At 49.0% G+C, this 69,698-nt stretch overlaps 3 protein-coding genes across 4 annotated transcripts; 2 read left to right on the forward strand and 1 right to left on the reverse strand.

Annotated features, from left to right (window-relative positions):
- Window positions 1–709: 709 nt before the first annotated feature.
- BNIP2 (BCL2 interacting protein 2) lies at window positions 710–25,583 on the forward strand. Of its 2 annotated transcripts, XM_060259896.1 has the most exons (11): window positions 710–861; window positions 6,484–6,611; window positions 6,820–6,884; window positions 8,210–8,377; window positions 14,814–14,990; window positions 15,090–15,192; window positions 16,739–16,870; window positions 17,675–17,761; window positions 17,853–17,951; window positions 20,182–20,217; window positions 24,027–25,583. In XM_060259896.1, the coding sequence occupies exons 2-11, from the start codon at window positions 6,529–6,531 to the stop codon at window positions 24,073–24,075; spliced, it is 999 nt and encodes a 332-aa protein (XP_060115879.1). In that variant the 5' UTR covers window positions 710–861; window positions 6,484–6,528; the 3' UTR covers window positions 24,076–25,583. The 2 variants fall into 2 exon arrangements, with proteins under 2 accessions (XP_060115879.1, XP_060115880.1); XM_060259897.1 differs by lacking the exon at window positions 20,182–20,217.
- Window positions 25,584–26,999: 1,416 nt separating this feature from the next.
- On the forward strand, window positions 27,000–36,841 carry GTF2A2 (general transcription factor IIA subunit 2). Its single transcript, XM_060260334.1, has 5 exons — window positions 27,000–27,327; window positions 29,116–29,259; window positions 30,822–30,926; window positions 32,112–32,238; window positions 36,522–36,841. Exons 2-5 carry the CDS (start codon window positions 29,188–29,190, stop codon window positions 36,545–36,547), a joined length of 330 nt encoding a protein of 109 aa, XP_060116317.1. The 5' UTR covers window positions 27,000–27,327; window positions 29,116–29,187; the 3' UTR covers window positions 36,548–36,841.
- A 15,330-nt stretch (window positions 36,842–52,171) lies between these two features.
- GCNT3 (glucosaminyl (N-acetyl) transferase 3, mucin type) lies at window positions 52,172–53,594 on the reverse strand. The gene has a single exon (XM_060260144.1). The coding sequence runs from the start codon at window positions 53,592–53,594 to the stop codon at window positions 52,278–52,280; it is 1,317 nt and encodes a 438-aa protein (XP_060116127.1). The 3' UTR covers window positions 52,172–52,277.
- Window positions 53,595–69,698: the final 16,104 nt, after the last annotated feature.

Raw genomic sequence — 69,698 nt, forward strand, 5'->3', positions numbered from 1 at the left:
AAGATATAACAAACCTTCTAATAATTTTCCCCATTAAAAAAACCAAAACCCAAACCATCTAAAGCAGACAGATGGAAATCTTCCTCATGCCACTGTGGCCACATAGGGAAAAAATAATTTAAAAAGTATGATGGGAGCCAGGTTTTATTATGACCAATTCTAAATCAAGAAACGTTTTAAGGTAACTGCTGAGCTGATGTAATTCAGTCCACCTTCCGTTGATATCAGGGGTGTGTGGCAAATGCAAATGAGTAGCGCAAACGAGTTGTGCTAATGAGCTCCGGCACCTCTTTTTCTACCAAATGACCCCCACTCACCGGGGCCATTGCACGCAACGGGAAACGCTGCGACAATGGGAGCAATAAAGGCAGTTCAATGGGACTCCTTCACAAGTAAACCACGCTCAGGATTTTATAAACGTTCTTGCGATCCAAGAGCAGCAGCAGCAGCAGCAACGACGACGACGACAATCCCAACGGCACCAAATAAGCGCCAACACTAAACCCCAACCGCGCACCGCGTGCAAAGCGCACTACAAACCCGTCGCTTCCCCACTGCCCATTGCGGCGCTGAGCCCCAGCCGCGCCCGCGCATGCGCTTCGACGTCTCAGAGGCCCAGCCTCGCACGCGCTCCACCGCGCACGCGCGACTAGCGGGTTTCCTCGCTCGCCTCCCGCCCTTCCTTCATAAGGGGGGAAAGGAGGCAAGCGGGGGGTCGCAGTAGGACGCCGTAATTTCCGGCTGGGTGACGTTCACTTCCGGGGCATTGCCAGGCGGGGGTCGTTGAGGCCGGCTGAGAGGCAGGGTGGGGAGAAGGGGGGCAGCTGAAAGCCCCCTTGGCCCCCAACCCCCCTGAGAGAGGTGGGTATTATGGGATGGGGCCTTCAGGGTATTATGGGATGGGAGTGGGGGGCGGTCTTGTCCATTCTCAGGTCCCTCTCCCAGGGGTGGTTGGTGTTGCGAATGTTGCTTTAGTGAGATGTCTCTTTATTGCATTTTATTATCTTTATTGTGCTTTGTTATCTCTGGTGGATTGCATTTTTTTTAAAGCTTTACTGCAGTGGTTTGTTTGTTTTTATCGTTGCTCTATTGACTTGCTTTTTTATTTTGCTTTTTGCAGCAGCAATAAAGAGGGGAGGGGGTCTCCAAAGGCCACTCTGCAAAAAAAAGTGGGGGTGGGAACTGTTTTTCAAGCAATTGCAAGTAATAAGCTGTGGAGTTTTGTGAGCAAAAATTCTGCTTTGTGAGCTACTGGCATTAAAGTTGTGAGCTGCTGTATAAATTAGTTTGCTCTGGACCATTTTTCCTGAGCTAAGACAAAAATGTGTGAGCCGGAGGCTAAAAACTGTGAGCTGGCTTACACTAATTCAGCTTAGAGGGAACACTGGTTGCAAGACCCCTTGTAAGAATTTTGTTTTGAAACAGCCGTTTTGATTTTAAAGAAATTTGTATGTTTTATTTTGCTGGTCTGTGAGTGTAATAAATGGTTGGCGGGGGGGGGGGTTAATCAAGGGAGCTTTGATTCTTTTCTTTTTTTTAAGTCAACTGAAATTGAGAAATGTAAATATATTGACTTGCTTTTTTCTTTTCCCCTTTGCAGCAGCAATAAAGAGAGGGAGGAGTTCTGAGCTGTAAAGCCCCCCTCTCTTTATTGCTGCTGCAAAAGGCTACTCTGCAAAAAAAAAAAATGTTTTTGAAGCATTTGCAAGACCCCCTATCTAAAATTTTGTTTTGAAGCTTTCTTTTTATTTTTAATTGTATGTTTTATTCTTTTTGTACATGAGTGTGATAAATGGTTGGGCGTTTTTTTTTAAATCAAGGGAGCTTTGATTTTTAAAAAATCAATTGAAATTGAGAAATGTAAACATAGTTGTGGGGTTTTTTTGCTTTGGTAATATCCCATTGTTCTGCCCAGTGTTCTCCCAAAAAGAACTTTGACTCTTGAAAGTGCATATCCTGAAAGCCTTGTTGGGCTCTAGGGTGCTAACTGGACTCAAATCTTAGCTCTTCTGTTGCAGACCAACACACCTGCCCTCTAAAAATAGGAATGGAATCAGAAGAGTTGGAAGGGACCTCCAGTGTCATCTAGTCCAACCTCTTGCACAATGCAGGAAACTCACAAATATCTGCCCACTGAAGTGGAGGGGGCTCGCTTACTCTGGCACCAGAGCAGCTAAAGGGGAAACTTCTGAGAGTAGCCATGTTGCTGTTCACTAGAACAGACAGATTCCAGTTCAGTAGCCCCTTAGAGATCAATGAGGTTTTCTAGGGAATGAGCCAAAATTTCCTTCATCAGATACAAGTTGGAAACTTCTATCTAATAAAGGAAGCTTTTGACTTTTAAAAGCACATACGCTGGAAAATGTTTTGCCTCTACCACTTGCAGGGTGCTGAAAGAGGATGGTTTGAAAAGATAAGAACATAAGAGAAGCCATGTTGGATCAGGCCAGTGGCCCATCCAGTCCAACACTTTGTGTCACACAGTGGCCAAAAAAGCGCCATCAGGAGGTCCACCAGTGGGGCCAGGACAATAGAAGCCATCCCACTGTGCCCCCCCCCAGCGCCAAGAATACAGAGCATCACTGCCCCAGACAGAGAGTTCCAATGATGCTGTGGCTAATAGCCACTGATGGACCTCTGCTCCAATCCTCTCTTGAAGCTGGCTATGCTTATAGCTGCCGCCATCTCCTGTGACAGTGAATTTCACGTGTTAATCTCCCTTTGGGTGAAGAAGAACTTCCTTTTATCTGTTCTAATCCGACTGCTCAGCAATTTCATTGAGTGTCCACGAGTTCTCATATTGTGAAAAAGGGAGAAAAGTCCTTTCTCTACCTTCTCTATCCCATGCATAATCTTGTAAACCTCTATCATGTTACCCCTCAGTTCACTGGGATTTAGCTAGATCACAGTATCGAAACACAGGAAGCTTTAGGGACTTGATCTGTTTGCAGAGTTCAGTATCTTCGAGCTGGGCACTTCTGAGACCAAGAAAGGATTGCTGGTGGGTGTTTTGCAACAGCAGATGTGATGTTTAGAAGATGATGCATGGCTTGCGAAAACGTGGCCGCTTCTGCTTTTGACCCGAAAGGGAAGTTTGTCTTTTAAGTTGGAAGAGCTAGATATATTCTCTTTTGTCCCGTGCCTGCGTGGATCTTCCTTCCGTAGTTGAATTCTCACAACAACTCATGAGTTAAGCTGTGCTAAGAACGAATGAGTAGCCTAAAGTCATCCAGGGAGTTCCATGGCAAGCTGGGATTCGAACCTGGATCCCTCAGTTGTAATCATACTGCTTCTTGTTATCCATTGCAGGGGGAGATCTGTTATGAGAGATATGCCGCTTCATCTATAGGAAATACCTGTGTTTCTAAAAAGTTGAGATAACTGGTCTGCTTACTTGCTATCCTTATGTGCAACCTGAAACTTCTGAGTTAGCATACATTGCCTCCTGTAGCACTCTCAAGGAAGTGGGCACAGGGTCGTAAGTTTAGAAGCACCCTATTAAAGTCAGGGGGACTTGATTCAGAATAAACAAGGAGAAGAACTGCATGCAGCTTCTGTTAGAAGAAACTCAGGAACAGGCTTCCATTTGAGGAAGGAAGATGCTAATAAAAGCTTGACTATACTAGGAGTTAAACAAACACAGAAGAGTTTGTTCTTCATTTGGTAGTGGTGGGGGACAGCGATGTGCTTTTTTTTTTTTTGCAGCTGAATTAATTGCTTGTCGAACTTGCTCAGAGTTACAAGATAGGGTGCTGACGAAACGCGTGTGAAGGACTTCTGAAATCCAGCAATGGCAGAAATGTCCTTCTGAATCTTTCCAGGTGATTCTAGGCATCTGGTCAGTTTCTTGGTGGTAAATAGCCTTGCTTGTACATGATAAGAACATAAGAAAAGCGCTGCTGGATCAGACAAGTAGTCCGTCTAGTCCAGCCTCCTGTCTCACAAAGTAGCCAGCCTGGAGGGCCAACAACAGGACACAGAGGCTGAGACCTTCCGCTGATGTTGCCTTCTGGTGCTGGGATTCAGAGGCCAACTGCCTCTGACTGTGGAAGTTAAGAACATCAGTAAAGCCCTGCTGGATCAGACCAGTGAGGGTCCATCTGGTCCAGCCTCCTGCCTCACAGTGGCCAACCAGTTCCTCTGGAGGGCCAATAACAGGGCAGAGAGGCCGAGGCCTTCCCCTGAGAAGAACGTCAGAAGAGCCCTGCTAGGTCAGACCAGAGAGGGTCCATCTAGTCCAGCCTCCTGTCTCACACAGAGGCCAACCAGTTCCTCTGGAGGGCCAACAACAGGGCAGAGAGGCTGAGGCCTTCCCCTGAGAAGAACGTCAGAAGAGCCCTGCTAGGTCAGACCAGAGAGGGTCCATCTAGTCCAGCCTCCTGTCTCACACAGAGGCCAACCAGTTCCTCTGGAGGGCCAACAACAGGGCAGAGAGGCTGAGGCCTTCCCCTGAGAAGAACGTCAGAAGAGCCCTGCTAGGTCAGACCAGTGAGGGCCCATCTAGTCCAGCCTCCTGTCTCACACAGAGGCCAACCAGTTCCTCCGGAGGGCCAACAACAGGGCAGAGAGGCTGAGGCCTTCCCCTGAGAAGAACGTCAGAAGAGCCCTGCTAGGTCAGACCAGAGAGGGTCCATCTAGTCCAGCCTCCTGTCTCACACAGTGGGCAACCAGTTCCTCCGGAGGGCCAATAACAGGGCAGAGAGGCCGAGGCCTTCCCCTGAGAAGAACATCAGAAGAGCCCTGCTGGATCAGACCAGTGAGGGTCCATCTAGTGCAGCCTCCTGCCTCACCCAGTGGCCAGCCAGTTCCTCTGGAGGGCCAACAACAGGGTATAGAGGCCAAGGCCTTCCCTGATGTTGCCTTCTGACACTGAAAGCTGACTGCCTTTGAATGTGGAGGTTCTTTTTGTCGTCAGCTGATGGAACGTATTGTCTGCCTGCCTGTTTTCACTGAGTTTTAATGCCGATTACTTAATGTGAGCCAATACAATCAATAGGATAAAAAGACATTGAGTGAACACAATAATAGGAAGAAGGCTGCAGAAATCTGAGAGAAGGCGTAACTATTAAATATGACATGTTAAACCAGGAGTGTCAAACTCATTGGTTATGACTTAAATGTGACCTTGTTGGGGTGGGCCATGTCAGATTAGGTAGCAAAGATATAAACTTTATAAAAGACACAAACACAATTAAAGATTTTTTTAAAAACACTTAAAACATTAGCACTCATTGGTCTTAAAGGGGCTACATTTGCATTTAATAATAATAATAAATTTATTTTTATATCCCGCCCTCCCCCGCCAAAGGCAGGCTCATTTCTCCCCTGGAATCCAGGGAACTGGGCAAAGGAAACTCTGGCTCTTTCCTTCCTTCCCCAGGGGACTGTGGGGAGCAGCCTTTTCCAATAGAAGGAAGAGAGACTTGGGTCAGTAGCTCTGCTGTGCGATTGAGAGAGCCTGGAGATAGGGAGAAGGAAGCAGATGACAGCCAGTTGCTCGAGGGCCTGATAGGAGCCCTCCAGGGGCCTGATTCAGCCCCCGGGCTGCATGTTTGACACTCCTGTGTTAAACAGTGCAAGGAATAGGATTACCATCCTAGTGAGTCAGGTAGGAGTCTGTGTTGGGAAGAAGTATCATGCCTATTGTGATCTGAGTGTCTTGTGTTCTGTGTGTGGAACTGTGTCATTTAACAGAAGCAGTTCAGATTGAAGCAGCCGGTCTTCCTGTGACTTGAGAAATGGCAGTTCTGTGTGTTTACGTCCCTGGAGGCTATTGAATTGCTGCCTCATCAGGCAATAAGATGTGCTGTGTGGAACGTGTAGAGATAATAACCTCTCTGGTTACGTGTTGAGGCAGCAAACCAAGACCGTGTCAATCAATGACAAGCGCTTGCTGGGCGGAGTGTATTTCAATGAAATTGTTGCTGCAATTTCCTGTTCCTAGAATGTCAGAAGTTCTCTTGGGGGATCTTTTCCTTTAGTTTCCTGTAAGGCAGTTTCTAACAAGAAGTGTGTGCGTGTGTATCCTAACTCAGTCTCACATTATATATGCACCTCCCCCCACCACGACTACTTTTGACTTTTAGCAGACAGTTGGAAACAGTTTTTTTTTTTTTCCAGATTTGGTTAAGTTCACTAGCAGACCTGAATTGTGGTTTTAAATTTTGCTTTTATGGCTTTTTTGTGTGCATGGTTTTTTTGTGTGTGTGACCTATGTTGTAAGCTGCCTTGCACACTGTAAGAAAGAAAGGCAGCTAATAATTTTATCAATAAACGGAGGCACCTTGCGAACAATATGTGTGAAAGAGTCACGCATGGCTCCCAAGGCACACTTTTCCACCCCTGCTATAGACCGAGCGATGCCAATTCATTGTATCCTTTAATTATCAAGGCTGTTGCTGTTTCTCATCCAGTCTGAGTTCTGCTTTCTTTGGAGGGTGTCTTGATTCCTGGGCAACGAGGACCAATGTCAATATTTTGCAGTTCCTGGTTGACATCTTGATAAGGAAAGGAGGCGTTCTGGAGCCCATGGAGTCTTCATCCATCGAGGCGAAGCTGAGGATGGAGGGTGTGGAGCTGAAAGAGGAGTGGCAAGACGAAGACTTCCCACGGTAAGGGGGCACTGGGGCAAAGCTGAATCTGCGAGCAGATCGGCTCTTTCTCAAAGGATATCCGATTTCAGCCTGGCCGTGAATAAACCCTTGGCTTGTTTTTGTCAAAGGCGATACTGTGTGTCCCGTCCGTGTGCATTAGGGTGTTCAGAATGCTGAAACGATGAATTGAATAAACGTGTTCTGAAGCCTCTGCCTTCTCCTCTAGACCTCTTCCAGAAGACGACCACGATGAGGATCTACCGGATGGAACGAGAAGAGGGAATCGTTCTGGCAAGTGCATGCAGTCTAAAACTGTTTTAGCAACAGCAAGACAAGGGTGTTAGGATTCTTCCAAGTCACAGCTTAGGGTTTTCAAGGCAAGAGATGACCAGTGATAGCAGTCCTGGAATTCCTTGGTGGTCTCCCATCCAAATGTTCACGCTTAGCTTCTGAGATCTGATGGGTTCTGGTTGTCCAGGGCCTACTGTCCTTAAATATCGAGTAGCTCATCTTAAGGGTGGTGATGGTGAAAGATCTGAATGATCTCAGTGTTCTGCCCAGTGCCTTTTCACTTGTTCCACACACTTTCCAGCCCCCCTGGTGGGTGGCTATATCCAGTTCTGGAAGAGTAATTTCCGACAGAATGGGAAAGCAGGGTTTAGCTCATCTTCTAGGCAAATCACTGTTACTACCAATGCCTGGCTATAAAGAAATCCCTGCCAGATCAGGGATTTCTTTATAAGTGGTCCATCCAGTCCGGCATCCCATCTCTCACAGTGGCCAACTGGTTCCTCTAGACGTCCCACAGCAAGGCTTAGAGGCTGGCCGTTCATAAAAACTGTCCAGCTGGATCAGACCAGTGGGAGTCCATCTAGTCCAGCATTCCGTCTCACACAGCGGCCAACCAAGTCCTCTGAAGGTCCAGTAATAGGGTACAGAGCTTGAGGCCTTTCCCTTGTAAGAATGTAAGAACAGCCCTGCTGGATCTGACCAGTGAGGGTCCGTCTAGTCCAACCTCCTGTTTCACACAGAGGTCAACCGGTTTCTCTGGAAGGCCAAGAACAGAACAGAGAGCACGAGGCCTTCATAAGAACATCAGAAGAGCCCTGCTGGGTCAGACCAGGGAGGGTCCATCTAGTCCAGCCTCCTGTCTCACACAGGGGCCAACCAGTTCCTCTAGAAGTCCAACAGCAGGGCACAAAGTTTGGTGTAGTGGTGAAGTGCGCGGACTCTTATCTGGGAGAACCGGGTTTGATTCCCCACTCCTCTACTTGCACCTGCTGAGATGGCCTTGGGTCAGCCATAGCTCTGGCAGAGGTTGTCCTTGAAAGGGCAGCTGCTGTGAGAGCCCTCTCCAGCCCCACCCACCTCATAGGGTGTCTGTTGTGGGGGAGGAAGGTAAAGGAGATTGTGAGCCGCTCTGAGACTCTTCAGAGTGGAGGGTGGGATAGAAATCCAATATCATCTTCTATCTTCTTCAAAGAACATCAGAAGAGCCCTGCTGGATCAGACCATTTTGCCCACCACCCCATCTCACATCCCAGCCAGTTCCTCTGCTCATCTCAGGACTTGAACATCAATCCTCCTTCTCTCTCCCTCCCTCCCGAACCTCTTAGAAGCCGGGGACAGCAAAGCAAAGAAGAAGCTGCAGGCCCCGAACATCAGCCTGACTCTGGATCAGAGCGAGGAATCCGTCTTGTCAGACGAGCTGGACGAGAGCGGGGAGGTTGACCTGGATGACCTGGACACGCCCTCTGAAAACAGTAACGAGTATGAATGGGAAGGTGAGACTCCTGCGTCTCTTGGCTGAGCGCTGCCTCCATGTTTCGGGCATGGGGCGGTGGGGTGGACAGCCCGGTCGGTGCTCTCTGTTGCCCTTTTTGCGAGGCTGACAAACTGGCCACAAAAGTTGGAGACTCACCTGCCCCATTCTCACAGGGCCCTGGACCGTTTCTGATCCGTGCAGCTGTTCCCTTGCTCAGAAAGGGCACTTTGTAGAAGGAAACCCAAGGGCTGGGTTTTTTGGCTTGCTCAGTGGCCGTGGGCACATGCTAGAACCCCTGCACGGCTTTCTGCTTCGTTCTTCCTAAGAACATAAGAGAAGCCATGTTGGATCAGACCAATGGCCCATCCAGTCCAACACTTTGTGTCACACAATGGCCAAACACTCTGTGTCACACACTGGCACGGTTTCCTCTTTGAGAAAGACTGCCGACAAGACCCTAGATGTGGGGGGGAGGGAGGTGGGGGTTACTGCTTTACATTTTGGCAACACCTGCAGATCCCTAGTCCACTAGAGAGACCCCCCCATCCCATTGTGGATAAGCATATGGAGCAGAGGTCCATTGGTGGCTATTAGCCACAGCATTTCGTTGGAACTCTCTGTCTGGGGCAGTGATGTTCTGTATTCTGGGTGCTTGGGGGCGGCACAGTGGGAGGGCTTCTGAGGTCTGGCTCCACTGGTGGACCTTCTGATGGCACCTGGGTTTTTTGGCCACTGTGTGACACAGTGTTGGGCTGGATGGGCTACTGGCCTGATCCAACATGGCTATTGTGTTCTTATTGTGGGCATGTTGGGGTTAAAATAGGGCTGTCTGTGCACAGGGAGGGCCTTTGCATGCAGAAGGTCCCAAGTGTGATCCCCAGCATCTCCAGTTAGAAAGGACCAGGCAGTAGGTGATGTGAAAAGACCTCAGCCTGGGACCCTGGAGAGCGGCTGTCAGTCTGAGTAGACGGTATTGATCCCCACAGACAGTAGAGCCTGATTCAGTATAAGGCAGCTTCCTGTGTTCGTGTATTACAGTGGAGGGGCCATGGCTCAGTGGCAGAGCCTCTGCTTGGCATGCAGAAGTCCCAGGTTCAACTCCTGGCCAGTGTTCCTCCTTAGCTGAGTTAGCGTGAGCTAGCACACCAGATTTTTAGCCTCCGGCTCACACATTTCTGTCTTTGCTCAGGGAGGATGGCCCCAGAGCAAAACCATTTATGCAGGAGCTCACAACTTTAATGGCAGGAGCTGATTAATTTTTGCTCACGGGACTCCACAGCTTAGAGGACGCATTGCCCCCAGGCCTCTCCAGTTGAAAGGACCAGGCAGGAGGTGAAGGGAAAGAAAGACCTGCCCGAGACCCTGGAGAGAGAGCAGCTGCCAGTCTGAGTAGGCAATGCTGACCTTGATAGACCCAGAATCTGATTCAGTTGAAGGCAGCTTCATATGTGATGCTCTGCATTCCTTTCCAATTAACATTTTTATTGAACTTTCTTTAACCATGATACAACAGTCCTTTAAACCTTGAAAGTTACAGAACAGAGGATTTAGTATAGTAACAGGTATACATGTCTAATGTATAGAATTTAACCATTAACATTTGCGGTATTTTGTGTAAACAGGGTGAAAATAATTTTGAATTGCTTAACTTACTTTACTATTTTCTAGGTAGATTTTAAGCTAACTAAAAAGATACATATTTCCTAAAAGAATATTAATGATTGGTACATAAGATTACTTGGTATAATCTCCTGTTGAGTTAAAAAGGTAACTAGTGGGAACCAAAGGATTACAATCTTTTTCTCATAAGATGACAAAGAAGAGGTGTTATAACAACCAAAGGCAATTTTACTATAAATAAAATGTTCCCAAATTTTGTCATACCAATTGGCCGCAATTAATGGTGGAAGTGTGAACGGCGTTCTCCTCCCGACCCGGACCTCTCCTGGCCTACCCGCACCGCAAACACGCTTGAAACGCGATAAAAACATAAAATGCTCTGCATTCCTGGAAACAAATACAGTTGGATAAAACTGCCAGAGTCTAGGGCAAGGGTGGCCAAACATGCTTAATGTAAGAGTCACATAGAATAAGCGTCAAATGTTTGAGAGCCCCAATACAGGAAAACAGATGTTTGAGATCTACAAGACAGGAAGGAATGGAGGAAAGTATGTAGGTGGAAAGAAAGCAAATAGATTGTTGAGAAGGGGGAGGTGGAAAGAGAGCAACTTTTAACTTGAAATCCATTTTCCAAGACTCTGGCTGGCTTGGCTTGGAGAAGTGATGTAAAGGGACAAATGCCTTCTCCAAGTGATCCCGTGGAGTGGTGGAGGCTTTGAGAGCCGCACAATATGTGTGAAAAAGCCACAGTTTGGCCACCCCTGGTCTAGGGTAGGCATTCCCCAACGCTTCTCTGGTATGAGCCTTCGTCTGCCCCCCCATCTAGTCCCCCTCACTAAGATCAGTGGAGGAGGTCTTGTTCCGGACACCCTCTTTGCCAGATGGGAGAAGTCTTGTCACCAACACTTGGTTTAGGGAGTGGGTCAAACATTTCTTCCGTGATGCAAACGTTACCGATCCCTGGTATGTCTGCGGAGAAGTGGCACGAGTAATACTTGTACCTCTCTGGGTTGCCCAGTGGGGGCAGAGCTAGCATCAATGTGGCATTGGTGCCCAGGTAAAATGCCCAGGACTGGAGAGCCAGAGGGGTAGGTGTACAGTTGTTCACTGTACAGTTGCTGAGTTGTGACTAATGCTCGTGCAGCAATCTCGTCTCTGTGACTTGCCAGATCGATAAATAAGCTACGCCCAGGGCTTTTTTTGGTAGCAAGAACTCCTTTGCATAATAGGCCACACACCCCTGCTGTAGCCAGTCCTCCTGGAGGTTACAGAAGGCCCTGCACTAAGAGCCCTGTAAGCTCTTGGAGGATTGGCTACATCAGGGGGGTGTGGCCTAATATGCAAAGGAGGTCCTGGTAGAATTCCACCCCTGTAGCCAATCCTCTTGGAGCTTACAGAAGGCCCTGCACTAACAGCCCCTGTAAGCTCTTGGAGGATTGGCTACATCAGGGGTGTGTGGCCTAATATGCAAAGGAGTTCCTGCTACAAAAAAAACCCTGGTTAAGCCAATGTTGTTCTTGAAAGGCATTCAGTGTTACTTGGCCCAGGACAGATCTTCTAGAGCAGGGGTCCCCAACCCCTGGTCCGTGGACCAGTACCAATCCGTGGCCTGTTAGCAACCGGGCCGTGAGTTGTATAATTATTTCATTATATATTACAATGTAGTAATAATAATAATACGACATTGGATTTATATCCTGCCCTCCACTCTGAATTTCAGAGTCTGAGTGGCTCACAATCTCCTTTACCTTCCTCCCACACAACAGGACACCCTGTGAGGTGGGTGAGGCTGAGAGAGCTCTTACAGAAGCTGCCCTTTCACAGGCAACTCCTGTAAAAGCTATGACTGACCCAAGACCATCCCAGCAGCTGCAAGTGGAGAGGAGCGGGGAATCAAACCTGGTTCTCCCAGACAAGAGTCTGCACACTTAACCACCACACCAAACTAATAGAAATAAAGTGCACAATTGTATCCTCCTGAAACCATCGTCCCCTCCCTGGTCCGTGGAAAAGTTGTCTTCTACAAAACTGGTCCCTGGTGCCAAAAAGGTTGGGGACCACAGTTCTAGAAGGTGTGACGTTTTTTTCCCCTCCCAAGACCAATTTCAGGGTGTATCTTTGCCCTCTGGACATCCCGTTCCACAGAGCGAGGACAAGGTAGCCATTTCAGAGGGGAACCTTGCTGCTCTGCGGTAGAAGAGCCAGATTCAAACCCAGGACCTTCAAGACCAGCAAGATTGGAGTTGGGGGGGTGGTATGAGCTTTCAAGGGTCTAAGCTCTCTTCGTCGATACCTGCCAGAGTGTTACTGGACTTGAATCTAAAGAGCAGTTCTTTGAAATTAGCGACTGACAGTTTGGGGCAGGCAGCTAACATGTCTTTTGTGTATTCGGTGGTGCTCTGCGGTGGTGTGTTGTTCGGCTGTGCTTCCGATGTGTCAAGAGAAATGGAGCAAGATCAATAGTTTCACGGGATGGATCCCATGGAAATTCTTTTCCTGATGCTAGGCCATGTTAGGCTATGTTAACTTGCTTAACATAAGAACCACATTAGAATAAACATCAGATGTTTGAGAGCCGGAAGACATGAGTGTCAGATGTTGGAGAGCAGGAAGGAAGGAAAGTAAATAGATGGGAGAGAGGGGGAAGGGAGAGATGAAAAGAAAGCAACTTCAAATTCACTCCAAGCTGCTGGCTTGGCAAAGCGATTTAAAGAGTCAAATGCCTTCTCCAAGCCAGCTGATGCGGAGGTGGGGGCTTCGAGAGCCACACAATATGTGTAAAAGAGCCACAGTTTGGCTCTAGAGCACGGGTGTTTAATTCATTTGCTATGAGTGCTAGATCTTGACCTTGTTGGGCCGGATCATATGTGTCATAAAATGTAATGCCTGGTCAGGGAGATACAAACTTTATAAAGGACACAAACAAACACTCAGCCTAATCCACCTCCCTGGCTTGTTGAGCCTCAGGCAACAGAAGGAAGAGAGGCTCGGCTCAGTAGCTCTGCTGTTCTATTGAGAGAGTCTGGCAAAGCTAGCTCTCCTTCCCCCACTTCCTCCCCAAGGGAGGGGTTTTGCTCTGTTGCTCCTGGGCGATTGAGCAAGCCTGGCAAAGCAAGTTGTGATGCAGAAGGGAGCAAGAGAGGGAGAAGGAAGCAGACAACAGCCAGTTGCTTGTGAAACTGATAGGAGCTCTCTGGGGGCCTGAGTCGGCCCCCGGGGCTGTATATTTGACACCCCTGAACTAGAGGCTGTTTTGATCCTCTTCTCTCAAAGGAAGGCACTTCCATTGCATGTCCTGTGGATTCAAGCCCCACGTGTGTTATTTTTTCGATGCTGTGAGCGAGAGAGGGTGGGGAGTGGTGTGTCACTGGAATAAGGTTTCTGTCTCTTCTCTTCTCTTTAATGCGGCGGTCAGCGTTTCCCCGGAGGGATAGTTTCCATTAACAGCTCTGACTTGGAAACCAGCTACTAACACGCGGTAGTTTTTCTCACACCTAGTGGGTAAGGCTTGTGCTTCTGACATTTCTTTAACCAAGTCCTGATGATGATTTTTTTTTTCAAGAGTGCCTCTCCTAAATACCGGAGATCTCGCTGGGTTATGATTGAAACCTCTATTTGCATGTCTGCCGCAAATTGGTGGGTAGAAACGGCTTGCTGCTAAATCAGTAATGAATGGGGCAAATGTTATTCGGAGGTTTCATTATGCAGAGCGGTCCACAAGGGTTTTCAGTGCTAATCCTGGATTCAGGTGGGTAGCCGTCTTGGTCTGAAGCAGCAGAACCAAGTTTGAGTCCAGGGACATCAAGAATCACAAAACTGAGAAACTGTAGGAAAATACTTCAAGCTCCCAGAGCACTCAGTGGGGACCTCAAGGTATCTGTTTTATCGCAAAAGAATGTCAGAAAGAGTCTAGAACTGGAGATTGCTGAGTTACAAGTTATTCCAGCACTCAGGACAATGGAACCTCCAGGGCTTAACAGAGATACCAGGTTCTTATCTCATTACGCATGCTAATGTCGTTCAGTTCTCAGATCTGTTGGTAAATTTTTATTATGCTATGTGCTAATCTGCTGCTATTCACAGGTTTTTACCAGTTGCCTTCATCCAATTTTAGCCCAAATTGGCCCTTCCTGGAAACATCCTCCTCACCCTCTACCTAGGGCTTTTTTTGTAGCAGGAACTCCTTTGCCTATTAGGCCACACCCCCTGATGTAGCCATTCCTCCTGGAGCTTACAGTAGGCCCTGCACTAAGAGCCCTGTAAGCTCCTGGAGGATTGACTACATCAAGGGGTGTGGCCTAATAGGCAAAGGAGTTCCCGCTACAAAAAAAAGCCCTGCCTCTACCTATAGGGAATAGTTGGTGACTCTGCTCCAATGTATCTGAAGAAGTGTTCATGCACACGAAAGCTTACACCCAGAATAAAACAGTGTTAATCCTGATTCGTTTTAGGTCTCTCCGCAAAGTTTGCGCTGTGAAGTGTGAATACCTGTGTTTCAGATTGAGAAAAACACATTGCCTGAATCGAGGGGCACTTAGATCAACACTGAAAACACCTTTATGGCGGGGCTGCACATGATAAACGTTGATTTTTCGGCTAATCAAAGGGCCAGTTCATATTAATGTCTGATATATTCAGGGGTTTTGGAAAGAAATCAAAACTTGCGCACATCCGTGTATCGAGCTGTCCTGTTTGGCCAGTCTCTCGAGCAAAAAGTTTCCAGATGGGAACTCGTGGCAGTGGTCTTGAAAGCGTTTTGAGTCCCTGTTTGATCTCCCCTGCGGTTTGCAGCGCCACGGCGTATTAAACTTCTTTCCCCCCCCCCCCTCGGACAGACGATCTTCCGAAACCCAAATCGACCGAAGTCATCAGGGAAGGAGAACTTCCGGAATACTCGGCCTCCGAGGAGAAAGAGGAGGAGCGGCGCTGGCGCATGTTCCGGATCGGAGAGCAGTCCCACCGAGTGGACATGAAGGCCATCGAGCCTTACAAGAAAGTGATCCGGCACGGAGGTCAGGAGGGGGGTTAGGAAGGCGGTCTGCGATCGCTCCTGGGGAGAGCAGGAAGAAGCGCTCGGGTGACCTCCGGTTTATTTTCCCCCTCCTTTCTAGGATATTACGGCGATGGATTAAATGCGATTGTTGTGTTCGCCGTTTGTTTTATGCCGGAAAGCAGTCAGCCAAACTACAAATACTTAATGGATAACCTATTTAAGTAAGTTGCACTCGGCGAACCTGCCTTTTGTGGTGTTGAAATTGGCTCCTGCGAAACCTGGATGGCCACAGCCATGCCTGATTTATCAGACCTCAGAAGCTCAGCAGAGTCAGCCCTGGTTAGTACTTCGACGGGAGACCACCAGGGAAGTCCTGGGTTGCTACGCAGAGGCAGGCAAGGGCAAACTACCTCTCTTCATCTGTCCTGAATGGGATAGTCCAGGCTAGTCTGATCTCAGCAGATCTCAGAAGCTAAGAAGGTTAGTCCTTGGATGGAAGGCCACCAAGGAAGTCCAGGGTTGCTACGCAGAGGCAGGCAAGGGCAAACTACCTCTGTTCATCTAGCCAGAATGGGATAGCCCAGGCTAGTCTGATCTCATCAGATCTCAGAAGCTAAGAAGGTTAGTCCTTGGATGGAAGGCCACCAAGGAAGTCCAGGGTTGCTACGCAGAGGCAGGCAATGGCAAACTACCTCTCTTCATCTGTCCTGAATGGGATAGTCCAAGCTAGTCTAATCTCATCAGATCTCAGAAGCTAAGAAGGTTAGTCCTTGGATGGGGGGCCACCAAGGAAGTCCAGGGTTGCTTCGCTGAGGCAGGCAATGGCAAACCACCTCTCTTCATCTGTCCTGAATGGGATAGTCCAGGCTAGTCTGATCTCATCAGATCTCAGAAGCTAAGAAGGTTAGTCCTTGGATGGAAGGCCACCAAGGAAGTCCAGGGTTGCTATGCAGAGGCAGGCAATGGCAAACTACCTCTCTTCATCTGTCCTGAATGGGATAGTCCAGGCTAGTCTGATCTCATCAGATCTCAGAAGCTAAGAAGGTTAGTCCTTGGATGGAAGGCCACCAAGGAAGTCCAGGGTTGCTACGCAGAGGCAGGCAAGGGCAAACTACCTCTCTTCATCTGTCCTGAATGGGATAGTCCAGGCTAGTCTGATCTCATCAGATCTCAGAAGCTAAGAAGGTTAGTCCTTGGATGGAAGGCCACCAAGGAAGTCCAGGGTTGCTATGCAGAGGCAGGCAATGGCAAACCACCTCTCTTCATCTGTCCTGAATGGGATAGTCCAGGCTAGTCTGATCTTGTCAGATCTCAGAAGCTCAGCAGAGTCAGCCCTGGTTAGTACTTTGACGGGAGACCACCAGGGAAGCCGAGGGTTGCTACGCAGAGGCAGGCAACGGCCGACCACCTCTGTTCATCCCTTGCCCTCACCTGGATGGCCCAGGCTAGCCCAGTCTCATCACATCTCATAAGCTAAGCAGGGTCAGCCCTGCTTAATACTTGGATGGGAGACCTCCAAGGAAGCCCCGGGGTTGCTATGCAGAAGCAGGCGGTAGCAAACCACCTCTGCTTGTCTGCACTGAACTGGATGGCCTAGGCTAGCCTGATCTCATCAGACATCGGAAGCGAAGCAGGGTCAACTCTGGTTAACACTTGGGTGGGAGACCGCAAGGAAGTTCAGGGTCGCTACGCAGAGGTAGGCAGTGGCAAGCCGCCTCTGTTTGTGGCCCTTCGGAGGTGACCTGGGCCCTGCTGCTCTCCTCGTAGGTTTGTGATCGGAACGCTGGAGTTGCTGGTGGCCGAGAACTACATGATCGTTTACCTCAACGGCGCCACGACGCGGAGGAGGATGCCCAGCCTGGGTTGGCTCAGGAAGTGCTACCAGCAGATCGACAGGAGGTAAGAAGGGAGGGGGAGGCCCTCGTAGACGTCTGGCAGCAAGAAAGCACCGCGACGGATGGGAAGCAAGCTTAAACTGTGCCAGTTCCCTAGTCGCCCTGGCTGCGTCACTGGGGTTCTGAAGGTTCCGGGGGGAGAGATGGTGCCTAGAAGGAACGGGCAGGAATGCTGAAGGACGCTGAAGGAGAAACAAATTAGGCAGCTGGTGTACAGTCCCTTGACAGTGAGGCAGAATTCCTTTGCGTAAAGCAGACTCCCTTAAAAGACACCCTTCCAAAAAGGTGTCATTGTCCAGCAAGAAAAGGCCACCTATTTAACACTGCAATGTCAACATCCCACCATATCCCCATCTGTGAATACCACCCAGCCTCCGTTTCCGGTTTTGCCAACTTTCGTCTCTGTGAGCCGCTGAGCAGGGATCGTCTGCTTTGTCCCGGCAACTAGGTGGAGGACGCAGACACACAGCCCCATCTCTGCCCTTCTCCCTGACTGGTTTGCCCTTCTGGTTCTGCTTCCCGCCCAGGAAACCTGGCCAGAGCCTGACCCTCCGCAGGTAGGGGGATGCGCCTCCCCTTTGTTCTCTCTTCCAATCACCTCGGTATGACGATGATGTGATCTCGCTGCTGTTCGTCCAGCTCTAGTGAGAGTTGCTGATCTGAAGCTTGTAGCTCCTTAGGAGTTCCTTCTAGCAACATGTAGAGCGGTAGCCAGCACCTGTGAGGCTCTTAACATCTGCCGTGCCAAAGCTTAGCGTTTTGTGCTTGCGTCGTTCCCGCAGCTGACTCTCTTCCTGTTCAACTTTAGGCTGAAGAAAAATCTGAAATCCTTAATCATAGTTCATCCCTCCTGGTTTATTAGGACGCTGCTGGCAATCACGAAGCCTTTTATTAGGTAAAGCTTAAAAATATGTGTTTATCTGTTAAAAAATACGCAGGTATGTTTGCTTTTAGTAGTAACCGCATTTTCTAATCTTTCTTTTTAGCTCAAAATTTAGCCAGAAAATCCGCTACGTCTTCACTCTGGCTGAGCTAGCGGAGCTGGTCCCCATAGAATCCGTGGGCATACCGGACTGCGTAAAACAGTAGGTTTTGAGTATTGTTTTTTGCGTCTATATCTTAGCTGCATGGCTGCTTTGGTGGGGAAGTTTAGCTTCTGGAAACGACGCCTTGTTTTCGCACTTGCAAAGTCGTGGCCTCTCTTGGAAAGAGAGTCTCTCAGCTTACCAATAAAATGAATTGCGGTGAAGATAGCGGACCAGATCCTGCTGTCCTCTGCCACTTTCCTCCAGTGCAGAAGGGGGGGGGGCTTCTGCTGACATGATGGTTGCCAGTCTTCCAGGTGGTGGCTGGAGATTTCCCAGAGTTCCAGCTGATCGCTAGGAAACTGTGATTGGTTCCCCTGAAGGAAATGGCAGGGCTTTTTTTGAGCAAGAACGCACAGGAACGCAGTTCCGGCTGGCTTGGTGTCAGGAGGTGTGGCCGAATATGTAAATGAATTCCTGCTGGGCTTTTTCTACAAAAAGCCCTATGTGAAACGATGGTGACTTCAGGGGTGTGGCCTAATATGCAAATGAGTTCCTGCTGGGCTTTTTCTACCAAAAAAGCCCTGGGAAACGGCATCTGTGGAGGCTGGATTCCATGGAATCATATCCTCGCTCAGCTCCGTTCCCCTCCCCAAAACTCTGCCTTCCTCGGGCTGTACCCCCAAATCTCCAGGAACTCCCTAAATTAGTGTTGGCAACCACACCTTGTGGGAGGGCTCTGGCTCAGCAGGGAGCTGTGAGCACCAGAGGAGAGCAGCAGCAGCTAGCGAGAGGCAGCCAGCCCAGTGGAAACAGGTTGCACATATGAACGAGGTTGCAAATCTGTGTTCTTCTAGGATTAGGAGTGAGAGATGGGAATGACCACAATGGGAAATGCCGGATTAAATAGCGGAAGGAAGCAAAGCACCCTTAGATCTGAGAGCTGTGGCTGAAAGGGTTAGTGTGGCTGATTACAAGTGGTTTAAAGCCTGACTGTGCCAATTCCCTAGTCACAAAAAATCCTGTGGATCTCTCCCACAGAATCCAGCATTTCCCACTGGCTTGAGGAGAAGAAGAGGAAGATGATGTTGGATTTATATCCCGCCCTACACTCTGAATCTCAGAGCAGTCACAATCTCCTTTACCTTCACCCTTCACAACAGACACCGTGTGAGGTGGGTGGGACTGAGAGAGTTCTGGCAGAAGCTGCCCTTTTAAGGACAACTCCTACGAGAGCCGTGACTGACCTAAGGCCGTTGCAGCCGCTGCAAGTGGAGGAGTGGGGAATCCCAGAGAAGAGTCCGCGCACTTCACCACGACACCAAACTGGCTCTCTGCACTTGCAGGAAAAGCCCTGGGGGAGAACAGGGGTCCCCTCAGCTGCCACAGCTCCCCCGACTGCTTTTAGAAAGTGGGCGGGGCCAGGTGAGGCTTTTGCCCTGGGGGGTTTCCGATTGGCTGTGCAGATTAAGAGGCATTTTTTCCAGCCAAGAGCCAGTTTGGTGTAGAAGAGCAGCGGACTCTTAATTTGAAAAGCCAGACTCAATTCTTCATTCCTCCTCCGCTTGAAGCCGGCTGGGTGACCTTGGGTCAGTCCCTGTTCTCTCAAGAGCAGTTCTCAGGAGAGCTTTCTCAGCCCCACCGACCTCACAGGCTTCAGTTGTGGGGGGAGGAAGGGAAGGAGATTGTAAACTGCTCCAAGACTCCTTCAGGTAGTGAAGACTAGGGTATAAAGCCAACTCTTCTTCCTAAAGCGTTGAAGAATGTCTATTAGTTATATACAGCCTTGCGCCTTGATGTTTTGTGGTTGGCTCCGCCTCCAACGGCAGCCATTTTGTGGTCACGCCCGCCGCACTGTGACAGTTCCAAAGCTGCTCATGTGCTCAAAAAGATTGGGGACTCCGTGGGCCAGGGGAAAAGCTCCTTAGCGGAAAGGGTTCATGGGATGCAGTGCCCCACGTCTGACCACTTCTGCCGAGTTGCACTCTTGCCAGAGTTCTGAGTTCCAGTCTAGACTCTGGAAAAACACTCCTAGGGTGATGCAGACCGGTTGATATTCTGATCTACTTTTCAGAGGGATTGTGAAGCTTGGCGGGGGTGGGGAGGACAAAATATGCTGGAAAATTGGGTGTGATTTTTGCAACAAGAATCCTGTTTGCATCAGCGCTTAAAAGCAGGCGAAGGAAAAGGGTCTCCGCTGAATTGCCGTTGCCTTCAAAACTGCCTGGGGGTTGGCTGGTGTACAGTATTGCGCTTTCAAAAACTAAAAATCCCATTTCCCCCCACCAAGGTACGACGAAGAAAAACTTAAAAAGAAAGCCAAAAGGTACACGCACTTCTTGATCAGGGCTTTGTCTAATCTTAGCCAGTTTTGCACGGGGCTGAGGCTGACTTCAGCGGGCTGGGATGCATTCCGCATGTGTGAATGAACACACACCTGCCGGCAGGGCTCGGCCCGTACTCTGGCTTCTGCGCTCATGCAGTTGTTGCACGTTCCTTGCGTTGAGTAAAAAACCTGCTTGCCGCTTCAGAAGTCAGTCGCTTCGTCCCAAAAGCTCACACCTTTTGTCCGCTCGTAGCGCTAAACTTTGGGCTCGCCGAACTGCAGATACTTCCCCCTCGAAGTATTAGCAGCAGTTTCCGCAAAATGTTTCCCGAACGCTACATTTCTAGCTGTCGCTGAAGTTTAAGAATTGCCTGACTCCCGCCCCAGTTGGCTTTCTAGCTTCCGGTGGTCTCTGCATGCGGAGTGCTTCCTCTCTCTCTCTCTCTCTCTTTCACCAGTTGCATGCTTGGGTTCTTTTCCGGTGCTTGGACGCTCACGCTGTGCTCACGTGCTTGTTGCAGCTTCTTGAGTTCATGGAATGCTGTTCAGTCAGCTGCTCAACCATCGCTATTGCTACTAACTGCTCACTTGATCTAGAGTGCGCCCTGGGGGGGCAGGAATGCTTCCCAAGATGCCTTATGCTAAAATTCCTCAGTTTAGGTAAGGGGGCAGGCTGCTTAGTTATGCAGCCAGACGAAAGCAGTCTCTTTATAAGACAAGGGAACTTAGGACCCTCGGGGAAACACAACCGAGGCGTTTATTAGGCAGCTTTTTCACCGAAAGGGGCATCTCTGCCATGTTTAACACCCTCCCTCCAACTTGACTGTTGTCAAAAGAAGCGGAGGGATAATCTCTGGAATGTTTTTCAAGGCTGGCTGGCACCTGACAGAGGAGAATGCGAGTTTTCGGTTTTTCTTCAGGGAGCGGCTGCAGCTTGGTTACAGCATCTGCTTGGCAAACAAAAGGGCCCTGGTTCAATCCCCAGCATCTCCAGTTAAAAGGATCACAGGTAGCAGATGACGTGAAAGCCCTCCGCCTAAAACCCTGGAGAGCCGCTGCCAGTCTGAGTAGGCAATACTGACTTTGATGGACCCAGTGGGGGGTCTGATTCGGTATAAGGCAGCTTTGTGTGTTCGTGCGTTACAGGGGAGGGGCCGTGGCTCAGAGGAAGAGCCTCTGCTTGCCATGCAAATCTCGAAAGCTAAGCGGGGGTCGTCTCTGGCAAGTCCTTGGAGGGGAGACCTCCTGGGAATACCAGCAGTCAGGAAGGCAAGGGCAGGCTTTATTCAGCCCACCTCTCTGAATATCCTCCAGGCTTCTAGCAGGGGTCGGGCAGCAGAGGTCGCCATGACTTCCAGGTGCAGACTCGCACAAACGCACACACACTGTGTGAAAAGGGGCTGAATTCAAAAACTGGGCCCAAGGCATTGCTCATCAGCCGTGTCGGTCTCTGTCTCCATGGGGGGGGGGTCCACCTTTCGCCCACACAGCTGGCGGAGGGAAGGGTTACCGGTATAAGCAGTAGCCGGAAAACCAGCCAACTCAGAGGCAGGGCTCCGTTCGCTTTTGGAGCGCTCGAGAGTATGAGACAGAGACACTTAGGAAGCCTTGTTTATCTGGCTCGATTCCGAATGTTTGACACGGCCGGACAAGCGAGGAACCCTGCTTAACCCGGGCTTCCTGTTAGCCGGAAAAGTTCAGCTCCGTTGCAGGTCGGTCATCAGCTTTCAAAAGGCAGGTTCCCGGAGGATGTTGCAATGGCCACAGGAATAAACAGCTTTAAAGGGGGTTAGATTCATGGAGGAGAGGTCTGTCAGCAGCTGCTGGCCAGGGTGACTGAGGGGAACTTACACATTCAGAGGCACTGAGCCTCTGAATCCCAGAACCAGGAGGCAACACCAGGGGAAGGCCTCAGCCTCCGTGCCCTGTTGTTGGTCCTCCAGAGGAACTGGTTGGCCACTCTGTGAGACAGGAAGTTGGACTAGATGGACCCTCACTGGTCTGCTTCGGCAGGGCTCTCTTTATGTTCTTCTCAGGAGAAGGCCTTTGCCTCTGTGCCCTGTTGTTGGCCCTCCAGAGAAACTGATTGGCCAGTGTGTGAGACAGAAGGCTGGACTAGGTGAACTACTGGTCTGATCTAGCAGGGCTGTTATGTGCTAATCGTAATGGTCTCATTCTTTTTGCCATGTTGTTGGCCCTCCAGAGGAACTGGTTGGCCACAGTGTGAAACAGAAGGCTGGACTGGATGGACCCTCACTGGTCTAACCCAGCAGGGCTCTTCTGATGTTCTTCTCAGGGGAAGGGCTCAGTCTCTCTGCCCTGTTGTTGGCCCTCCAGAGGAACTGGTTGGCTCCTGTGTGAGACTGGAGGTTGGACTAGATGGACCCTCACTGGTCTGATGCAGCAGGGCTCTTCTGAGGTTCTTCTCAGGGGAAGGCCTCGGCCTCTCTGCCCTGTTGTTGGCCCTCTAGAGGAACTGGTTGGCCACTGTGTAAGGCAGGAGGCTGGACTGGATGGACCACCAGTCTGACCCAGCAGGGCTCTTCTGATGTTCTTATGAAGGCCTTGGCCTCTGCCCTGTTGTTGGCCCTCTAGAGGAACTGGTTGGCCACTGTGTGAGGCAGGAGGCTGGACTGGATGGACCACCAGTCTGACCCAGCAGGGCTCTTCTGATGTTCTTATGAAGGCCTTGGCCTCTCTGCCCTGCTGTTGGCCCTCCAGAGGAACTGGTTGGCCCCTGTGTGAGACAGGAGGCTGGACTAGATGGACCCTCACTGACCTGATCCAGCAGGGCTCTTCTGATGTTTTTATGAAGGCCTTGGCCTCTCTGCCCTGTTGTTGACCCTCCAGAGGAACTGGTTGGCTCCTGTGTGCGACAGGAAGCTGGACTGCATGGACCCTCCTGGTATGATCCAGCAAGGGCACTTCATAAGTCCTTAAGGCTGACATGTTTCAAAATATTTGCATCCACCGTTTCAGTCTCTCGGGCAAACATAATTTTAAAAAGGCGTAAGCCACCATCAGTAGTGGATCTTCAACCACATCTCAACTCCCTAGCTAAGTGTCTTAGATATATATTGGAGACAAAATCAAAAATTGGGTGTGGGAGGGGGAGAGAGGCAGTGTAAGACCTGAAGGTGCCACATCCCACCAAGGGCTAGCGGATTCAGTGATGTCCTTCAGTCCTGCTAATCAGCCATGCTGGGGTCAGGCTCACTTTGAGTTACTTGCTCTTAAAATTGGGGAGGGGGATGGCTGGGGCTGTACCATGTAGTGCCAATGAGGTCTTTATTCAGGAGTGGCCAAACCGTAGCTCAGGAGCCACATGTGGCTCTCTCACACATATTATATGGCTCTTGAGACCCATTAGCCAGTTGAAGGCATTTAAATCACTTCTTCAAGCCAGTTGGAGAAGGCATTTAAATCACTTCTCCAAGCCAAGCCAGCCAGCAGCCTGGAGAATGCAGATAATGGTTTCTCCCACCTCTTCCTCCCTTCTGACTCTCAAACATCTGATATTCATGCCTTGTAGCTCTCAGACATCTGACATTTATTCTATGTGGCTTTTGCATTGAGCAAGTTTGGCCACCCCCGTCTTTCGTAACTCTGAAAAGGTCGCCTCGCTAACTTCACCAATTCTCGTTCATGATTCACCAGGGAAATCCGGCTGCTGCTCTTGTGCGTGTGCTGTTTCATTGAACTCCCGAGTGGACTTTCTTACGCCTCTAAAGGACACCGCTTGTTGTTGTTTTTTAGTTGAATGAAGTGAAGTTGAGCTTCAGTTTTTCTTTTCTCCGTTTCACAAGCAGAATCGACCAAGAGCTTAACGGAAAACAGGAACCGAAGACAGAGCAGTGAAGGTTTCCACCACCGCCTCTGGTTGGAGTCGAACCAAGACCGAGAAACGTGCCAATGGAATGACGTCTTGCCTTGAAGAAACGCGTCGAGGCGGGAAGTTCGCCTCCGGACTCCCGCCCATCGGTTGTTGTGTCTCAGCACTGGCTCGCCCCATCCAGACATATAGCTGCCTTCCTTGTAACTGCCTTATACTGCAAGCGTCGTGGAGCACCATAGGGGGGCGCCTACGGTTTATCTAAAAGGATGCTTATTCAGTAAATATTTATAATGCATAAATGTTAAAGGGAAGGAAAAGAGAATAATATATATATATATATTTTTACAACTTCTTAAAAACAATATATAACGTCTGCTTGCAGGGGATTTTTGCGAGGAGACAAAAGCCCAGCAGCTCCAGTTTAAAAGGATCTCTTTGGTAATAAAAGCGCATGGCAATGTCTTGGAAATGGTGGCCCCCTTTCGGTAGACGGGGAACCCCACCCGCACCCTCTGCTAGTTGGGGATAATCGGCTGGGCCTCCTGTGTTGGAGGTAAACCCCAAGCCATCAGCCTAAGTCTGTTGTCTAAGGGGCTTTTTAGTTTTGGCTCTGAATTAGGCACGTTTGCAAACAGATTCAAAGGAGGCCAGCTTGGGTTGTTTTTTTACTCGTTTGAACCGTGAACGGCTGATGCGCAAGCCAGCCTTCATCATCCAAAGGTCCGTATCGGCACCTCACAGAGACACATTCTGCACAGAAGTTGCCAGCCTGAAGGGCAGAACTGCGCATTAATCCAACCTGGGGCTGCTGCCCAAACCGGCATCCCCGTGTTGGGAGTTTCCTCTCTCCGTAACACTTAGCACCCCTCCCTCCACGTTCTGCCGCCATGTGTTTTCCTTGTCCTCCAGTGACCCGGGATAGAGAAACACACCCTTTTGGAGACACAGGGCTGGCTGAGTATGCCAAAACAGTAGGGGCAGAATTGGACGCAGGGATGCCATTTTCCAGCAGCAGCTCTGTTTCTCTCCCCTTCTGTGCCCAGATGCACTGCTTTTCCCCCCCTGCCGTTTTGTAGAGAGTTTGTGCCTTGTGCTTTTTTTGATCAGCACCTTCCACCAGCACTAAATTCACTTTATAAGTTTTTAAAGGAGTCTTTTTATAAAAAAAACTGCACATCCACAAGCTTTTCACGTGTGCGGGAATTTACTTGGTCCTAGCGTGGCTTGAATCCTTTGGTCTTGGGTGAATGTTAGGTCACATGTTTGTCCCACGCATTAATCCCAACACCATCAGGGCTCTGAAGTGGATGATTTGGGTAGTCATCGACTGAGAAATACGTTGACTTTCTGGCAAGAGGAAAAAGCCTTCAAAGAAATATTTCGTTTGCATTTTAAAAAGAAAACGCGTCTCGTCACTCATGAGCTACTTGTCGACACGTTGCCCATCTCCCAAACAGTGTTTACGTGGGAAATGCTTAGCTGTGTTGGTTTATAAGCGTAGTCAATAAACAGTGTTTTTACAGAAATAAAATGACTTTCATTGGGTGTCTCGTTAAGATTGCACCAAAACCACTTCGAGAGGATTGTGGCCAGAAGGCCCTTCTTTCTTCCTGGATGTTGCTGCTGGTTGTCTTAGCTGGAACTGTTTGTTTCCTCCTTCTATTTTGGGAATGCTGGCTGCATTAGCTAGATCAGGCCCCTGGAGAGCTCCTATCAGGCCCATGAACAACTCACTGTCATCTGCTTCCTTCTCCCTCTCTTGCTTCCTTCTGCATCACAGCTTGCTTTGCCAGGGTTTCTCAATCGCACAGGAGCTACAGAACAAACCTATTTTCTCCATTGGCTGACCAGCACATGAAGCGACTTATGTACAAAAGCTCGCAATGCCCAGCCATTTCATGTTTTCCCCTGGGTCTTAGGCTGTAATAAATGTCTGTAATGAATGTCAATAAATCAAAAGTAGGTTTGCAACTTACAGATGCACACCTGAACAGCATATTCAAGACTGCTACAGCACAGACATTGTCTCCAGATTTTGGTGCAATAACTCAGAGCAAGAGGTGCCTTTTATCAGAAACTGTTAAACAAGATACTGCAAGACTGCTAACCTTTTTTTTTAAATCTTAATTGTGTTTGTCTGTGTCCGTTATAAAGCTTATATCTCTGCTACCTGGCATTGCATTTTATGACACTCATGGCCTGGCCCAACAAGTCTCATTTATGTCAGATCCGGCCCTCATAAATGAGTTTGACACCTCTGAGCTAGATGGAGCACACACACCTCTTTGATGTCTCCATCTGCTTCCTACCAGTTTGCTTTCAATTTAAAAACAGAGAGGTGCTGGGGATCTTGTAGAATAGTTCACCAGGGGCGAAGGCCATGAGTCTCCAGCAATTGGGTGCTAGCCTTTTTCTTTAAAAAGGGCACCTGAGTATGCAGGCTTTGCACACTGTAGATCTTCGGGTCTTGGTCTAAAGCAACCAACAAAATTTGTGTCTAGGGACACCTCGAAGACCAACAAAGTTTAATTCGGGGTATAAACTTTCGTATGCATGCGGGGCCACAAGTTACGGCGCAGCATAGGACAGTTTCTGCCCATGTGCAGAGAGCAAATTTCAACACTGCCTGTCTCCAGGGCATGGATATCAGACAGCCGGTCCTGTTACGGCGTTGCTCGGTGGTGCGCAAGAGCCTTAGTTGCAAGAACCCCCCCGTGCTCTAAAAGGGCTCTACTCTAGAGCAAGTGCACAAAGTTAAAGAGCCGCTTTAGTCCCTCCCCGCCTGACTCTTCTTGCAGGCTAGCCCCGCCCACTAAGCGTTAGTTTTGCAAGTGAGGATGCCCCTGTCAATCCAGAGAGTAACCAATCACCGCAGGGAAGAGGAAGGGCGCGCTTACCCAGGGACCGCCCCCTTCCTTTTAAGGCGTCCCTCGAGCGCGCGTGCGCCGAGCAGCCCGTCGACGGTATTTTATTTTAAAAAGGTTTTTTAAAAAAATAAAATCCCATTCGTTTAAATTATATGTCCACACGTGGAATGCTCAAAAAAAAAGGGAACGGGAAATATTTTTAATTAAACGTACTTGGCGTCCCCCTTCCGAAATCTCGCGCGCTCTCGGGAGGCGCATGCGCACCGTGGTGCTGCCGCGCGGGGTGATTTTCTTCGGCGTCTCTATGGCCCTCCTGAAGCCCTTTCCGCTTCCTGTCCCGCCTATGAGGGGGTTTTCCGCTTCCGGGTTGAGTCGCTGGCTGAGGAGAGGCCGAAGAAGGAGTGTCTGGTGGATTGTTGTTCTTCCCTTTTCCGGGGGCTGAGGGGGCCGGGAAAGCCGGAGGGGAGAGGCCTCGCCGTCCTTTCCCTCAGGAGCAGCTTTCCTCGGGGAGGGGGCGTGGCTTGGACAAGGGGGGGCCTTGAAACAGGCAACGCTTACAGCGCACGGGGGGGGGGCTTGAAACAGATAACGGGGCTGCAGCCTCTTGGTCAGCATCTGTTCTGCGCAGGGTATTTTGCGGCCTTGCCAACAGCCCTGTAGGGTAGGCTGGTGTCGTTTTGCAGAATAGGGTGGTGATAGGGTTGCCAATCCCCAGGTGGGGCCAGGGGATCCCCCGGTTTGGAGGCCATCCCCCCGCTTCAAGGTCATCAGAAAGCGGGTGGGGGAGGGAAATATCTGCAGGGAACTCCATTAGTCCCTATGGAGACCGGTTCCCATAGGGTATAATGAAGAATTGAGGCTCCGGGGGGGGGGGCTGTTTTTTTAGGTAGAGGCACTCCATTTTCAGCATAGCATTCCATGTTTCAAAGAGAGTGGACCAGGGATCCAGTTCAATGAGCCCCAAAAGAAGGTGCCCTGTCCTTCATTATTTCCAATGGAGGGAAGGCATTTAAAAAGGTGTGCGGTCCCTTTAAATGCGATGGCCAGAACTCCTTTTGGAGTTCAGTGATGCTTGCCACACCCTTGCCCCTGGCTCCACCCCCAAAGTCTCCTGGTTCCACTGCAGATATTTCTTGAATTGGACCTTGCAACCCTAGGTGATGAGCAGGGGTCGCTGAAGGCCACCAGCCGTGCAAGGCTGCTATATCACAACAAAACTAAAGCCTGGTGGTGCCTTAAACGCAGAGCAGCTTTTAGACCCGTGTGAGCTGTTGTAGGTTGTAGGCCGTTTCTTCAAATAGGTACAAAAAGGCAAAATTGTTCTGGGAGATTCAACCCCCCTCCCCCTCCATTTTTCACATTAAGATTCCCGAGTATGATTTTCCTTTATATAAAATTATTGCTGGATCATAGCAATGGCCAGTCTCTACAGATCAGGGGTGGCCAAACCTGCTCAATGTAAGAGCCACATAGAATAAACAGAGGTTTGAGGGCCACAAGACATGAGCGTCAGATGTTTGAGGGCTGAAGGGAAGGAAGGAAAATAGATGGGAGGGAGAGGTAGAAAGAAAGCAACTTTAAATGCCTGATCTTTATCTGCTGGCTGACTTGGCTTGTAGAAGTGATTTAAAGAGAGACATGCCTTCTCCAGACTGGCTGATGGGGTAGTGGGAGCTTCGAGAGCCACACAGTGTAGCTCCCAAGCTACAGTTTGGCCATCCTGGTATAGGTGGTATTGATCATGAGGGACCAATGAACATGCGAAGCTGCCTTATACCAAATCACTATTATCTACTCAGACTGGCTCTCCAGTGTCTCAGTCTGATGTCTTTCCCGTCACCTAGTACTAGATCCATTTTCAACTGGGGATGGTGGGGATTGAACCTGCGACCTTCTGCATGCTGAGCAGGGGCTCTTCTACTGAGCCACAACCCCTCCCCCAAAAGACTCACAGAGGTAGTTTTGCTGTAGCCTGCCACTGTCTGGACTTCCTTGGCAATCTCCCAACCAGTGCCAACTCTCCTTAGCTTCTGAGATCTGGTGAGACTGGGCTAGCATCAGCTACCCAGGTTAGGGCAAGTAGTCTGATTTCAGTTAATGGTGGCTTTGTGATTATGTGTGTGTGATTGCAACTTATAACTATTCTTAACCAAAAACACATCAGTGTACAAACTGCGAAAACTGTTCGGTTTTCAGACTTTCGGTGGAAGTGGGACCAGAGCTCCTTCGTGGATGAACAGTAACCGCCCTGTTTCGTTCTCCTAAGCCATGGCCTACCAGCTGTATAGAAACACCACGCTGGGGAACAGTCTTCAAGAGAGCCTGGATGAGCTCATACAGGTAGGGGGTTGTTTGGTGCAGGAAGTCTGGATGGTGGTCAAGTAACAGTGACGTTATTTGGGTGCAAACCTGACACAGGTATTTACAGTGGCACACCCAGAACAAAACTTCGTGGGTCTTAAAGGTGCCCTGAACTCAAACGTTTGTCCACTTTGGTTTGGTGTAGTGGTTAAGTGTGTGGTCTCTTATCTGGGAGAATTGGGTTTGATTCCCCACTCCTTCACTTGCACCTGCTGGAATGGCCTTGGGTCAGCCATAGCTCTGGCAGAGGTTGTCCTTGAAAGGGCAGCTGCTGTGAGAGCCCTCTCAGGCCAACCCACCTCACAGGGTGTCTGTTGTGGGGGAGGAAGGGAAAGGAGATTGTAGGCCGCTCTGAGACTCTGTCCTTGAAAGGGCAGCTGCTGTGAGAGCCCTCTCAGGCCCACCCACCTCACAGGGTGTCTGTTGTGGGGGAGGAAGGGAAAGGAGATTGTGAGCCGCTCTGAGACTCTTTGGAGTGGAGGGCGGGATATAAATCCAATATCTTCATCTACCTCACAGGGTGTCTGTTGTGGGGGAGGAAGAGAAAGGAGATTGTGAGCCGCTCTGAGACTCTTCGGAGTGGAGGGCGGGATATAAATCCAATATCTTCTTCTACCTCACAGGGTGTCTCTTGTGGGGGAGGAAGGGAAAGGAGATTGTAGGCCGCTCTGAGACTCTGTCCTTGGAAGGGCAGCTGCTGGGAGAGCGCTCTCAGCCCCACCCACCTCACAGGGTGTCTGTTGTGGGGGAGGAAGGGAAAGGAGATTGTGAGCCGCTCTGAGACTCTTCAGAGTGGAGGGCGGGATATAAATCCAATATCTTCATCTACCTCACAGGGTGTCTGTTGTGGGGGGGGGGAGGAAGGGAAAGGAGATTGTTAGCCACTCTGAGACTCTTCGGAGTGGAGGGCGGGATATAAATCCAATATCTTCTTCTACCTCACAGGGTGTCTGTTGTGGGGGAGGAAGGGAAAGGAGATTGTAAGCCGCTCTGAGACTCTGTCCTTGGAAGGGCAGCTGCTGGGAGAGCGCTCTCAGCCCCACCCACCTCACAGGGTGTCTGTTGTGTGGGGAGAAGATGTAGGAGATTGTGAGCCATTCTGAGACTGAGATTCGGAGTGGAGGGGGGAATATAAATCCAATATCATCATCATCATCCTGCTTCAGACCAACATGGCTGCCCACCTGGAGGTCATTAATTCGTAGTGTTTGTTGCCATCAGTTGGAAGCAACTTGAGGGCATGTACGATGCCTGCCCTGCTGCTCTGTTCAACTAACAGGTTGTCTTTCTCTGGCACAAGGAGCCTTTTTTCAGTGCAAGAGGCTCCTTTGCTTGCTTTAGAGGGAGCGATGCACCTCATCATCTGGGAGGAATAGGACGATGTATCTCCGGGAGTTGCGGAAGCATTGGCGTTTCCAGCGCTGCTGTAGCTGCAGTTAGCAGCCCTTAACAGCAGTTGTTACGTCTTTAGAGAAAAGAGTGTGTATGTTTTAACACTTTGTTCGTCCTCGAGGCTAAAACTTTCTCTCTTCCCTTTTCAGTCTCAGCAAATCACCCCTCAGCTTGCCTTGCAAGTGCTGCTTCAGTTTGACAAAGCTATCAACTCCGCCTTGGCACAGCGGGTCAGGAACAGAGTCAATTTCAGGGTAAGACGGCCGGGGGCATCTTAGGGCTGCAAATGGCTTCTTGTTGTGGAAGAGACGTCAGCAGGAGAAGCATGCCCTGATCTGCATGGCCCAGGCTGGCCACACCTTGTCCCATCTCAGAAACAAAGTAGGTTCCGCCCTGATTAACACTAGGATGGGAGACCATCCAGGTAGCCTAGGGCTGCTGTGCAGAAGCAGGCAATGGGAAACCACCTCTGTTCCTCTCTTCCCTCGGAAACCCTACAGCAGGGGTGGCCAGACTGGTTCGGGAGCCGTATGTGGTTCTTTCGCACTTATTGTGTGGCTCTTGAAGAAAAAGAAGACTGCAGATTTATACCCCTTCTCTCTGAATCAGAGACTCGAGAGTGGTTTACAATCTCCTCCCCCCACAACAGACACCCTGTGAGGTGAGTGGGGCTGAGAGAGCTCTCACAGAAGCTGCCCTTTCAAGGACAACTCCTGCAATAGCTATGGCTAACTCAAGGGCATTCCAGCAGGTGCAAGCAGAGGAGTGGGAAATCAAACCCAGTTCTCCCAGATAAGAGTCCACACACTTAGCCACTACACCAAACTGGCTCTCCCACCAGCCCATCAGCGAACTTGGAAAAGGCATTTGTCTCTTTAAATCACATTGCCGAGCCAACTGACAGCTTTGAGAATGTATTTGAAGTTAAACTTGCTTTCTTTCCACCTCTCCTTCCCCATCTATTTTTCTTCCTGCCTTCCCTCCCTTCCTCAAACATCTGATGTTCATATCTTGCGACTCTCAAACATCTGATTTGTATTCTATGTGGCTGTTACATTAAGCAAGTTTGGCCACTCCAGATCTAGCTGCACTGGAACAGAAATGAGGGGCTGGAGTGAAATGCGTCCTATCTGCTGGTGCAGCCTCATTTCCTCTGTTCTGTTTTTCCAGTTTACTGTGTGATTCCTTGAACCACCACAGGAGGTTACTATAACACATCCTCGTCAGAATGTCCAGTTACTATTATGGGAGCCCTAAAGTATAAAAATCTATCAAGACCGTATGAGAGAGAAGTTTCTGTTAAGCTTGGCTGTGTTGCGTGTATACTTCTACTTGAGTCTCAGTGAGAAAAGTGGACCGTAAAAAATGCAAACAAATAAAAATAGTAAATATTTGATCATATATTTTTCTTGTTCTTCCTCCTCTGCAAATAAAAAAAGGGCTCACTGAACACGTACAGATTTTGTGACAATGTCTGGACGTTTGTACTGAATGATGTCGAATTCAGAGAAGTCACAGAGCTGGTGAAAGTGGATAAAGTGAAGATCGTAGCCTGCGATGGAAAAAGTAAGTCCCAAGAATACGGGTTTTGTAGCACCTTAAAAAGATGCTCAAGTTTTATTGTGGCGTAGGCTGTCAAAGACTAGATCCTGCTAATCAAACAAGAGCATAAGACAACCACATAGGATTAGGCCACTGGCCTATCCAGCCCATATCTGGGGCAGTCATGCTCTGTCTTCTTGGTGGGGCAACAATGGAAGTGCTTCTGAAGTTCTGGCCCCGATGGTGATGGTATCTGGGGGTTTTTTTGCCACTGTGTGACACAGATGGTTGGACTGGATGGGCCACTGGCCTGATCCAACATGGCTTCTTTTACATTCTTATGTCTGGGGCAGTGATGCTTTGTCTTCTTGGTGCTGGGGGTGGGGGGGTGGGCAACAGTGGGAGGGCATCTGGAGTTCTGGCCCCACTGGTGGAGCTCCTGGTGACATTTGGGTTTGCCACCTGATGGCACTTGTGTGGACTGGCTGGACCATTGACCTGATCCAACATGGCTTCTCTTATGTTCATATATGTTGGGTGTGGAAAATTCTGCTTGGATTAAAAGACTGAATGGAAAGGAATGAAAGGTCCCCTGTACAAGCACCGGTCGTTTCCAACTCTGGGGTGACATTGCTCTCACAACGTTTTCACAGCAGATTTTTTTACGGGGTGGTTTGCCATTGCCTTCCCCAGTCATCTACACTTTCCCCCCAGCAAGCTGGGGACTCATTTTATCGACTTCGGAAGGATGGAAGGCTGAGGCAACCTGGAGCCAGCTACCTGAACCAGCTTCCGCTGGGATCGAACTCAGGTCATGAGCAGAGGGCTCCGACTGCAGTACTGCAGCTTTACCACTCTGCACCACGGGGCTCTTAGTTCCCTGTGTTGGTTTTGGTAATTCCTTCAAAACAAACTGCAGCCACACATTTACCCTGGAAAATAGGAAGAGAAATGGTTGCTAGTATTTCATCCTTCCTCCTGACAGGTTAGGACTGCATGCATGATGCTCTCTGCACACACCTCACCACCTTCGTATCTTGACAATAACCCTGAAAAGGTGGTTAGGCCAAGAGAGAGCATAGGGGCTTTCACACATTCTGAATAATGCACTTTTGACCCGTTTTCAATGCACTTTGCTGCTGGATATTACTGCGTGAAATGGGAAAATCCACTTGCAAATGATAGCTAAAGTGTATTCTTCAGCATGTGGGAAATAGAGTTGCCAGGTCTGTGATGGAAAATACCTGGAGATTTGGGGGGTGGATCCAGAAGAGGGCGGGGTTTGGGGAGGGGCCTCAGCATGCCATAGAGGCCACTCTTGAAAACGGCCATTTTCTCCAGAGGAACCAAACTCTGCCAGCTGGAGATCAGTTGTTGAAGCAGTAGATCTCCAGGCCCCACCTGGGGGCTGGCAACCCTAGAAAGTGCACTGGGACTTGCCCACAGTGACCCAGCAAGTTCCTGGTTCTGGTTTGACACTTGGCAACACACTTCCACCACCACCACCACCCGCCCCCATAAGTACATGGGTAGTTATAGTTTGAATTTCTCAACAAGACTTCAGGCAGGCTGTAGAATTAGAAAGCAAAGCAGTGCTGGACTGCATCATACAAAGAGTGCAACAAATCTGGGATTAGAGGACAGGGAAATAAAAGTCAGCAGAATGCATCCAAGAAAAATAAATTCTTTTTGTTGTACGTTTTGATTTGTTCCTACCACCTGGTTGCTTTTTAAAGAAAAATGCTGTCGGAACAACACCATCCATTTTACTTATTGGGGGGGGGGGGGTGTGTGATGAAAACAATGGAGCCTTCCAAAAACTGCAGTTCTGTTCTTTTAATACAAAGTGTCTTCTTTGACAATACCAAACCTTTCTGTTTTGCTAAGATCCGGTTCACTGTATTCAAAATGATTGGGGCGGGGAGGGGGAGGCTTATTGTATCCTTAGTGCCCACAGCTCCTTGAACAGAGCTGCTCTCCCCACCCCCACCCACCCCCCAAGTCTTCTCAGTTATTTACTTTGTTACGTTTGAATTGTCTTGCTGTCACTAATCTTTGCAGAGGCTTTGTGCCTCTTTGGTTTTTAGATTTATTTTTAGGCTTGCGATTGTTTTAATTTGCTTCCTGCAGATCCGTCTTTGGCGCCGATACAGCTGACAGACAGTCTGCAAATATACAGTAAATTATATCTGTTTCCGTCCCTTAATCCAAGACGCTCACAAGGATACTTTGCCCTGATCCAGCAGCCTCGGGTGTCTGGCAGTTCCCCTTGGGGGGAAAAGTCAGTGTGGACCCTGTAATTCAAGAAACGTGCCCTACCTTTCAAAAAGAAAAAACCCCAAAATGTCCACATGTACTATTTTTAAAAAATTATTAATTACAACTTTTCTATCCCACCATTTTTTGTGGTTCAGGGTGGCTTACAGCAATAGTTAAAAACGTTTTCGGTTAAAAGCAGAAATAAGTAAGATAGCAAATTCCCAAGCTTCTCCCTCTCTGCCATTCACAAGTCCTGGCGAACAGGCAGGCTCCAAGATCTCCAAGGAGGCTCTTCAGATGTTCTTCTCAGGGGAAGGTCTCAGCCTCTCTGCCCTGTTGTTGTCCCTTCAGAGGAACTGGTTGGCCTCTATGTAAGACAAGATGCTGAACTGGATGGACCCTCCCTGGTCTGACCCAGCAGGGCTCTTCTGATGTTGTTCTCAGGGGAAGGCCTCAGCCTCTCTGCCCTGTTGTTGGCCCTCCAGAGGAACTGGCTGGCCACTGTGTGAGACAGGAGGCTGGACTAGATGGACCCTCCCTGGTCTGACCCAGCAGGGCTCTTCAGATGTTCTTCTCAGGGGGAGGCCTCAGCCTCTCTGCCCTGTTGTTGGCCCTCCAGAGGAACTGGCTGGCCACTGTGTGAGACAGGCGGCTGGACTAGATGGACCCTCCCTGGTCTGACCCAGCAGGGCTCTTCAGATGTTCTTCTCAGGGGGAGGCCTCAGCCTCTCTGCCCTGTTGTTGGCCCTTCAGAGGAACTGGTTGGCCACTGTGTGAGACAGGAGGCTGGACTGGTCTGATCCAGCAGGGCTCTTCTGATGTTCTTCTCAGGGGAAGGCCTTGGCCTCTCTGCCCTGTTGTTGGCCCTTCAGAGGAACTGGTTGGCCACTGTGTGAGACAGGAGGCTGGACTGGTCTGATCCAGCAGGGCTCTTTTGATATTCTTACGGAGGCCTTGGCCTCTATGTCCTGCTGTTGTCCCTTCAGAGGAACTGGCTGGCCACTGTGTGAGACTAGATGCTGGACTGGATGGACCCTCACTGGTCTGACCCAGCAGGGCTCTTCTGATGTTCTTCTCAGGGGAAGGCCTTGGCCTCTCTGCCCTGTTGTTGGCCCTTCAGAGGAACTGGTTGGCTGCTGTGTGGGACAGGAGGCTGGACTAGATGGTCTGATCCAGCAGGACTCTTCTGAAGTACCCCTCTCATTTTTTTCCGAGAGCCCCTTCTACAGAGCTGAAGCCATGATGGAAAAGGCCCGGGGGCTCTGGTTGATGCCAGACAGGCCACGCTAAGGGGTGGGGTAGCCAACAGACAGCTGCTTGATGACCTCAGTTGGCACACACGGTCACATGGTACATAAAATCAACTTGTAAAAACATGAGAAAAACCATAAAATGACTTTTAAAGCATATGGGTCTTAACACATAGCACCTGCAAAATGTTGGGACAGTGATAAGAACATGTGATAAGAGCCATAAAACTTTTTAGAGAATACCATCAGCGTATTTGCAAGCAGCCTTGAACGTCTTTTCACAAACAACAGGACGAGAGGGACAGTAAAACGCAACAAGCCAAAGCCAAGCAGAACAAAAGCATCTTTGCTTGGCAACAGGATGACAAGGGAGGCCATTCCAGGCCTGTACCGTAGTTATCTGCAGGATAACTGTACCGTAATGGTGGTGCAACCACGGAGGAGGCCCTGCCTGTCCAAAATCACTGTCTGCCTCTCATCATTTAATGAAAGTAGAGCAAGTCCTCCTGACAGTGCAAGCTGGACTCTAGCTAGGTTTGCCAACATCCAGGTTGGAGGCCTGGAGATCTACTAGAGGTCAGTTCCCCTGGAGAAAATGGCTGCTTTGGAGGGCAGACTCTCTGGCCTTGTTTCCTGCAGAAGTCCCCCTCTACCCCCGAACCTCCAGGTATTTTCCCACCCAGACCTAGCAACCCTAACTTGTAGTGCCACATTTTAAACGGTGGGTCTCCCCCCCCCCCCCCCGCACCTCTCCTTTTTTGCCTCCCTGTTCTAAAATTCTGCTCTGTTCCCTTTCAGATACCGGTTCCAACGCAGCCGAGTGAAGAGGAAAGCAGGCATCCATGGCAGCGTTGTCTTGTTGGGCCGCGCTTCCTGGAAAAGCGCGCGGCCGGGGGACTGTGTCAGTGACACTTTTAATGACGGCAGACATGAGTGATCCACGCGGGAGTGCCTGGCGGAACTGTGCAGCAAGATCTCCGTAGAGCATCTTCTCTGAGTTCACCTCCCAGGGGGCACAAAGACAACAAATCTTTGCTTTTTTTTAAAACAATAAGGATGAAACTCGGTTTCTGGTTCATCAAGGTAACTTCTCCAATAAACCTTTTATTTAAAAGCGAGGTGAGAGTGGTCATTAGGCCTGGATTGTAAGCGGAAGGTCTGCTTCGGGGGCTGAGGAATCTACGTGCAGCTCTCTGTGTGCGATTGGGAGGGCACCTTAGAGCAGGGGTGTCAAACCCAGATCTGACATATGAGGGCTGGATCTGACAAATGAGACCTCGTCAGGCCGGGCCATGTGTGTCATAAAAGGTAAATGCCAGGTAGCAGAGCTTAAATCACATAAACACAATTAAAGATTTTAAAAAACGTAAAACATGCTTAAAACATTAGCACTCGTTGGTCTTAAAGGTGCCCTTTGCCCAGGGAACTGGGCAAAGGAAGCTCTGGCTCTTTCCTTCTTTCCCCAGGGGATCAGGAGGGGGAGGAGCCTCAGCCAACAGGAGGAAGAAAAGCTTGGCACAGTCGCTCTGCTATGTCGTTGAGAGAGTCTGGCAAAGCAAGCTCTCCCTCTCCAAGGAAGGAGCCTCAGCCAATGGAGAAAATAGAGGCTTTGCTCTGTAGCTCCTGTGCAGTTGAGCAAGCCTGGCAAAGCAAGCTGTGATGCAGAAGGAAGCAAGAGAGAGGGAGGAGGAAGCAGATGACAGCCAGTTGCTCGGGGTCTGATTTGGCCCCTGTGTTGCATGTTTGACACCCCTGCCTTAGAGACTGTCTAGCCCAGCCCTCTGCTGAATGCGGGAATTCCAAAACCAGAGCATCCCCCACAAATGGCCCCTCAGCCTCTGTTTGCAGACTTTGAGTGAGGGAGAGCTCAGGGTAACTGATTCAAGCACTCGACTGCTCTCACCAATAGGAAGTTTCTCTACCCGCCATCTGTCCAGGTGCTCCAACTCTTGAAATTCAAATTTCAGGGAAAGTTTGCCTTGGCTGCAGCATTCTCCTTACCCAATCTCCGTCTTTTACCAAGAATGTTTTGTTCCAAAAACAAATCGGGATGAAAAGGCCAGCCCTAATGCCAGAAAAATACCTTACCTGAGGATGGTGAAGGTGGGCTCATTAGAAGCTTCTCACGCATTCCTCAGGGAGAAGATATAATGGGAGATATGCCAGCAAAAGGCTGTGGCTCAGTGGTAGAGCCTCTGCTTGGCATGCAGAAGGTCCCGGGTTCAATCCCCAGCATCTCCAGTTGAAAGGACCAGGAGATATGAAAGACCTCTCTCTGCCTGAGACCCTGGAGAGCGGCTGCCAGTCTGAGTAGACAATCCTGACCGTGATGGACCAGTAATTTGATTTAGTGCAAGTCAGCTTCATCCACTTGGCATGCAGAAGGTCCCAGGTTCCGTCCTCAGCATCTCCAGTTGAAAAGGACCAGGCAGGAGGGGATGGGAAAGACCTCTCTCTGCCTAAGACCCTGGAGAGCCGCTGCCAGTCTGAGTAGACAAGACTGACTTTGAGGATTAGAAAGGTCTGATTCAGTATAAGGCAGATTCGTATGTGTTCCCTGAAAGGGAGCTTAAACGTTGTTGCCTTCTTTCTCTGCCACACAGAGTTGCTTTGGAATATTTGAATTTGCGGGCAAGGTGAGGGATTCCAATGAATTTCGATGGGGGAACTGTCCACCAGTTTGTGTTTTGGGGGTTTTGAGCACCATGGTAAAGGTAATAGCACCAGTCGTTTCCGATGCAGACCCCCATATCTCAGAGCAGGGGTGGCCAAACTTGCTTAATGGAAGAGCCACGTAGAATAAATGTCAGATGTCTGAGAGCCACAAGACAGGAATGTCAGATGTTTGAGTGCCACAAGGAAGGAAGGCAAATAGATGGGAGGGGGAGAGGAGGAAAGAAAGCAACTTTAAATGCATTCTTCAAGCCGCTGGCTTGGCTTGGAGAGGTGATTTAAAGAAGCAAATGTCTTCTCCAAGTTGGCCAACAGGGCCACAAGAGCCACATGATATGTGTGAAAGAGCCACATGTGGCTCTTGAGCCGGAGTTGGGCCACCCCTGTCCCAGAGGTGTCTGCCCTTCTCAAATAAATGGTGTGTTCTCTCAGAACACATGCGAGGACACTTGCATATTCCAGATTTTCTGCAGTGTGCTAGAGTTCTGCGGAAGGGGTAATTCTTATCGGTTGTTAGCTTGAATAGAACCTTCGTATACAGGAGAAGTGTATCTCTGAATGGCAGGTTCTGGAGATCCACACAGGTCAGGGTTATTGCTTCTCCCCGTCCCCAGATTTCTGTTTCCCAGAGATGCCTACCTAACTGCAGCTGCTGGGACTGAGATGTTAGGCTAGAGGAGTTTTGGTTTAATCCAGCAGGGGTGCCGTTCGGGAAGGGTTTTTGAAGCTAAGGAAGCTTATTTTTAAAATACACTATGTATATTACATTATACATAGAAGGCTCCAGAAATGTGTGGATTAAATCTCAGTGCTTTGTTTAAAATTGTACTCTGCAGTAAAATGGGAGCTTCTGTCTCACAAACTAAGTAATAAACTCCCTTTGAGAGGGGACGTCTCTCTTTTGAATGCTCGTGTGAACGCAGTGATAAAGGGACTCATCTGTGCCCAGGGATCATAGAATCATAGAGTTGGAAGGGACCTCCAGGGTCATCTAGTCCAACCCCCAAGGATGTCCTTGGTTCAGATCTCGCCTCTGCCTTGAGCTCACTCGGCGGCCATAGGCAAGTCACTCCACCACATGCGGCCACCTGGATGACCTTGGGCCAGTCACAGTTCTCTCAGAGCTGTTCACTCAGAGCTCTCTCAGCCCCACCTACCTCACAGAGTATGTTGTGGGGAAGGGAAGGGGCAGCGATCATAAGCCGCTCTGGAACTCCCAAGTGAAGGGTATAAATCCAGCTCTTCTTCATGCATTGCAAAGAGAAGGACCCAACTTCAGTCTTTCATGGTATCGCCAGGAGAGCCAGTTTGGTGTAGTGGTTACGTGGGTGGACTCTTATCTGGAAGAATCGGGTTTGATTCCCCACTTCTCCACATGAACCTACTGATGTGACCTTGGGTCAGTCACAGGAGAAGGGAAAGGAGATTGTTAGCCATTCTGAGACTCCTTTCCCTAGGGTGGGGTATAAATCCAATCTCTTCTTCTCTACGAGCTCAGGTTGAGGGGCTTAGTAAAGGTCTCTCTCTGGCTGTCATCCTGAGGTGTCACCGCCAGTCAGAGGAGGCGACGTCAAGCAATGGAGATGAGGGTGGGATGAGGGACTGGCTCTGTGGAAAGGAGGCTGCTTCGCAGTGCTTTCTTTGCTCGACCAGCCCACCAGCTCTCTGGAGAGGTGAGAATTTGTACCGAAGCAAAATGGAGCCTTGGTGCCCAGGCTATAGAACACTTTCAGAGGGTAGCCATGTTGGTTGCAGTAGAAGAGTCAGATTCAAGCCCTGGGCACCTTAGAGATAACAAAGCTTCTGGGGTGTAAGCTTTCTAGTCCACTTCCTGGCACAGATAGCTTTCTGGTCCTCACACCAGCGCGTCTTCAAGCCCGGTGGCTGACAAATTGGATTGACTCTCGAAAGCTCAGGCCCTGAAAATCTGGTTGCTCACTAAGGCACGCCTGGATTTGAGTCAGGCTATAGAACTACTCCGCAGTACAATGGGAGATCTTCCTACAGGTAGAAGGGCCATCCTTTTCCTTGGCAGTGGATATAATGCCCTGAAACTACCTGACAGTCTAAATTCTGATTTGTTGTTTTTAAAACTGTCTCCTCCGAATAGACAGAATTGTTCTGGAGGAATATGAGAGGATCCTTGAAGATCACGAGTGTTGTGGTGCACCCTGAAAAATTACATTTTTTCAGCCGTTTGACAAGTCCTTGGCTTGTTTATTTTTCCATTCTTTTCTTGTCTTGATACGTTCTTGGCGGGGCTTTTGTTGTTTCTTCTCCTTGGTGCTTTCTGACCCTCACGTGCTTCGAGCAGGCAGTCAGGTAGGCAGAGAGGCCTTGTGAAGCTGATGAGGGTACTTCCAGGGCAAGGCTTCACCCACCTCCCAAGGGAACATTGCAGTGGCATTTTAAGATGCAACTAGTACTTCTGTGTACCTTTTCAACCTGATGCCTCTGGGGCTGTTATATGAGGCGGGATGGGGGTACTCTTCCAAGCCAGCTGAACCAGCTGAATTCCTGGGGCCTTTATTTATAATCAGATTGCAGGGAAAGCCGTTTTACTGCCGTTCGTTGCTTTCAAAGGACACACTTGTGGCTTCACTGACCTGCACTTTCTTATCCTTTGCCTACCCTCTAGAACCCATACCCTGAGAGCTCTACTGACAGTTTAGGGTTGTGAGCCAGTTTGGCATCGTGATTAAGAGTGGCAGGCTCTAATATAAAGAACTGAGTTTGATTCCCCACTCCTTCTCCACAGGAAGCCAGCTGGGTGACCTTGGATCAATCCCAGTTCCTGCAGAGCTGTTCTCTCAAGAGCAATTCTCTCAGAGCTCTCTCAGCCCCACCAGCCTCACAGAGGCCGTTTTCGCACTCACGTTTTACTGGCGCCACGACCCTCCTCACGCCGGCAAATCTGCATGGATTTCGCACCAGAAGCGCCGGCTACTTCCGTCGCTAAGCCAGCGCAAACGGAAATCACAAAGATGCAGGAAAACGTTTGCGCTGGCTTAGCGACGGAAGTAGCCGGCGCTTCTGGGTGCGCCGGCGCTTCTGGTGCGAAATCCATGCAGATTCGCCGGCGTGAGGAGGGTCGTGGCGCCAGTAAAACGTGAGTGCGAAAACACCCAGAGTGTCTGTTGTGGGGAGAGGAAAGGAATGAGATTGTAAGCCCCTCTGAGACTCCAAGTAAACGCAGTCTCCTCTTCTTCCACAAAAGGCTTGTTACTTTTTGGCAACAGCCCAAGCCCAGTGTCAAGCAGACGGATTCAATGACAAGTCAGAGTTGCTACAAAGACTACGTTTATTGATAGACCGTTACTTTGGCTCAAGCCCTTAGCTTGAGAAGAATGAAACCAATACATTGATACAGGAGTTTTAAGATTCACTTCAAAAGGATTCCTATGGGGAGGGGAAGCAGGGAAGCATTCACACATAACTACAAAGGTACATTCCCAGGGTGTTTATCAAGCCTTTTGGCCTCTTCCTCATAAGGCTCTCTGGGAAGGTGCTGATTACATTGTTCTCAACAGTTACCAGTCATAAAGGAGAAAGGGACCAATAAAGGGTAATAAACTAGCAGCATTTGGTTCATCATGATTTTACCCAGGCCTGCTTGTGACAGGCCAAGAACCCATCTTTGGTCAAAATCAGTTGAGCTTGACACCCAGAATTGGGCTTCATTGTAACCCTCCCATTTATTTGGTGTCAGAACTGATAATTTGAGGTGAGAAGCCATGTTGAGTCTGCAGTCAAAGACACAGATAACAAGTCCAGCAAGCCCCTTAGAGACCAACAAGATTTTTTGGGGGGTAGAAGTTTCCCAGAGTCAAAGCTCCCTTTCCCAGATACTGTCCCAAAGACAAATAAGTAGGTTATAGTCGTAGATCAAACCAAGCCTAAGCTCCCTAGAAGCTAAAAGGACCAAACTGGAGCTGTTGAACTTTGGTCCCATTACAAAAAGACAAGAGTCTCTGGGAAAAAACAATACTGCTCAGAAAAGTGGAAGGCGGCAAGAAAAGAAGACAACCCAGCAGGAGACAGATTGACTTGACCAAGGAAGTCACAAAGGGCCTCTGTTTGCAAGTCTTGGCAAGGACATTTTGGAGGTCATGCATTCACAAGGTCTCCATCAGTGTCCCCCCCTGAGCTGAGTTAGCGTGAGCTAGCCCAAAGATTTTTAGCCTCCAGCTCACACATTTTTGTCTCAGCTCAGGAAAAATGGCCCCAGACCACACTAATCTATGCAGCCGCTCCCAACTTGAATGCCAGTAGCTCACCAAGTAAAATTTTTGCTCACAAGACTCTGCAGCTTAGAGGGAACATTGGTCTCCATAACTTGGAAGTGACTTAGACGGTGCATCACACACTTTTTATAAGCATGGGAAAGTTTCAGCAAACCTGTCTACTTGATGGATTAAAGTATTAGTCTGTGGAGGCTGAAGCATTACTTCCTCAATCCTAGCCTGGTTTTGAGTGAGTTTGTCCTTCGACGAGCTATGTGGCAATATCACGCTAAATGTTACTTCCCCCGGAAACCAACCCGGGAATTCCCATTCAGGTTGTGGCGTGGTGTTCCTGTGCTTTTTTTACGTCATGACTTTAACTCGTAAAATAAACATTGACTTTGCAATTGATGATTGATAACGTGAGCGTCTTGTTTACTGAGGTATTATTTCTTCCTGGTTGACTTAAGCGCCTGTATCTTAATGTGGCCGTTGAATCAGTGAATTGGAGGTGTTTTTGAGGAGGGAATCAATAAGTTTTGGCTCATGCAGGGACTTAACCCTTGCATGTACATCTGAGCAGGGAGTCAAACAGACCCTGGCTCCAAAATAAGGTCTTTTTAACCTCTTCTTAGAACCTTGTTAGACAGCTTCTGTTGGTCTATCAGTGGCTACTAGCCATGGTGACTAAAGGGAACATCCTAGTTCAGGTTCAATAGAGGCTATAATAACAAAAGCCGTGCTGGATCTGACCAGTGCGGGTGCATCTAGTCCAGCCTCCTGTCTTACACAATGGCCAACCAGTTCTTCTGGAAGGCCAACAACAGGGCAGAGAGGCTGAGGCCTTCCCCTGAGAAGAACATGAGAAGAGCCCTGCTGGGTCAGACCAGTGAAGGTCCATCTAGTCCAGCATCCTGTTCCACATAGTGGTCAACCAGTTCTTCTGCAGGGCCAACAACAGGGCAGAGAGGCCGAGGCCTTCATAAGAACATCAGAAGAGCTCTGCTGGATCAGACCAGTGAAGGTCCATCTAGTCCAGCATCCTGTCCCACATAGTGGTCAACCTGTTCTTCTGGAGGGCCAATAACAGGACACAGAGGCTGAGGCCTTCATAAGAACACAAGAGAAGCCATGTTGGATCAGTCCAATGGTCCATTCAGTCCAATACCGTGTCACCAAAAAACAGGTACCTGATGTTGCCTCCTGGCTCTGGGATTCAGAGGTTTAGTGCCTCTGAACGTGGAGATTCCTCAGTCATCCTCATGTCTAGTAGCCATTGATAGACCTCCCCTCCATGAATCTATCTAATCCCCTTTTAAAGCTGCTTCAGAAAGGACATAATAGAAACAAATCCCAAACAGAGCAGCTGCATATTGGGATTGTATTATGCTGTTGGCTTTTGGTTAATTCTCTGGTGCAGTAGAAGAAAAGTATGGGGCATGGTGTAGCAACCCTGGACTTCGTTGGTGGTCTCCCATCCAAGTACTAACCGCAGCTGACCCTGCTTAGCTTCTGAGGCCTGATGAAATCAAGTTAGCCTGGGCCATCCAGGTCAGGACAGATGTTCAGAGGTGGTTTGCCATGGCCTGTATCTACATAGCAATTCTAGACTTCCTCTGTGGTCTCCCATCCAAAAACTAACCAGGATTGGCCCTGCTTACCTCTTGAGCTCTGATGAGATCAAGTCGGCCTGGCCCATCCAGATCAGGTCAAAGTTTCTTGTAGAACCCAAGTTTTCTACAGCCTTTCTGATCTTTCAGGCTGGACTAGATGGACCCTCACTGGTCTGATCCAGCAGGGCTCTTCTGATGTTCTTATGAAGGCCTCAGCCTCGCTGCCCTGTTGTTGGCCCTTCAGAGGAACTGGTTGGCCACTGTGTGAGACTGGAGGCTGGACTAGATGGACCCTCACTGGTCTGATCCAGCAGGGCTCTTCTGATGTTCTTCTCAGGGGAAGGCCTCGGCCTCTCTGCCCTGTTGTTGGCCCTCCAGAGGAACTGAGAGCCAGTTTGGTGTAGTGGTTAAGTGTGCAGAGGACTCTTATCTGGGAAAATCGGGTTTGATTCCCCACTCCTCCACTTGCAGCTGCTGGAATGACCTTGGGTCAGCCATAGCTCTCTTATCTGGGAGAACCGGGTTTGATTCCCCACTCCTCCACTTGCATCTGCTGGAATGGCCTTGGGTCAGCCGTAGCTCTCTTATCTGGAAGAACCGGGTTGGATTCCCCACTCCTCCACTTGCAGCTGCTGGAATGGCCTTGGGTCAGCCATAGCTCTCGTAGGAGTTGTCCTTGAAAGGGCAGCTGCTGTGAGAGCCCTCTCAGCCCCACCCACCTCACAGGGTGTCTGTTGTGGGGGGAGAAGATACAGGAGATTGTAAGCCTCTCTGATTCAGAGGGAAGGGCAGGGTATACATCTGCAGTCTTCTTCTTACCCTCCTCTGAACTCTTTCCAATTCATCTCCCCACTTGCACTCCTATGTATACACTGCCTTTGCGTGTAGCCTGGTTTGAGCTTCTTTGCCTCAAAACTGACCCCCACCTAGCAAGAGGAAGCCAGGAAGCTTGTCTCGAGATGGATTCTGTCCAATCTTAATTTATTTTTACAGAGTAAACATAACTCTTATCGAAGAAGCAACTCCCTAAGTGAGGAAGGCAGGATCACGATTAGGTTGCTCAATGAAGCCAAAAGTCTTTTATCCTTATCTCACTTCTTTCTTTTGGGGTTTGTCCACTACAAACATCTCCAATCTTTAACCAACAATGCAGAGGTAAACATGCTTTTTTGTGCCGAAAAGCCTGAACGTAGGCCGCTAAGCTTCCAGTAAATAGAAAGCAAGCGGGATAGAGAAGCAAATGTGTACGCAAAGGGGCTGTTGGTTTTATTGACCCGAGACCACAAAGTTAAAGCCTACGCAATTCATGTTCTCCCCTGCCTAAAATAAACATTTCCACTCAGGGCTTTTTTTTTCTGGAAAAAGTGGTGCTGGAACTCTTGAGAGGGAAATGAAGGAGAAACACAAAGGGCCATGTTCCCTCTAAACCAGTGGTGCCAAACATGCGGCCTGGGGAACAAATCAGGCCCCTGGAGGGCTCCTATCAGACCCCCGAGCAACTGGCTGTCATCTGCTTCCTTCTCCCTCTCTCTTGCTTCCTTCTGCATAAAAACTTGCTTTGCAAGGCTTGCTCAATTGCACAGGAGCTACAGAACAATACCTCTGTTTTCTCCATTGGCTGAGGCTCTTCCCTTCGGGAGGGAGAGCTTGCTTTGCCAGGCTCTCTCAATTGCACAGCAGAGCTACTGAGCCAAGCCTTTCTTCCTTCTATTGGCTGAGGCTCCTCCCCCTCCTGGTCCCCTGGGGAAGGAAGGAAAGAACCAAAGCTTCCTTTGCCCAGTTCCCTGGATCCCATGGGAGAAATACAAAGAAAGCACCTTTAAGACCAATGAGTGCTAAAGTTTTGAGCATGTTTTAAGTTTTTTTAAAAAAATATTTAATTGTGTTTGTGTCCCTTATAAAGTGTATATCTCTGCTACCTAATCTTAAATAGGTACACACATGGCCCGGCCCGAAATGGCCCAGCCCAACAGGATCTCATGTCAAATCCATCCCTCATAACAACTGATGATATTGATGATGATGATGATGATGATGATGATGATGATGATGATATTGGATTTATATCCCGCCCTCCACTCCGAAGAGTCTCAGAGCGGCTCACAATCTCCTTTACCTTCCTCCCCCACAACAGACACCCTGTGAGGTAGATGAAGATATTGGATTTATATCCCGCCCTCCACTCCGAAGAGTCTCAGAGTGGCTCACAATCTCCTTTCCCTTCCTCCCCCACAACAGACACCCTGTGAGGTAGATGAAGATACTGGATTCATATCCCGCCCTCCACTCCGAAGAGTCTCAGAGCGGCTCACAATCTCCTTTCCCTTCCTCCCCCACAACAGACACCTTGTGAGGTAGATGAAGATATTGGATTTATATCCCGCCCTCCACTCCGAAGAGTCTCAGAGCGGCTCACAATCTCCTTTCCCTTCCTCCCCCACAACAGACACCCTGTGAGGTAGATGAAGATATTGGATTTATATCCCGCCCTCCACTCCGAAGAGTCTCAGAGTTGCTCACAATCTCCTTTCCCTTCCTCCCCCACAACAGACACCCTGTGAGGTAGATGAAGATATTGGATTTATATCTCGCCCTCCACTCCGAAGAGTCCCAGAGTGGCTCACAATCTCCTTTCCCTTCCTCCCCCACAACAGACACCCTGTGAGGTAGATGAAGATATTGGATTTATATCCCGCCCTCCACTCCGAAGAGTCTCAGAGCGGCCACAATCTCCTTTACCTTCCTCCCCCACAACAGACACCCTGTGAGGTGGGTGGGGCTGGAGAGGGCGCTCACAGCAGCTGCCCTTTCAAGGACAACCTCTGCCAGAGCTATGGCTGACCCAAGGCCATGCTAGCAGGTGCAAGTGGAGGAGTGGGGAATCAAACCCGGTTCTCCCAGATAAGAGTCCGCACACTTAACCACTACACCAAACCGGCTCAATACCTCTGCTCTAAGCTGTGGAGTCTTGTGAGCATAAATTTTACTTTGTGAGCTATTAGCATTAAAATTGTGAGCTGCATACATTAGTTTGCTCTGGGGCAATTTTTCCTGAGCTAAGACAAAAATATGTGAGCCCAAAGCTAAAAAAAACCCGTGAGCTAGTTCACACTAACTCAGCTTAGAGGGAACACTGCACACAGATGCCCTTCATGAACTTCTAAACATTTTTTGAGAATTTTTACAGAAAGAGGTTCCAGAACTCTGTTCTGCTACATTCCCCCAGGGAAAGAAGTGCTGCTTCCACTCATGTGTTTTCTAGAAGGCAAACGTACTGTCATGGTTTGTGAAGGTATTCCATCTGAGTAAGGGGGCTGCTCAAGAGACGATCTCTTCAGAAACAGCTGCGGAGTTGCAGATCACGGTGGGGCGCCCCTGTCAGAATGCAGGGTAAGGGGCTCGAACACCCACCCACATCAAGGGTGGAGATGCTGACTGTGCCTTGCGTCAAGTAGGATGTGGACAGAATGGAGCAGGTGCAGAGGAGAGAGTGACAAGGATGATCGGGCCTGGAGACCCAGAAGCCCTCGGAGGAAAGGCTGAGGGGCTTGGGAAGGTTCAGTCTGGAGGACAGGGTGGCACAGAGTGGTAAAGCTGCAGTACTGCAGTTGAAGCTCTCTGCCCATTATCTGAGTTCGATCCCAGTGGAAGCTGGGTTCAGGTAGCCGGCTCCAGGTAGACTCAGCCTTCCATCCTTCTGAGCTCGGTACAATGAGTACTCAGATTGCTGGGGGGGAAGTGTAGAGTCATATATCTTCAGATGTATTAAACTGAGACTATGGGAATCGGAGGAAACGAAATTACGGCCAACTGACCCTTATATTTGCTCTCCAGCTTACTTAGGTCTTTATGCTTTTTGTGGCAAAATGCCCAATTATCTATCAGACCTAACCACTCCAAGTCATCGCAGGGCATTTATGTTGGCTAGACTAAACGCATTTCCCTCCAAAGTTTTACAAGGGAGATATCAGCGAGTCCCTTTAGCCGACAGACTTTGCTCCTGTGGAGCAAATACCCCTGACTCAATCCAGCATATATTGCTTGATTGTTCTTTATACCATAACCTCCGTAAAGATTTATTTGGCAAGCTTTCTTTTTCTCCAGATTTGTCTATTCTGCCACCCTGTTATTATTTATTGAGTGATACTGAGGGGGTGGTTAGTGAGGCTGTGGCAAAATTTCTGGCTGACATCCTTAAATTTAATTCTGACCATGTTTGAATGCATCTGTAAGCTCGGTTTTATTTTGATTTTATCTCCAATGTTTAAATTTTTATATTCTGTGTATTTTTATCTGAATCTATTATGCCATTAAAGGTTTGGTATGGACTGGGGAAGGCAATGGCAAACCACCCTGTAAAAAGTCTGCCGCGAAAACGCTGTGAAAGCAGCATCACCCCAGAGTCGGAAACGACTGGTGCTTGCACAGGGGACTACCTTGACCTTTTACCCTTTAGAGGAGAGCAGGGAGCTGTTCCTGTTGGCAGCAGAGGAGAGGACTCGCAATAATGGGTTTAAATTAAGGTACTGGTTGGATATTAAGAAACCTTTTTTTACAGTAAGAGCTCAACGGTGCAATTGGCTGCTGAGGGAGGCGGGGAGCTCCCCCTCACTGGCAGTCTTTAAGCAGTGGCTGGAGGAACACTTGTCAGGCATGCTCTAGGCTGCTCTTGCATTGAGCAGGGCGTTGGACTACATGGCCTCTATTGCCCCTTCCAACTCTGTATGATTCTATGAGGTTGTGAAACTGCAACCCTGAGGTCTAAAGGGTACATGGTCAATGCTCAAAAGTATCCCCTTCTAATCTGCAGGGGCTGAGACAAAGTCTTGGCCTCTCTCTGCGTTCCTCCTAGCCGCCACAGCTCTGCCTGTGATGAAAACCTTTGTCCCTGCCCAGAGGGTGTAAACCCAGAAAACTATGTAAAATCAGCTTAAAATGGTGCAATGACAGTCCCACCCCCAGAACTGCAAATCCGAACAATGCTGTTTGGCAGGATAACCGGCTAACTGTTTTGGTTGGATAACGTTCCTTTCCAGCATGTACTTGCAGAGTCACTCTTCTGCTGCCTGAGGAAATGAGACTAGGTGGCGAAGTAACAGATCAGGTTCTTAGAAGCTGGGAACAATTCAGATGCAGAATATTTGTGATATTCTGGTACTTACCTTTAAAGCCCTATATGGCCGAGGCCCAGCACACCTTCAGGACCTCCTCTCCCTGTATGAGCCCCATAGGCCTTTACGATCAGCGACCCAACAACTTTTGGTAATACCCTGCCCCAGAGACATCCATTTGGCCTCGACGAGGGTCAGGGCCTTTTCAGCCGTGGCCCCTGCCTGCCAGATCCAGGTCCTGCGGGATCTGCTCCAATTCCGCAGGCCCTGTAAAACAGAGCTCTTTCGCCAGGCTTTCAGCTGAGGCAGCGGACGTCACTTGTGATCGGCCTCCCCCCTTCATTCCATCCCAGTGCTATAAGACCTGCTGGATCTGGACAATAGGTCATGTCTGTGAGGCAGAACCTGCCGTTTTAGTCTCTACTGTCACTCTGAAGTTTTAGATTTTATGTATTTTAATTTGGTCTTTTATTGTTTTTATGCTGTAACCTGTCCTGAGCCTGTCCTATAGGAAGGACGGGCTAAAAATCTAATAAAATAAATAAATAAATATTCATGATCAGACGTTTATGCATGAGAAATCTTGACCGATTAAGAATGAGCAGCTGGAACGTTCCCCGCGAGTGCTTCCCCTTGCAAAATGTTACTGTGCAGCATATCTTTAGCTTGTGCTCTTTGCCCCACTTAGATTTTACGATCACACTGCGGTTGTCACACCAACAAATGTGCTGGACAAAAGTGGAATGTCCTGGGCTGGCTGTGGGCACTCCTTCCGTCTTTATGACAGCGGTCAGTGTAAGGACCCCAGCCAAGAGCTTTGCATTATTTTTATTGTGCATTGTCCACAGGGTAACGTTGATCAAACCAAACTCACAGTTTTACACACACAGAAAAAAAGTTTATGAAGAAGGTACGGGAAATAGGCAACGGAAGACAAATTGTCCTTGACTTACATTTATGGAAATCCACATATGTCATTAAAAGGAAAACCAAGTGCCGCCCCACATCTCTACTTAATATCTTGTAGATCTTATCAATATGCAGTATGGTAGCAGCAACGAACAGAAAACTGTGAACACCAGGCAATTCTTGTCTCAGCCTAGGAGGTCCATACTAGAGGCTTAGACTACTTCCCCTCCCCCAGAAAAGCATATGAGGACCATTATTTATTTGTATTCATTCATAAAACACTTACATCCCACCTGGGGGAGCAGGGTTGCCATCTCCAGGTTGGGAAACTCCTGGAGATTTGGGGATGGAGCTTGGGGGGGGGGACAGGGATCTTAGTGTCCACCCCCCAAAACACCCCTTTTCTCCAGGGTCTCTCTTTAGTCTAGAGACAGCATTACTAGGTTCCCCCTAGCCACCAGTTGGGGATGAACACATTAAGCTGCCTTATAATGAAGCAGACCGTGAATCCATCAAAGTCAGTATTGCCTACTCAGACTGGCAGCAGTTCTCCAGGGTCTCAGGCTGAAGTCCTTCCCATCACCTCCTGCCTGGTCCTTTCAAGTGGAGATACTGGGCATTGAACCTGGGACCTTCTGCATGCCAAGCAGGTGCTCTGTCAGTAGGAGGGGTAGGGTTGCCAGCTCCAGGCTTGGAAACTCCTGGAGATTTGGGGGATGGAGCCTGGGGCAGACAAGGACCTCAGTGGGGTACAATGCCACAGAGCCCCCCCTTCAAAGCATCCCTTTTCTCCAGGGGAGCTGATCTCTGTAGTCTGGAGAGGAGCTGTAATTCTAAGGGGCGGGGGGGGCGAGTAGGAATCCCCAGGTCCCACCTGGAGGCTGCCATCTCTACTTACAATCATGGTTAAACTAACACATTTTCTGCTAAGACCGAAATAAAACAGCAAGGAGCAAACTTCTTCCCCCTCCTTCCCCATGTGCAAGATGCTCACTGTTTGAACCCCCTTAAAAGCCCCAGCAAACAGTCAGGGCTTGAAGCACCTCTGGACAATCTCTAAGGAAGGGCCCCCCCCCCTTCACCTCTTCTGCACAACCGGAGCCACAGTAAAAAAGGCCCCGGGATCTGGTTGATGCCCAACAGGCCACCCTGGTTGGCTGAAGTATGTGGGGGGGGGGGGGGGGAGAAATCTGAAAATGTTCCAGTAGCTAAGGGACAGAGAAGACCAAGCAAGCAACAAATTAGCTCCAACTTCTTTCCACAGAGAGTGAGGCTGTCAGATAATGAACAGCTTTAAAAAGGGATTCAATAGATTCATGGAGGAGAGGTCTGTCAGTGGCTCCTACACATGGTGGCTGAGGGGAACCTCCACATTCAAAGGCACTAATCCTCTGAATCCCAGAGCCTGAAGGTACCATCAGGGAAAGGCCTCAGTCTCCATGCCCTGTTGTTGGTTCTCCAGAGGATCTGGTTGGCTGCTATGTGAGATGTGATGCTGGATTAGATGGCCCATTGGTCTGATCAAGCAGAACCATTCTCTTATGTTCTTGTGAAGACCTCGGCCTCTCTGCCCTGTTGTTGGCCCTCCAGAGGAACTGGTTGGCCACTGTCTGAGACAGGAGGCTGGACTAGATGGACCCTCACTGGTCTGATCCAGTAGGGCTCTCCTGATGTTTTTTCTTTGCATAGCTTTTTAATGAAGGGACTAAAAAAAAATAGCTGCCCTTTGAAAGGTCAAAAGTGTCAGTGCAGGCAAAGAATTGCCTTAAAACAAGAGAATGAGGAATAGCTCTGGCCTTAGTGGCTGATTCTGATGAAACGGAGCTTTCTACAATGTTCTCCTGTGCCCCGCCCCCACTTCCTACCTTGCCTTTTGCAATGCTCCTTAATGCATTAAACTCACACAACTACAGTCAGGATCAGAAGTGACCACTGTTGCAGCGCGACGGCGATTGTGCTGCACTGGAAATGTTGCCAGGTTCTCTCTAGATAGTCCCTTTATCCATGAGCGGCCTTGGACGTTCATCAGAGTTCCTTTCCATATATCGCTTTGTACCGCAGGTACTCTTCCAAACACTGTATGGCGTATTCATCTACCGTGGGATCAAATTTGTTGGCTAGGAGATGACGTTGAGCGATCAGCCAGTGGAGGTCGCCCACTCCATAGATGCACACCGCCCTCCGGGAGATACCTGTACAAGGGGGATATGGAGCCCCTTTGCGGATATCCCCCGCTAAGTAAGACCACTTCACAGCCCTCACAATGGCATTCATGTCCGTGAGGTCATATTTAGCACTGGTGGGCACAGATCCTGGCACTCCGGGCATCCGATGCAGAGTAGCCCAGAGATGTTCATCGGGACTGTAAGTGTCCTTGTTCCACTCTAGGAACTGTTTTGCCGTTGGGTCTTCGAAAAGGTGTTGAACGAACTCTCTTGTGACCACCATATATGCATTGCCAGTGAACATGGGGGACCCATGGGGAGGGGGGCTCTTCAGGGTATTAGTCCGAAATATGTGATCCTTCACTTCGTGGCTATATTTCCAGCGTGTTTCTTTAATGGAAGAGGGTCTCTCTGATTCCATATTGTTCTGCCGGTTCAATGCTTTTAGGGCACGAACGATCTCTGCGTTGGTCTTGATAGGGAAATCGGTCCCGCAGGTGTTGAGGAGGTACCTCCACCGAACTTTGCTCTCCAGGAGGTCTTCCATGCAATTCAGGTCTGCTTGAACCCTGGACCAAGAGGCGTATACCACATGTTCCAGCTTAGAGGCTACAATTACATTGTTGAAGCAGGAGGCAATGGCTCGCACCGCCTCTTTGAACGTTTCGGGGGACTTCTTGTCTACGTGGATGCAGTAGACATTCTGAGGGGCGTAGATGGACCGTAACAACCTCTCAAACATTTCAATCTGGTTGTGGATCACCATGGAATAAGCGATGGGGAAGTCTTCTTCCTCGTCGCTCAGCGGGAATTGGATGTACCTCCTGCTCTCTTTGAAGAGTCTGCAGTTCTGGGTCATGTTCAAGTAATCTCCCTCGTTCAAAGTGACCTTCTGGTTCTTCTTTTCCAGCCTCCGCAGCAGCGCTTCCTGGACCATGCCGGTGTCTCCCCTGGTGATCTGCGAGCAGTGGATCTCGTTCTTGGGAGAGAGTCGCAGAGACTGGTAGAGCTGGTCCTTGCATAGTTGAGTCTGCGGGTCTTCAGTGTCTTTGCCCAGATCGTCAAACCGGCACTCCCAGGAGGTATATTTCAAAACCACCGTGGCAAACAGCATCAAACTCCCTCCTGCCAGCAGACGAAGGACATGACTGAAAAGTTTCCTCTCCGAGCAATACATTGCCTTTTTTGCAGCAGGTGAAGAGAAGGTAGCTTTCTGCTGCTTCGTTGCTTCAGGTGCAAGGGGACAAAGGTCTGTTCTGTTTGCTGGCAAATGCTGGGTGGATTCAAAGGTCTCTTTTCAGAGTTAAGAACATCTCTTTATGAGCAACAGGTGCTGTCTGAGTAAGCTATAGGCAAATGTAACCAGAGCTACTCTGACTTGTTAAGTGCTGTTCAGGTAGGGGAGGGGCTCCAGGGGCTGGCCTCGGGCCAGATCTGTCCACCCCAGAGGTGTTGCGGTCCTTGAAAAAGTGATGTCCAGAACGATAGGATTTCCCGGCGAGAGGAAGTTGCCTTTCTTGTTTTTTTGGTTTATTTGTTCAATGACCTTTTAAGCAATGACTTGAATTTCTTGTTGATCCAGCAGGCCTGAAGGAGGCTATATAATTATTGCCTATATCCCCAAGGCAAATATAATGGAAGGCAGTGTATAATCTTGGTGGTATTTGTAAAGATATATGTGAAAGTGGGTGTAACAGCCAGCCTGCTGTTGTGGGTCCAGTGTTGGACTAGGATCTGGGAGACCCAAGTTCGAATCCCGCCTCGTGCCTCGAAAGCTCAATGGGTGACCTTGGGGAGGTCACCCACTCTTGGCCTGACCTACCTCACAGGGTTGTTTTGAGGATAAAATGGAGGAGTAAGAGAATGATGTAAGCCGTTTTGAGGTAGGTTAGGCTGAGAGAGTGTAAGTGGCCCAAGGTCACCCAGTGAATTTCCGTTACACAAGTGATTAGAACCTGGGACTCGCAGATTCTAGATCAGCACACAGAGCCAGTTTGATGTAGTGGTTAAGTGTGCGGACTCTTATCTGGGAGAACTGGGTTTGATTCCCCACTCCTCCACTTGCACCTGCTGGCATGGCCTTGGGGCAGCCATAGCTCTTGCAGAGCTGTCCTTGAAAGGGCAGCTTCTGTCAGAGCTCTCTCAGCCCCACCCACCTCACAGGGTGTCTGTTGTGGGAGGAAAAGATATAGGAGATTGTAAGCCACTCTGATTCAGAGAGAAGTGCAGGGTATAAATCTGCAATTCTTCTTCTTCTTCTTCTTCATTTAAGCACAGATACTGAGGGGTGCCTCTCCAACTGTCTTGATGCGGTACACTTATACCCTTGAACATATGAACATATGAAGCTGCCTTATACTGAATCAGACCCTCGGTCCATCAAAGTCAGAATTGTCTTCTCAGACTGGCAGCGGCTCTCCAGGGTCTCAAGCTGAGGTTTTCACACCTATTTGCCTGGACCCTTTTTTGGAGATGCCAGGGATTGAACCTGGGACCTTCTGCTTCCCAAGCAGATGCTCTACCACTGAGCCACTGTCCCTCCCAAAAACCCTTACCTTCCTCCAAACAGTGCAGGGTGGTGTGTGTGGCTTTCCCTTCCTTATTTTATCCTCACAACAGCCCTGCAGGGAAGGCTAGGCTGAGAGAGTGAGAAATTGGCAGAAGGCTGCCCATTGAGCTTCATGGCAAAGTGAGGATCTGAAACTCGCAGAGCTGGATTAGCAATTAGGCCAAGTAGGAACTGGCCTATGGGCCCCTATGCCTTTAGCGGCCTCAGGTCAGCTTCCTCCCACCCCAGTTTCCCCCCTGCTTGCAGCCCTCCCAGCCTGCATGCGCAGCCAGCAACTGAGCTGCTCTTTGTCCAACTTGCCTGGTGCGGCTGCTGCTGGCAACATCGTCACATTTGCCTCTCTCTGCCTCTCCCCCGCAGCTGTCAAAGGGGCTTTTGATTAGGTGCCTGCAGGCTGCAGTGGGGGCCCTGGGAAGCGGGGCGGGGGCTCAGACTCTGAGATAATATGCAAAGGCTCCCCAAGATTTCAACTGCCTAGAGGCCTCCGCAGGGTTTAATCCAGCACTGGAAACGCGGGCCTTTCCGGTAATAGCTCTAACTGCTGCCCCGCATTGCCTTCTTTGGCCTGATCCAGGGGCAGCCAAACTGTGGCTCAGAAGCCACATGTGGCTCTTTCACACATATTGTGTCGCTCTCAAGCTCCCAGCGCCCCATCAGCCAGCTTGGAGAAGGCATTTGCCTCTTTAAATCACTTCTCCAAGGGAAGCCAGCTGGCAGCTTGGAGAATACATTTAAAGTTAAAGTTGTATTCTTTCCCCCTCCCTCCCCTCTCCCCATCTATTTGCCTTCCTTCCTTCCTTCCTTCCTTCCTTCCTTCCTTCCTTCCTTCCTTCCTTCCTTCCTTCCTTCCTTCCTTCCTTCCTTCCTTCCTTCCTTGTCTTGTACCTCTCAAACATTTGACATTCATGTCTTTTTTTCCATGTAGTTCTTATGTTAACCAAGGTTGGCCATCCCTGGCCTTGATCCCATCCTTCAAATTCTGTTCTTCCATCCTTCAGCCCTTCTCCCTTCCTTGTGTGGTGTGGTGGTTAAGGGCGGCAGACTCTGATCTGGAGAGCTGGGTTCGATTCCCCACTCCTCCTCCACGTGCAGCCTGCTGGGTGACTCTGGGTCCGTCACAGTTGTCTCAGAGCTCTCTCAGGGTGTCTGTTGTGGGGAAAGGGAGGGAAGGAGATTGTAAGCTACTGTGAGACTCCTTTGGGTAACTAAGGGCAGGATGTAAAACCAACTCTTCTCTTCTTCTTCTTCCTTTCCGACGGTGCATCCCTAGGTTTGCCACCTCCAGGTTGGAATATTCTTGGAGATTTGGGGATGGGGCCTCCAAAAGGCCATCATGCTGGCACACCAGCCCTCCAAAATAGCCAATTTTCTCCAGGAAATCTGATCCCTTTCTTCCAGAGGTCAGTTGTAATCCCCAGAGATCCCCTGGCCCCACCTGGAGGCTAGAGTAACACAAAGAGTAATGTGGAAAAGTGAAGCAGGAACAAAGCCCAAAGGCATCCACGGAAACCTAGCCTCAATATTGAAAAACTTTATACAAAATACTTCCTACAAAAACAACAATACTTCTAATAAACCCGATTACCAAATACCCCGAAACCAAAGTCCTTCTGTTCAATACCAACGTTCATATTTTTGTGTAGTAGAAGTCCAGGGAAATCCTTGACAAGCTGTGAAGTAGAAGTGCAACGCTTCGACATTCCTTTCAACAAGGAAGGTGTGTAGACGAAAAACAGCACAGCGCAATTTTGAACAGGGACGTGGATATAGCCCTGTTTCACCTGAGGCTTTAACAAGCTTCACTGATCTTGAATGATTCATACATAGCAATAGCTGAACTTTTTTTTCCTGCAGATTAGAACGGCGTATTAGAAGTATTGTTATTTAGAAGTATTGTTGTTTTTGTATGAAGTATTTTGTATAAAGTTTTTCAATATTGAGGATGGTTTTTCGTGGATGCCTTCGGGCTTTGTTCCTGCCCCACCTGGAGGCTGGCAACCCAGATTGTGGGTGGGTCTCATGCCCATAATCATTACAAGCTCTGCTCTCCAGTTGCACCTCCAGCAACCAGAATGTTTTGCAGCTGTTAGAGGAATTGGATGTTCCCCATGAGCTTGCATGTCTTCTGTGACCTCCACTGAACGATCTTCACTCCCCACATCACTAAAATAAGCAAGATGCTTCTCCGCCCTTTTCGGTGAATTCCTTTGTCTGTCTAGCAGTCCTACAAACGAACTGCTTTCAGGAATGCTTTTGAAGGGCGGCTGGCGCTTTGCCCTCTTCACAAGCCCCTGCGCCATCCAGTTCTCTCTGGCTTGGGGCTTTTTATTCTCATGTATTCCTTTGCTCCATTTCCTGGAGCCATTCAAGGGCTCTAAATCCCATGTTTAAACATCGTGTGAGGCATGGTGGCTCTCATGAAGATTTGATTCCTACCCAAAGTATACACTCGAGTGAAATAAAAACATGTTCTTAACACAAGAGTCTGATTGGAAGAACCACAACAGGAAACCAGTTTGTTGAACTGACAAGACTCTCATCCTGTGGTGGAAAGTGTTGTTAAGTCACACCCAATTTATGGAGACCCCGCAGGGTTTCCAGAGTAACATAGGTGTTCGGCACTCCCCAACTCTAGAAAACCTGGACTTCCTTTGTAGCGTCCCATCCAAGGACTATCCATGGCCAACCGCACTTAGCTTCCAAGATGTCAGGAAATGACAGAAAAGATACTCTCCATGTTACAAAACAATATCAAAATATAATTACAATACTTTCCATTCACAACATAGTCTTACGATGTAAATCTCAGTAACAAATTCAGTGACAAGTACCATCCAAAGCACACAACTTCACTACTGTCCATAAGATGATATCAGGTTCTTTCCAAACAATACAGTCCGACGATGCAAAACCGGTCCATTCTCTTTTCGGATCCTTATGATCCTTCCTCTGAAACCATCTTATTAATTTCGAATGCAGTAGTCTGATGGTGCCTTATTTCTTCACTATACACTGTTTTCCAGGCTGCCTCTAATTTATTTAATTACTAGAACGCAACTGTTTTTTCTCCATCTTCCAGCAATTCAGACTACTGCATTCGAAATTAATAAGATGGTCCCAGAGGAAGGATCATAAGGATCTGAAACAAGAACGGTCCGGTTTTGCATCGTCGGACTGTATTGTTTAGAAATAACCTGATATCATCTTATGGACAGTAGTGAAGCTGTGTGCTTTGGATGGCATTTGTCACTGAATTTGTTACTGAAATTTACATCGTAAGACTATGTTGTGAATGGAAAGTATTGTAATTATATTTTGATATTGTTTTAAACACGGAGAGTATCTTTTCTGTCATTTCCTGATTGTTAACCTCCATGGTCCCAGCATTGTTTGACGTTAGCTTCTGAGATGTGACAAGATTGGGCTAGCCTGGGCCATCCAGAACAGGGCAGACAAACAGGTGGGTTGCCATCGCTTGCCTCTGCGTAGCAACCCTGGACTTCCTCAGTGGTCTCCCATCCAAGGACTAACCAGGGCTGACCCTACTTAGCTTCTGACAAGATTGGGCTAGCCTGGGGCTGGGCCATCCAGAACAGGGCAAACATAAAGAGGTGGTTTGCCACTGCCTGCCTCTGCGTAGCAACCCTGGACTTCCTTGCTGGTCTCAGGCTAGCCTGGTGTATCCAGGTCAAGTTAATATCATCCTATCTTTTGTATAAATTTGATTAGCAATTAGAATCGGATGGAAGGAGGAATATGTCTTTTTTTTAATTCACTACAAACAGAAGCATTAATTTAAATGCATCTGAAGAAGAATTTTTAGAAGAATTGCAGACTTATACCCCGCCCTTCTCCCTGAATCAGAGACTCAGAGCAGCTTACAATCTCCTCTACCTTCCTCCTCCCCACAACAGACACCCTGTGAGGTGGGTGGGGCTGAGAGGGCTCTCATAGCAGCTGCCCTTTCAAGGACAACCTCTGCCAGAGCTATGGCTGACCCAAGGCCATTCCAGCAGGTACAAGTGGAGGAGTGGGGAATCAAACCCGGTTCTCCCAGATAAGAGTCTGCACACTTAGAGCTATGGCTGACCCAGGCCATTCCAGCAGGTGCAAGTGGAGGAGTGGGGAATCAAACCCGCTTCTCCCAGATAAGAGTCCGCGCACTTAACCACTGCACCAAACTGGCTCTCTTACACCAAACTGGCTCTCATCTGCTTCATGACTACACTGAAACTCTCTCTCGGCTTGACTTCGCGAACGAAGATTTAAGAAGGGTGCAGTAGTCCACGTCTGCTGCAGGCTCGCTGGTGGCTGACAAGACCAATGCGGGACAGGCAGATCCGGCCACAGTGGCTGCAGGGAAAAGTCTGATTTGGGGTTGGTGCTGTAGCAGTGCGATTCTTCTTCAATCTCCTTTTGTCCTCAAGACCAGCTATGCGTGCGTTCTCAAAGGAAGAGACAGCCTGGTGGATGGTGTGCCTCCATGCTTTGCTATCTGAGGCTAGGTCAGACCACTGGTGATGGTTGATGCGACAGGTGCCAAGGGATTTCTTCAAGGAGTCCTTGTACCTCTTCTTTGGTGCCCCTCTATTTCGATGGCCGGTGGAAAGTTCGCCATACAGAGCAATCTTGGGAAGGCGGTGGTTTTCCATCCTAGAAATATGCCCTGCCCAGCGCAGCTGCGTCTTCAACAGCAGTGCCTCGATGCTTGTAACCTCCGCCCTCTTGAGGACTTCAGTGTTGGTCACAAAGTCACTCCAGTGGATGTTGAGGATGGTGCGAAGGCAGCGCTGATGAAAGCGCTCGAGGAGTCGCAGGTGATGACGGTATAAAACCCACGATTCGGAGCCGTAGATGAGGGTTGTCATCACAACCGCTTTGTAAACATTGATCTTTGTTAGTTTCAGTAAACACTGAAACTATCATATCATGAAAAGATAAGACTCACTGGAAAAGATTATAACACTTGGAAAAGTTAAAGGTAACAGGAAAAGAGGAAAAAAATCAATATTATATGGTTTTGTAGCCTTCCATCAACGAACTCAAAATGGGGTTTGGCGCCCAAAATGTGCTCAGCTTCACACTGTCAAAAGACTTTAAAGCCAAAGTCTTCCTTAAGGGGGAAAAGAAACCACAGGAAGCTGGAGTATGAATCCTCATGCCCCAGGGTTTGCTACCTCTACCACCAGTCCTCTTGACTACCCTGTCAGCCAGACACCAAGGGGCTAAGCCTCTAGCCCCCCTGATCTAAGATTTAAAAGCCAACCCTGCAAGGTAGGACACTTCCAAGGTGAGTTCCAGAAAACACTTGTAGCTGTAGCTAATTGGAGCTAAAGTACTGGATTCAGACTGAAGCCCAAAAACCCAAGACCCCCACAAAATATAACTAAAGTGGTTTATTAAAAGATTACACAGGAATACACAATACAAGAGTACTGAACAGTGAAGATAAACTAATAAAGCAAAGTGTCCATACTAAGCACATTTACAAGCATTGGTTCAAGATCCAGATGTTATTCAGCAAGACTGAGTCCAATGGGAGTTCAAAGTTCAAAAAGCCAAAGTCCAAGACAAGGGCTCCGACCAGCATGGCCCACCCAGAATCAAGAAGTGTCCCAAAGTTAGATGTAGTCCAGATAAAAGGCAGACACTACGCTGAAATAATCCTTCTTTATGCCCAAAGACTCCTGTGGCATGATTCTAGTTGACCAATCATAAGAATATAAGAGAAGCCATGTTGGATCAGGCCAATGGCCCATCCAGTCCAACACTCTGTGTCACATAAGGACATAAGAGAAACCATGTTGGATCAGGCCAATGGCCCATCCAGTCCAACACTCTGTGTCACACAGTGGACAAAAAAAATCCAGGTGCCATTAGGTCCATCAGTGAAGCCAGGACACTAGAAGTCCACCCACTGTGCCCCCCCCAAGCACCCAGAATACAGAGCATCATTGCCCCAGACAGAGAGTTCCAACAATACGCTATGGCTAAGAGCCACTGATGGACCTCGGCTCCATATGCTTATCCATTCCTCTCTTGAAGCTGTCTATGCTTGTAGCCGCCACCACCTCCTGTGGCAGTGAATTCCATGTGTTAATCACCCTTCGGGTGAAGAAGGACATTCTAACCCAATGGCTCAGCAATTCTTACCCAGTGGCTCAGCAATTTCATGGAATGTCCACAAGTTCTCGTATTGTAAGAAAAGGAGAAAATTGTGAGAAAGGGAGAAAATGTACACCCCATGATGTAACTTGACAGTCAGGAATGTTGCTCTCCAGATTCAGCTTGCTGTAGTGGTTAAGAACGGTGAACTCTAATCTAGAGAACCAGGTTCGATTCCCCCCTCCTCCTCCACATGCAGCCCGCTGGGTGACCTTGGATCAGTCATGGTTCCCTCAGAGCTCTCTCATCCCCACCTGCCTCACAGGATGTCTGTTGTGGGAGGAGGAGGGGAAGGAACCCCTGCAAGTCTCCATTGGGCACTGAAGGGTGGGGTACATAATCAACTCCTCCTCCTCCAAGTGACCCAGCTAATCAGGTGAGTTGAGTTAAGGAGACCATACACTCTGCAGCTGCGTAGGGCTTAATCCAGGTAACACCAGGGATGGAATTCAAGCAGAAGCCCCTTTGCATATTAGGCCACACCTCCCTGATGTAGCCAATCCTCCGAGAGTTTACAAGATTCTTTTTTGCAAGCCCTTGGAGCATTGGCTACATCAAGGAGGTGTGGCCTAATATGCAAAGGAGCTTCTGCTAGAATTCCACCCGAGTAACACCTTCTCCCACCCATGGGTCAGCCTCCCATCTCCCTTCTCTCTCTGTTTGAAGCTACAAACAGCTTGATCTACGTTTTCAGAGAGAGAGGCTTCCGTGACTGTTTCTTAGGTCCAGTGAAACCATTTTTGTAGTATTTCCAGGTTCCCCCGTCGCCCCTGGTTTCTGGCAGAGGATGGGGGAGGTAGGGTGGCCAGATCCAGGTTGGGAAACTCCTGGAGATTTGGGGGTGGAGCCTAAGGAGGATGGGGACCTCAGTGGGGCACAATGCCATAGAGTCCACCCTCCGCATCAGGGGTGTCAAACTCATTTGTTATGAGAGACAGATCTGACATAAATGAGACCTTGTTGGGCCGGGCCATGTTGGACTGGGCCGTGTGTGTACCTATTTAAGATTAGGTAGCAGAGATATAAACTTTGTAAGGACACAGACAAACACAATTAAATATATATTTTTGAAAACTTAAAACATGCTTAAAACATTAGCACTCATTAGTCTCAAAGGTGCTTTCTTTGTATTTTTCCCATGGGATCCAGGGAACTGGGCAAAGGAAGCTCTGGCTCCTTCCTTCCTTCCTTCCTTCCTTCCTTCCTTCCTTCCTTCCTTCCTTCCTTCCTTCCTTCCTTCCTTCCTTCCTTCCTTCCTTCCTTCCCTGTGGGGGGGAGAGCCTCAGCCAATAGAAGGAAGAGAGGCTTGACTCAGTAGCTCTGCTGTGTGATTGAGAGCCTGGAAAAACAAGCTCTGCCTCCCCTCTTTCCTCCCCAAGGGAGGAGCCTCAGCTAGTGGAGAAAATAGAAGTTTTGCTCTGTAGCACCTGTGCAACTGAGCAAGCCTGGCAAAGCAAGCTGTGATGCAGAAGGAAGCAAGAGAGAGGGCGAAGGAAGCAGGTGACAGCCAGTTGCTTGGGGGCCTGATAGGAGTCCTCCATGGGCCTGATTCGGCCCTCAGACTGCATGTTTGACACCCCTGCTCCAGATCATCCATATTTCCTCCAGCGGATCTGGTCTCTGTAGCCTGGAGATGAGCTGTAATTCCAGGGGATCCCCCACCCCACCTGGAGGCTGGTACCCCCAATTAGACTGCAAAAAAAAGGAACCAGTCTCTTGGCACAGCGGCTGCCCAGCCTCCACTTCCTCCCGTCAATCACGGCGGGGTCCATTCTGTGTTTGCTCGTGATTAGCGGTTATGAACATGATGTTCAGGGGAGGAAAAGGACCACATCCTGTTTCCATAGATGTGACGTTTGCAATGGAATCTCACCTCTGCTACTGAGAAGTGAGGAATGGGTGATTAATTATTGGCACTTTGGGTGGGGAAAGGTTGCTTCACTGAGTCAGCTTCCTTGCAGTAAGGAGAACACTGCCAGTTTGATCTGATAAGCGTCCCAGTTAGAACGTTAACTAGGGTTGCAATCCTTGCATGCTTTTTAGAAAAGAAATGAGTTCAGTGGCAGTTCTGATCAAAGTAAGGACTGGGTTGGGGGGTGGGGTTGTTGGACAAAGCACCAGCATATTACAGAGGAAGAGATTGGATTTACACCCCACCCTTCACTCAGAGTCTCAGAGCAGCTTACAATCTCCTTTCCCTTCCCCTCCCCGCAACAGACACCCTGTGAGGTTGGTGGGGCTAAGAGAGCTCTGAAAGAACTGCTTTTGAGAGAACAGCTCTGAGAGAACTGTGGCTTGCCCAAGGCCACTCTGCTGGCTGCATGTGAGGGAGGAGTGGGGAATCAAAGCTAGTTCTCCCAGATTAGAGTCTATCACTCTTAAATACTAACCAAACTGACTATACAAGAAGAGGAGAAGAGATTGGATTTATACCCCAGCCTTAGTCCCAGAATGGTTTACAGTCCCCTTTCCCTTCCCCTCCCCACAACAAACACTCTCTGAGTTAGGTGGGGCTGAGAGAGCCCTGAGAAAACTGCTCTTGAGCAGAACAGCTCTGAGAGAGTTATGATGAGTGTTCCCTCTAAGCTGAGTGAGCGTGAGCTAGCTCACAGATTTTAGCCTCCAGCTCACACTGGTGTGTTAAGATTAGCTGTAATTACAGACAATTGCTAGACCACGTTTGGTGATTGGCAGCTATGAATAATTACGGATTCCATTCTCCCCTTCCTTTCCGGAATCCTTGACACTGTAAGCTGGCTAAGAGTTGTCTTTCTCCTGGCTTGTGAAGGTTTTCTGTCTCAGGCAGGATTTCCAACTCTGGCTTGCGAAATACCTGATGATTTCGGGACCTGAGAGTGATGGGGTTTGGGGAAGGGACTTCGGTGGGGGGAATACCATAGAGCACCCCTTCCAGAGCAGCCGTTTTCTCCAGGGGAACTGATCTCTGTCACCTGGAAATCAGTTGCAATAGAAGAAGATACTGGACTTACATCCTGCCCTGTACTCTGAAAATGAGCCCCTTGGGGCAGAGTGGTAAGGCTGCAGTACTGCAGTCGGAGCCCTCTGCTCACGACCTGAGTTCGATCCCAGCAGAAGCTGGTTCAGGTAGCCGGCTCCAGGTTGACTCAGCCTTCCATCCTTCCGAGGTGGGTCAAATGAGATAGATAGATAGATAGATAGATAGATAGATAGATAGATAGATAGATAGATAGATAGATAGATAGATAGATAGATAGATAGATAGATAGATAGATAGATAGATAGATAGATAGATAGATAAATTTATTGTCATTGTTCTCAAGAAAGTCCCCAGTTTGCTGGGGGGAAAGTGTAAGGACTGGGGAAGGCAATGGGAAACCACCCCGTTAAAAGTCTGCCGTGAAAATGTTGTGAAAGCACTGTCACCCCAGAGTCAAAAACGACTGGTGCTTCCACAGGGGACTACCTTTACCTTTGATACTCTGAAACTCAGAGTGGTCACAATCTCCTTTTACCTCCCCCCCCCCACACACACAACAGACACCCTGTGAAGTGTGTGGGGATGAGAGAGCTCTCCTAGAAGCTGCCCTTTCAAGGACAACTCCTATGAGAGCTATGGCTGACCCAAGGCCATTCCAGCAGGTGCAAGTGGAGGAGTGGGGAATCAAACCTGGTTCTCCCAGATAAGAATCCGCGCACTTAACCACTACACCAAACTGGCTCTCAGTGCTGGGAGATCAATAGTGGGAGATTGCCAGCCACCACCCTAATCTCAGATAGAAAGAAAAGACCAAAAGAGGGGGGGGGGGGAAGGATCCTTCCCCTTGTCAGCATATGCTTGCTAGTAAGACTTCAGGCTGGAGTCTAATGCAATTGACAGTTCCTGATCTATTATTTATTTATTTTTCATATTTATATCCCGCCCTCCCCGCCGAAGCAGGCTCAGGGCGGCTAACAACATTGAATATCAACAATAAAACAATACAAACAATTACAATCATATCTGTTAAAATTAACTATTTACAATTTAAAATTATTAATGCAATTTTTAAAACAACAGTTTTGGTGCTAAATTCCATGCCATGATGTTGGGCATCTATATACTTTGGTTGAAGGCCATTCGAAATAATGTTGTTTTGCAGGCCTTGCAGAACTGGGCGAGGTCCCGCAAGGTTCTAACGTCATCTGGGAGTTGGTTCCACCAGTGGGGGGCCGCAATAGAAGATGAAGAAGATGAAGATATTGGATTTATATCCCGCCCTCCACTCCGAAGAGTCTCAGAGCGGCTCACAATCTCCTTTACCTTCCTCCCCCACAACAGACACCCTGTGAGGTAGATGAAGATATTGGATTTATATCCCGCCCTCCACTCCGAAGAGTCTCAGAGCGGCTCACAATCTCCTTTATCTTCCTCCCCCACAACAGACACCCTGTGAGGTGGGTGGGCCTGGAGAGGGCTCTCACAGCAGCTGCCCTTTCAAGGACAACCTCTGCCAGAGCTACGGCTGACCCAAGGCCATTCCAGCAGGTGCAAGTGGAGGAGTGGGGAATCAAACCCGGTTCTCCCAGATAAGAGTCCACACACTTAACCACTACACCAAACTGGCTCTCCTTAGAGAAGGCTCTTTCTCTGGTAGCCTTCAATCTCGCCTCCCTCGGCCCGGGGATTTCTAATAGATTTTGTGATCCAGATCTGAGTACCCTCTGGGGAATATATGGGGAGAGAGGGTCCCTAATGTCCCTATGACAGTTTCTGACAGCTTCCCTTGGCAGGTGCAAACCGGTTCTGTCCAGGGGACTTGTGCTTAGGCAGAATGACTCGGCACTGTGTGCTGATTGCTGCTTGTATATAGATATGTGCATATAACTGAGGAGAGCTTGTACAGCATATCCTCTGTTGTCGCGTGCATTGTCTGGCGAAGCACTTTGACTGGTGTATACCAGGACAGCTATAACTTGTAAATCTGTGAATAAATGTATATAGTTTAGCACATATTCTTAAGCCTCTTGAACCCAGAGTATACCAGCGAATAGGCCAACACACCTTTGGTGAGTTTTGGACCTCACAGTCTGAGTGGAGACAAGGAAGCTGGCACCATGTCCTATCTGGAACTTAAGCCGAGCCAGGAAACATTCCTTTCTCTGGCGGGCTGGGCTGGTGGCTCCATTGGCCTGCCATTCAAGCTGGGCCTTCAGCCAACTTTTTTGCTTTACAGTGGGCTAAGGCCAAAGCAGGGTGGGGAGTGAACTACTTATAGGCTTAACAGGACAATAGGAATCAATTTCCGCCCCACCCCTCCAGTCAAGAGCTTACTAAGGTGAGTGTACGAAAAGCCCAGCCTGCTGAAATCAAACCTAGTTCTGGGGTTACTTTTTCCTGTTTGCTGCTATGGCTTTGGGTGGAAAGAAACCTGATCATTTGAAATGCAGAAATGTTGCATAAGGAGAACCCTGCTGGATCAGACCAGTCCAGCATCCTGCTTCACCTTGTAGCCAACCAGTTCCTGCTCTCTGAGGGCAAAGGCAGAGACCTTCAAAAGAACCAAAGAACAGCCCTGCTGGATCAGACCAGGGAGGGTCCATCTAGTCCAGCCTCCTGTCTCACACAGTGGCCAACCAGTTCCTCTGGAGGGCCAACAATAGGACAGAGAGGCCGAGGCCTCCCCCTGAGAAGGACATAAGAATAGTCCTGCTGGGTCAGACCAGTGAGGGTCCATCTAGTCCAGCCTCCTGTCTTACACAGTGGCCAGCCAGTTCCTCTGGAGGGCCAACAACAGGGCAGAGAGGCCGAGACCTTCCCCTGAGAAGAGCATCAGAAGAGCCCTTCTGGAACAGACCAATGAGGGTCCATCTAGTCCAGCCTCCTGACTCACACAGTGGCCAGCCAGTTCCTCTGGAGGGCCAACAACAGGGCAGAGAGGCCGAGACCTTCCCCTGAGAAGAGCATCAGAAGAGCCCTTCTGGAACAGACCAATGAGGGTCCATCTAGTCCAGCCTCCTGACTCACACAGTGGCCAACCTGTTCCTCTGGAGGGGCAACAGCAGGGCGGAGAGGCCAAGACCTTCCCCTGACAAGAACATCAGAAGAGCCCTGCTGGATCAGACCAGGGAGGGTCCACCTAGTCCAGCATCCTGTCTTACACAGCACACTCAGTCCCTCCGGATGGCTAGGATTCCCAGACCCATGCTGGAGGTGGAGGAAACCCTGCTTTTGCAGAGTGCTTCCCTGTCACCAGCCAGCTGACTGACCAGGGGAAATCTTGCCCCGACTGGGTGGGATAAACACATGGAGAAGAAGTCCATCAGTGGCTATTAGTCACAAGGTATAGATGGAACATTGTGTCTGGGGCAGTGGCGCTCTGTCTTCTTGGTGCTTGGGGGGCCACAGTGGGAGAGCTTCTGGAGTTCTGGCCCTGCTGGTGGACTTCCTGGTGGCCCCTGAGTTTTGGCCACTGTGTTTGACTGGATGGGCCATTGGCCTGATTCAACATGGCTTCTTTTATGTTCTTAACTGAAGCCCCCATCAAATGAGTTTCTCTAGCTCCTTGAAGCTTCCACACACCGCCTCCCACTGTTCACTGCTGCATTTCTGAAAATTAAGAATTCCTGAATTTATCCTGAGTTAAAAAAAAATGTACAAGGGAATCATGTGCCCAGTACAAAGACAGCTCTGTGCTTGCTCAGCTTTCCCAGACTCTCAGGATGGCTGGGATCTCCCCCAACCACCTCCCCACCCCGTACAAGAAAGAACCTGATTTCATTTGTGCCATCACAGAAGAAGAGGGCACCTGACATCAGATTTGTTTGTACAACATCAGAACATACTTGAGTCTTCGACAGCTGAGGCGTCCTTCCCAGTGATGCTGAAACAAATCAGCATGCCGCTCCTGTGAGAACTGGGGAAGGGTTGTGAATCAGTGGCAGAGCCTCTGCTCGGCATGCAGAAGGTCCCAGGTTCAATCCCAGGCATCTCCAGTTAAGGGATCAAGTAGTAAGTGAAGGGAAGGATCTCAGCTGCCAGTTCAGTAAACAATACTGATCTTGTTGAGTATAAGGCCACTTCATGTATTCATGGGGAGGGAGGGGGGCATGGCTCAGCACTAGAGCCTCTGCTTGGCATGCAAAAGGTCCCCGGTTCAATCCCCGGCATCTCCAGTTGAAAGGACCAGGCAGTAGGTGATGTGAAAAGACCTCAGCCTGAGACCCTGGAGAGGGGCTGTCAGTCTGAGCAGACAAGATTATCTTCGACAGACCAAGGATCTTATCAGGCAGCTGCAGGTGTTGTTCAAATTTTTCCTCCCCTGTAAACTGCAGACATATACCTACTTAACCCATTTTCACTATATTTTAATGTATTCTTTTTTTTTTCCCTAATGGCAAACTAGAATGATGTTTATAATGTGTAGAATGATGTTAAAAAGTAAATTAGGTGGACAAGAACATCACTAGGAAATACATGTCCTTTTGTTTTACCTAGACTTGTAGCAAAAACAATTAACAGGCAACTTTTATTACCTTTTATTTGTTTCCTGTGCAAATGCTATCCAGAACAAATGGTCTCCCAAAGTAGAAGAAGAAGAAGATATTGGGTTTATATCCTGCCCTCCACTCCGAAGAGTCTCAGAGCGGCTCACAATCTCCTTTCCCTTCCTCCTCCACAACAGACACCCTGTGAGGTAGATGAAGATATTGGATTTATATCCCGCCCTCCACTTCGAAGAGTCTCAGAAGGGCTCACAATCTCCTTTCCCTTCCTCCCCCACAACAGACACCCTGTGAGGTAGATGAAGATATTGGATTTATATCCCGCCCTCCACTTCGAAGAGTCTCAGAGCGGCTCACAATCTCCTTTCCCTTCCTCCCCCACAACAGACACCCTGTGAGGTAGATGAAGATATTGGATTTATATCCCGCCCTCCACTCCAAAGAGCCTCAGAGCGGCTCACAATCTCCTTTCCCTTCCTCCCCCACAACAGACACCCTGTGAGGTGGGTGGGGCTGGAGAGGGCTCTCACAGCAGCTGCCCTTTCAAGGACAACCTCTGCCAGGGCTATGGCTGACCTAAGGTCATGCTAGCAGGTGCAAGTGGAGGAGTGGGGAATCAAACCCGGTTCTCCCAGATAAGAGTCCGCACACTTAGCCACTACACCAAACTGGCTATTACGCTATTTTGCCATTTGATCCTAACTTTGTATCAGTTTACACTCTTAACCCACCAGCTACATGTATGTCACGGTTTCACCCACTGTACCCTATCCTCCCGTCTGAAGAAGTCTGCATGCACGTGAAAGCTTCCATTCTGAATAAAACTTCGTTGGTCTTAAAGGTGCTACTTGACTCCTACTTTGTTCTACTGCTTCAGACCAACACGGCTGCCCACCTGGATCTGCAAACTGACAAGGTGGCCTTAGGTGATCTACTGGATCCCTTCTCACCTCACTCCCCCCTTCTACAACAGGGAAAGCATTAAAAAGTTGTTGTAAAGGTATAGAACACAAAGTGCTTTGAGGGTTTTTGGTTGTTGTTTTTTTAAGGCCAGTATTGTGCATTATTTATTTATCTTCGCTT

Source organism: Heteronotia binoei, chromosome 19, assembly GCF_032191835.1.
Source record: "Heteronotia binoei isolate CCM8104 ecotype False Entrance Well chromosome 19, APGP_CSIRO_Hbin_v1, whole genome shotgun sequence".
NCBI classification, from domain to species: Eukaryota; Metazoa; Chordata; class Lepidosauria; order Squamata; family Gekkonidae; genus Heteronotia; species Heteronotia binoei.

Bases quoted from the DNA above. Each gene is read 5' to 3' on its own strand.
- BNIP2 (XM_060259896.1), top strand. From the start codon at position 6,529: ATGGAGTCTTCATCCATCGAGGCGAAGCTGAGGATGGAGGGTGTGGAG. The intron at 8,378-14,813 runs GTGAGACTCCTG...CCCCTCGGACAG, and splicing joins TAACGAGTATGAATGGGAAG to ACGATCTTCCGAAACCCAAA. The intron at 17,952-20,181 runs GTAGGTTTTGAG...CCCCCCACCAAG, and splicing joins ATACCGGACTGCGTAAAACA to GTACGACGAAGAAAAACTTA.
- GTF2A2 (XM_060260334.1), top strand. From the start codon at position 29,188: ATGGCCTACCAGCTGTATAGAAACACCACGCTGGGGAACAGTCTTCAA. The intron at 29,260-30,821 runs GTAGGGGGTTGT...TTCCCTTTTCAG, and splicing joins GCCTGGATGAGCTCATACAG to TCTCAGCAAATCACCCCTCA. The intron at 30,927-32,111 runs GTAAGACGGCCG...AAATAAAAAAAG, and splicing joins GGAACAGAGTCAATTTCAGG to GGCTCACTGAACACGTACAG.
- GCNT3 (XM_060260144.1), bottom strand. From the start codon at position 53,594: ATGTATTGCTCGGAGAGGAAACTTTTCAGTCATGTCCTTCGTCTGCTG.